General features: G+C 32.8%; 4 protein-coding genes and 1 long non-coding RNA gene across 6 annotated transcripts in view; 1 reads left to right on the top strand and 4 right to left on the bottom strand.

The window, feature by feature from the left end:
• Nucleotides 1-601, bottom strand: part of LOC109816746 (vacuolar-sorting receptor 1) — a 5555-nt gene extending 4954 nt beyond the window's left edge. The window contains exon 1 of the mRNA XM_020381833.3: nucleotides 39-601. Within this exon, the coding sequence (XP_020237422.1) occupies nucleotides 39-336 (298 nt within the window). The 5' untranslated portion in view covers nucleotides 337-601. The remainder of the gene's footprint in view (nucleotides 1-38) is intronic.
• Nucleotides 602-6271: 5670 nt separating this feature from the next.
• Nucleotides 6272-10636, bottom strand: LOC145956937 (uncharacterized). Its single transcript, XR_014433333.1, has 2 exons — nucleotides 7302-10636; nucleotides 6272-7054 (listed from the first exon to the last, which is right to left on the bottom strand). It is a non-coding gene; the product is annotated as an uncharacterized LOC145956937 (long non-coding RNA).
• Nucleotides 10637-14106: 3470 nt separating this feature from the next.
• LOC109816738 (transmembrane protein, putative (Protein of unknown function, DUF599)) lies at nucleotides 14107-15528 on the top strand. The gene is made up of 2 exons (XM_020381827.3): nucleotides 14107-14390; nucleotides 14927-15528. Exons 1-2 carry the CDS (start codon nucleotides 14226-14228, stop codon nucleotides 15437-15439), a joined length of 678 nt encoding a protein of 225 aa, XP_020237416.1. The 5' UTR covers nucleotides 14107-14225; the 3' UTR covers nucleotides 15440-15528.
• Nucleotides 15529-46118: 30590 nt separating this feature from the next.
• Nucleotides 46119-48516, bottom strand: LOC109816737 (WRKY DNA-binding transcription factor 70). The gene is made up of 3 exons (XM_020381826.3): nucleotides 48100-48516; nucleotides 47454-47558; nucleotides 46119-46809 (listed from the first exon to the last, which is right to left on the bottom strand). Exons 1-3 carry the CDS (start codon nucleotides 48420-48422, stop codon nucleotides 46320-46322), a joined length of 918 nt encoding a protein of 305 aa, XP_020237415.1. The 5' UTR covers nucleotides 48423-48516; the 3' UTR covers nucleotides 46119-46319.
• A 3961-nt stretch (nucleotides 48517-52477) lies between these two features.
• LOC109816763 (phospholipid-transporting ATPase 1) lies at nucleotides 52478-60738 on the bottom strand. Of its 2 annotated transcripts, none has more exons than XM_020381877.3 (8): nucleotides 58682-60738; nucleotides 57756-58104; nucleotides 56809-57598; nucleotides 56563-56686; nucleotides 56158-56377; nucleotides 55033-55491; nucleotides 54612-54925; nucleotides 52478-52999 (listed from the first exon to the last, which is right to left on the bottom strand). In XM_020381877.3, the coding sequence occupies exons 1-7, from the start codon at nucleotides 60351-60353 to the stop codon at nucleotides 54727-54729; spliced, it is 3813 nt and encodes a 1270-aa protein (XP_020237466.1). In that variant the 5' UTR covers nucleotides 60354-60738; the 3' UTR covers nucleotides 52478-52999; nucleotides 54612-54726. The 2 variants fall into 2 exon arrangements, with proteins under 2 accessions (XP_020237466.1, XP_020237465.1); XM_020381876.3 differs by having other exon boundaries at nucleotides 56563-56689.
• Between the last annotated feature and the right edge of the window lie 11351 nt (nucleotides 60739-72089).

Raw genomic sequence — 72089 nt, forward strand, 5'->3', positions numbered from 1 at the left:
CAAGGTGAAGAATTTAGATGGACTAATGAGAAATTCACCTCCACGATCAACAAGAAGAAAGGTGGGAAACCCTCCTGGCTTGGACTGAAACGAGACACCGACATCACTGAAGTTTGTGCACCCTTTCTGATTCACCTTCGGGTACATCACAGACCCAACCAATGTTCCTCCATACTTGGGAACCCCAAAATTCCCAATTGCACACTCATATGCACCCTTCAACGATTTGGGAGTAGTGACTTTCAAACTGTTCTTCTCCACCACAAACCTGCCCCAACAACACCCCAACAGCGAAAAAACCCAAACACACCACAAAAGACTCAACTTTGTGCCCATCTTCTTCCCAAAAGGAAGAAGATCAAAATCAACAAGGAAAAACTGAATTTTTCAAAGCGTAATCAATGCACCAAAATGTTAAGACCCAGATGAGGAAAATGATAATTGAGGCACAAAAAAGAAGCTTTTGAGTTTGAGGAAGGTTTATGGCGTTGTGGGTCAGCAGAGTGATGCGTAAGGAAGCAAAAGCATCCAAATCTTAAAGGTGTCGAAATCAACGGAGAAAACGTGTCAGCTAAGTTCAACTGTAATTAGAATCGTCGCCGTAGGAGATCAAAACAAACAAAACAACACACAAATACTCACATAAGATATATCATATTGATAAAAAAAAAAAAAAGAAGAAGATATTATTTACTTTATTTATCGTTTGCATTTAACTCATGATAGATAATGATACAATTATCTTATCTGATTTATTATCCTAGATTGCATTAAACAAGGATATGATTAACACCTACTGTTATTTTATTCTATTTTCATATCTTCATCACCAAACACATTTTTTTTAAGATTTTAGTTCCGGAATTAAATAATCTAATTAATATTCTAGATTTTTTAAAACAATTATTGATGTACATTTTGTCTTTTACTATATTACTTAGATTTTTTTCCCTCTCTTTTATACTTCTATTTTTAATTTTTCCACTCCATAATAAATAATGAATGATATACTCAGTAAAAGATATAAGAAGTATTTAATATTTTATAAATATTATAAAATAATATTCAAAATATGATAATTTTGTTTAACTATAATCATATCATATATTAAATATAAACGACTTTCTAGGGAATTTTTAGAAATTTTTTTATGAAAAATTATATATATATATATATATATAATATTACTTTTTATGTAATTTAAGTTTTATATATCATAATTATTTATGAATTAAATTTATTTAAAATTTTTTACTTTTTAAAAAATATTAATAAATTAATTTAATTTATATTATAATATAAATTATTTATTATAAATCTAAAATATAATTTATATATTTAAAAATATTTATTTATAAAAAATTTAAATATAATAAACATATAATTTATACATTATACAAAAGTTAAAGTATTAGTATGAGATCTAAAATGGGACGAAAATAATAATTTATTTATCATTAAAGGTTTGTAATTTGCAACCTTTTTTTTCTAGACATTTTTAGTGTTAATAACTTGTTGGTATTTATTTATATTTTAAAATCTTCTGTTGTATTATACTTGATGTATAATTTTTTTATTTAAATTTAGCATTTTTAATTATTGTTAATAACTTGATGTATTATACTTGATATATTGTTTTAATTATTGCAATCATTGTATTGGATGTTAAATTCATTAAATGCTGTGACAATATATTATTAAATAACGTGAAAAGTTATCGATAATATATAAAATTTATAATTTAATACTAATATGCAAGTAAACCTAAATAATCCTATTAAAGCTAACTATTACTCATTATGTATAATCAAATATTCATGATTAATTTATTTTCAACTTGGTTAGAGATAGATTCAGACTTTTTAGTTGTCAACATCAATTGTTGGGCGATGGAAATAAAAAAGATTAGGTAAGGTGCAATGGCGGCATTTCTGAATATATACAATACAAAATAAGGGAACATTTTTTTAATGTGTATATAGATCTGCCATGAATAATAAATAAATACTTGAATTGTGTTTTATTAATTCACATTTTAATAAACTTCTGGTTCAGCGCATCAAAAGTTTGAATGTTGCTTTGTGTATACAATTACGTTAAATCTTGAGATTAACTATCTCACCCTTTAAGGTACTTTTACGATTAGTCACTAGTTATCCCACCTTTTGAGGTGCCTCTACAATTAGTCACTGTTATTGATCTTGGATACTCAAGGAAAAAAAAAAATTCACATTTTGATAAGAACACCATGTCATTCATTCATCACCTCCCCAATACTAGACCCTAAAATTAAATTGTGATGAGACTTTTTCTCTCTAATCTAACTATGCTGCAGCTGAGGGTTTATTAGAGATGAAGATGGCCATTTCATTGTCAAACCCATCACCCTAGTAATGCTCTTGTTATGGACATCATTGCTCTCTTATGTACATTTAAGAAACATAATCTCAGACACATTTATAGGGAAGGGAAGCAAATGCTGTTGTGGATGCTTTGTCTAAGTGGGGAATGTCCTTGTTTGTGGATATGGGAGTTAAGCTTTGAGTTCCTTCCAGATTTTCTGTAGCTTCACCTGTTACACGAATTTGTGTGTATTATTCCAATTTCTATAAAACCAACTTTAATGGTTCACTAATGATTTAAGTGTATATATAAATGTAATTACTTAGTAAAAGGAAAAGAATGAAAGCATTGTGGTAATTCTTAATGTTTTCATTAGATGGGTTTAGCTCAATTAGGAACACTTAATGGATGATTTAGGTAAAAGTAATAAAAAAAAATTTGTTCAAATCATGATCAGACATTTTCCAATTAACAACATAATTAGCAGATAAATAACTAGTATTTAATATATATAATGTATGGGTTAAATGTTTAATATATACATCAATTTTAATTTATATAAATTAAGTATTTATTAACTTTTAATCAATATATCTAAGTGAAATATAAAGTTTTAATCTAACTGTGTTTTAAGAAAATATTATAGAATTAAAAAATTATTATCTAGTATAATAATAGATAAAAGTTACATCAATCTAATTTGATCCATCTCATTTCTAAATATATAAATTATATTTTAAATGTGGAAATATCAAATTACACCAATATTTTTTTATTGATTATTATATTGTTCAATAACTTTATATAAAAAATAAAATTTTGTTGATTCAACTATTAAATTATTATCTTGAATGCATAATTTAAATTTTGTTAAAATTAAGTAATAATAAAATGATCAAATAATTTATATTTTTATATATTTTAAAAAATATATATTATATCAATTTTGATTTATATAAATGATAAATCAAATGATTTTAGATTAATATAATTTTTATATAACATTTAGATAAAATAAATTTTCAATTCATCAAAATAAAAAAAAAGTTATATTTTATATAAAATTATTAAACGGTATAATAATTATAAAAATTACATTAAGGTAATTTGATTCATCTCTATTTTAAATTTAATAGTTTATATCAAAATATAATATTATTTATGTTTATTGATGATTTATTTTAAATACATTAAATTTTAATTTATAAATAATTGTGCTAATTAAAAAAGATATGAAATTTTTAAAAAAAAATCTTCTCATAAGTTTTTTCTCTTAAAAACAGTACCACAAAAGATAATTGTTGATTTATATATAAGAACTAATCTCTATTTTTAAAATTACCAATATATTTCATTCCCATAATAATAGACACTTTTCAAACTCAATCAAACACATGCTTTGTGTATTCAATTCACAGTAATTTTGTCTTCTAATAAAATAATTTGTGTACAACCGTGTCAGTCTTAACAGTTGTTCAAAATACACGTTTATTACTACTGATAGTGATTTTGCTTGAAACTTTTTATTTTAACTGAAATATGGATTTTTTTTTCTCATTCACACAATTAACGTCTTAAAAACACATATTTTATTTTTATATTTAATGGCACTTTGGATATCTTTAATTTAGGGGGTGTTCAATTTAATTTCTCACGTTTTTAGTCAATTAAGTTCCTTCATTTTTAAAACTCAGCAAATTTGATTTTTTTTTTCACCAACTTTTTTATTTAAAATTTATAAACAACTAATTTGAATTTGTATTAATATTCATATAAGATAACTTAAACATATTATATAATTTAGTATAATAATTTAAATATCACAAATATTAATACATAATAACTCAATAGGTAGATATAATGGTTAGACACTATACACTCACATATTGTCTCGATAATTAATTTAGTGAAAAATTCGTGATTAATCTTTATTATGTGAAAATTCGTCAGATTAGTAAAAATCACAATAATGTAAACATGACTAGTCTTTGATCTATATATATATATATATATATATATATATATATATATATATATACTTTTTTACAATTGATATGAATACATTAGTAAATTTATTATGTTAATATTAGAAGTAAAAATATGTGAGGTCTAAAATTTGATAGTAATAATTATAATAATAAACATTTATTTTATATACGTATGATTATATTAAAAAATTTGATATAATGATAATAATTTTACTTATTCAAATAAGTCGATCTATTGAGTCTAAATTTTTTTAAAATGAATTATATAATAATCTTATATGAATATTAATATAAATTTAAAATAATTGTTTATAATCATATAAAGTATAATCTGTTGAGGGTTATAATTCACAACATTATATTTTTAAAATTTGGGAGTAAGATTCATCAAAAACATTATGTGGGTACAAAATTTTTGACAAAATAAAAGTTTGAAGCACAAAATGAAATTAAACATAATAATTCATTTATTTTTAATACAATATTGATGGAAGAGTACAATTCACAACATTCTCAAAATATGGATGCAAAAGATGCAACAATATAGAAGTTTGAGAGTACAAAAATACAATTAAACCTCATTTTTAATATCATCCCTATTTACTTCAAAATTGAAGTTATCCATTCTGTAACGACCTGGCTGGTCACTACACACAACACAGTACACCTGAAAACTGGACAGAAAGGAACAAGTGCATACATATAGTGTCTAAAATATACATATATACATGATCCAAATCTGACTAGATTCAAAATGTACAAAAATACAACCAAGCTACTACACCAAGTAGCTGAAACAACAAAACATCTACTAAAGTCAGCTCCGCCTGCCAGCTGCAGACTCACCACTAGCCACCCACCTATCCCTGCTCTGCTCCCATACATAGTATGATTATCGCAGTCCAACCACATGGAAACAACAAAGGGTAAGCTAGTATAAAAAGAACAACATATAGCAAGATTTTAAGTAATATGAGCAACTGCAACTATCAACACTTCGTCAGCATACATCTCATCGGTTGTACAGCAAAATCAGCAAATAACATATAATGCGTCGTCACGCATATCAGTTAGTATTGGTCGCTTGTAATCGGTATAGCTCGACCTGACCCCTATACCGTGGTCAATTTGTACACGTGTGCCTCGACCTTGCCCACACACGGGACCACTAAGAATCTAGAGGAGAACAGCAAGTTATCACTCCAAGGGTCAGCTTTTCAGGGAGGGTTTTCAACAAATTGGGCTCGAAGAGCACCACAGCCGCTACATCTACACAATGGGATGAGGTAAATATCGAAAACAACTCCTCTAGTCTCAGTGATCAATAGCTCAGCCTTACGGCCTACAACAACTCAGCCATTACGGCCTACAACAACTCAGCCATTACGACCTACAACATCTCAGCCAACATACAACACAACACAACTTTACAGCACAACACATCGTCTTACAACACATCAACACATCTTACAACAATATTCATCTAATACAACTCAACATCATCAACATCATTATCTACTAGTCATCACATCATATTCATCCATTAATTTCAACTCAACTCAGCATAAAACAACATTAACCAGCATATAGTAAAATTTCATCTCCGTGCCCGGTGCCCTCGTGGTTGCGCCCAGCGCGGTACAACCAGAGAGTACCAGGGGGCCAACGCGCCCAGCACAAGCATGCCCGCGCCCGGTGGGACCCAGCCAGAGAGCCCAAGGCTCACTCGCGCCTAACGCAATACCAATTGCACCCAGCGCCCACAAGGCAGAGACTCCCAAGGAGTCTCACGCCCAGCGTGACAAGGGCCGCGCTCAGCGCAACACATCAATATCAGCATCCCAACACAGCTAGGTAGTATACAACACAACTTACTACTCACAACTCAGCTCAACAATCTATAGTACAACATTATTTTAATTCAACATGAAAATCATTCATGACAGCTCAGCTCAGCACGACAATATATATATATCTATTACAGCGTAGCATTACATCATTAACAACATATACAACATACAACATATTCTACACATAATATGGCTCATCCACCTTGTTTACAACTCATCTATCTTGTCAAATTACCCACTCAAACAACACCAATCAACCTAAGCACCTAAAACAACCTTCAACTTAACCAAATCACTAAATGTGAAATGGCAACCTTCACAGAAAACAGAGCATCAGGAGTTATACTACTCCTACCATACTCATCCTTATCTCATATGAAAGATAAGAAGATTTCCTAAAACTCTCATGAAGACACCAAGTCCTAATTCCTTCATCTACCATGTTAAAAATGATAAAAACCGCAACAGCTATAAACAAAGCTAGCAGCTCGACCCCTCTTCACTAAAACAGCCATATCTAGAGTTCTAAAACTCCTTTTTGAGTGATTCCAGCGCCATTGGAAAGCTAATATCAAAGGTTACAACTTTCATGAAGACTACAAAGTCCAATTCTGAAAGAAAAAAAGCGCTCAGCGCCTCCAAAGCGCTCGGCGCTTTACCTCCAGGGATTCTCCTCTAGCTCTCTGCCCCCAAAGGGCTCAACCCTTTAAAATGGCTCAGCCGTTTCAAAAGCGCTCAGCGCTTTAAAACGGCTCAGCCATTTTGCTCCAGAAACTCCCCCCTGTCACGCAACCTCTAAAGGGCTCAGCCGTTCAAAACGGCTCAGCCGTTTGTGACAGAAACACAGTCCCTCCTCCATTTTTGAACAATAACCTGCAAACAGAGAATTCCCAACACATGAAAACCATCCAAATAACCACATTTCATCCAACAACATGAAAACCAAAACGTTTCCAACATGCAACCATAAATCACCAAAAACCCCAAATTTTTCATCAAACCCCGAAACCCCGAAAACAAAAATCTTTCAAACACAGCCATCAATTCCTCAAGAATCACCGCATCCGTGAGTTTCTAACTCACTCAACAACAACCAGCACAAAATCCTAACTTCCCTTACCTCGGTGAAGAATCCGAGCTTCGGGATCGCGGAGAATGGAGAAGAAGGAGCTTGAACAACGTAGGAGGAGAAGAGAAAAGGGTCTCCGGTTCCAGCTAACTCCACACAGCTTGCGGTTGAGAAAATGAACCTCAAGGAATCACCTCTTCAGCTAGAGAAAAAAGAATGAGTGAGAGTGGAGAGTGAGTGAAAGTGATGAAGGTTAGGGGAGAAAAGGAAAACGGAAGTGAGGGTCTCACAGATTCTAACCAAATTTAACAAGTGTGTAGTTGCAAAGATATTACAAAAGTGATGAACCACAAAATTGATGAAACAAAAAATGTCAATCAATGTTTGGTGAGCCTAGGCTAGCTAGTTAATTTAGTAAAAGATATTTGCTAGAAAATTCTTAGTAAGCGAATAAACATTCTCTAAACTAAAGTCACATCTCTTTCCCTTTTTCTTCCATTTTCTAGGTTTTCTAGTGGAGAACCTTTATACATTGTTGGGCCTCCTCTAAAGTCTAAAAAGGCGCACTGAAAGAAAAGGAGAAAAAAAATGTATTCACTTGAAATGGACATGCCCAAAATTAAATTACTTGCCAAACAAATGTAAAGTTGGGAATCATAATATATATAACAGGAAGGAAGGATTGGAGAAACTAAAATGTTTGGATCAATAGGAATAAGAATATTGAATAATTTGATGGTATGAATCCACTAAAGTTGAAAACAGTTGAAGAAAGGGTTCACAAACCAAAAAGAACAAAAAAAAATGGAAAATGGAAAACCACCGAAAATGCAACACGTAAAAAGAAAAAGAAAAAAAAAACTGGCAGCAGCTAACAATCTTTCTGAAACCCGGGGCATTGCTAAAGAGCTACGAGATGATGAATGTTCGTCTCCAATAACCAGTGTCTGCTGGTCAAAGTGTGGTAATCGAATTCTTGTATCTGCTGCTGACAAGTCATTGTCACTCTGGGATGTTATGAGTGGTAAGAGGATAACAAGAATAGTTTTACAACAAACCCCTCTACAAGCTCGTCTTCATCCGGGTTCCTCAAAACCATCTCTTTGCTTGGCATGTCCTCTCTCATGTGCTCCAATGATCATTGACTTGAACACAGGAAATACAACTTCGCTTAAAGTTTCTACCTTGGAGGTATCCGATAATGGACCAGCCCCTGGCTCACGTAACAGGTGCACTGATGGAATTACATCCTTCTCACCAACTGCTGCATGTTTTAGTAAGCATGGCAACCTGGTTTATGTGGGAAACTCAAAAGGGGAAATTCTTGTTATTAACCATATAGATGGTGGTGAGGTGCGTGCCATGGTTCCTATCCCTGGTGGTTCTGTAGTGAAGAACATTGTGTTCAGCAGGAATGGACAGTATCTTCTAACATGGTAGGTGCAATGTTGGGGAGTTTTTAACGCTGGGGAGCATTCCACACAATGGGTAGTGTGTAAGTCATACAAGTGATCTTGACACCACAACATAACCTAAAACCTTAAGGCATTAGGTAGGTGGGTCTTTCTCACTTATATATTACTCAACATGCCCAACTCTAACCAATGTGGGACTTCACTTCACACTTGAACTCCAACACTCCCCCTCAAGTGTGAATCCCTTCAACATGGTCACGCTCCTCCTCAAGCGGAAGCTTTTTCTTTCGTCCCTGCCAATTCCATTTAGGATCCCACTCTTGGATCTAGCCAATACTCGTTTGAGCCGATCACCAGTCACTTGGTCGAACCATCGGCTCTGATACCATGTTAGAATAGTGGATTAAGTCTAACTCAACCCTACAAAACTGGCTTGTAAGGTGAGGGTTGCTTTCCACTTATATACTATTCAATTGCCTAATCTCTAGTCGATGTGGGACTTGGATTTTTTCCAATACCATTAATTAAAAAAATTGCATATATAGCCAAACTCCCTTGACAAGTGGGAGCATGAGGAAGCCATGGTCCCCAACCATATATGGATGATGACGATTATTTTACATAAATTTAACCTTAAATATAATGTAGGATTCCTTATATATATATATATATATAGAGAGAGAGAGGGGGTCAATCCAATATATATATATAAAACCAACCAAGTCTTTGTTTTACACCTAAAAAATTATTATTTAGTAGTAGCATATTTATACAATTTTCACTATTAGTTAATTTAGTATGGTAATCAAGATGAGTTTTTTAATTTTATCAACTTTATACGTCCCCACATCAAAGTTTCCTTTTTTAATTCTAAAATTTCTCTCACCTTCATACTTAGGGAGTGTTTAGTATTTTTTTTTATACCCAGGAATTATGATAAGAATCATGATTTTTGAGAATAGTTAAAATTTATTTTGTTACTCATAAATATTTCTAAAAATATTCATATAAGATTATTGGGAATAAAATATTTTCATGTTCGACTACAATAGTATATTTTTGAATATATAAATATTTTTACAAAAATATCCTTTATTAAAATAATTTCATAAGATATATTTATTTAGTTAAATCTTATTACAAATACAACATTAAACCATTTTAAAAACTTGAGAACTTACAGTTAAAATTATTTAAATATAAAATTTAATAAAAGAAATAAACGAAGAAAAATGTTGTCTTATAATTAAGAAAGACAAAAATATATTGTTTCATTTCATTCAGAAAAATGTAAAAAAAATGTTAACAAATATCTTAAACTATAAAAACAAAATAAACTTTATAAATAATATTATTAAAATTGACAAAACCAAGAAATAATAAGATACAAGAAAGATACAACAAAAATAACTTTTTGCAACATTTGAAAAATTTTACCTATTGTGTATAAATGTTATTATTTTACTTTTACAACATATTATCAAATGTGTATATAGTCTATATTGTTAAAGACTTTAATAACATTTTACTTAATTAGGAGACATTTTTTAAATGTTATCAAAGTGATACTTTATACATCTTCATTTATTCGATATGAGACTTTAATTTTGGAAAATAATTAGATATTGAAGATGTGTGCTCTTTATGTGACATTTTTTTTATTCGATGTGAGACTTTTAATTTTAAAAATAATTAAAAAAATAATATTGAGATAAAAATGTTACTCTATCTATAGTAACATTTTTTATAAAAAAAATGTTACAAAATAACCTATTTACTCAATTGAGAGTAATATTTTAATAAATATAAGTAGGTAAATGTTGTTAAAGAAGAAAAATGTAATAGTAAAATAAAAGGAGAGAGATACTTTGAAAAAATGAATCTCAATTATATTTATGTTTTTTTTTGTTTTAAAAAAGATTTTATGGTATTTTTATATACATAAAACTTTTTTCCTAACTCAAAAAAGTTGGATTCTCATTTCCACATGAAAATGTTTTTATGAGAAAGTGAGATAAAAATAGTTTCCAAAAAATTATATCTCCTCAGATTTTTAAAAAAAAAAATCTATTAAACATAAAAAATTAAGATTCTCAAGAAAATAAAAATATTTCGTGTATCAAATATCTTCTTAGGTTAAGTTGATGATAGTCATAAAAAATCAATACAATTTCAATTAGAACTAATGTTTTATAAAATAAAAAATATTATTAACTTACTTAAAGACAAAATTTAAATAATAAAATTATTGTTAGTTCATTTATTTTTTAATATATAAAAATATATTTTAATTTAAATTCATAATTAATATATAAATAATTTTGAACATATAATTTATTTCAAATTAATAATAAACAATTTATATTATGATAGATGATTATTCTTTTGATTATTAATATTTAAAAAAATGGAAATTCAATTTAGAATTAAAGATAACAAAGGTAGCTAGATTGAAAGATATAAGCTATATATTAAAAATAAAATTCAAGTATACAAATAAAAGGATAATAAAAAGGAGACTTATTTGAGTTGATCGAGAAAGAATTTTTTTGGTATATTTTTAAATCAAATCAAATTTCAACTTAAAATTAAGCATTATTTTTAAATAAATAAAACAAAGGTTAAAACCCTTATTTGGTCCTTGATAATATTTTTTTGTTTCAATTTAGTCCCACTTTAATTTTTTGTTTAAATTTGATCCCCAATAATTTAAATTATTGCAATTTGGGACTTTTGTCCAAATGATTTAAACGAAGTTAACTGTTGGCCACGTGGATGTCAGGTGGATGCCACGTAGATGCCACGTAGATGGACGCCAAATTTCATGAATACACCTGGAACCAGAACGGCCTGTTCTGAAACCAGAACATCCCGTTCTGCATGCACATGTTATGTGTTAATTTTGTAATTGGAACGGGTCGTTCCAAATGAAAATTTAACACACCATGAGTGCATCAAAACGGGCTGTTCTGAAACCAGAACAGACCATTCTAGTTTTAGAACGAGTCGTTCTGGATTCAGAACGGCCCGTTCCAGAACGCCAACTTCATGCATACGTTGACCAAAATGCCGCACTGTGATTCAAAAATTGAAAATAAAAATTCATAACATATCATAAATTCAAAGACAGAAATATGGTTCAGAAACTAAAAACAAAAATTCAGAACATAACATATACTAAAAAAGTTCAAAGAAATTACTGAGAAAGGAAATCATATGGGTAACGCTGAAGGGAAACCCTAAACCACAAAAATTCAGGTTGTACCTCCTCAAGAACATGTTGTTATTATTGGGGTACATCGTCAATGACTTCAAGGGGAAACATCGTTTCGTTTCATCCTTGACTGTATAGTGTCAATTTGGTAGTAAGTGGTTCACTTCAGTTTGACTAACAATGAAATAAAACCTGCTACCATTGTCCTTGGTGATACACTGCATCGTCCTTAATGATACACTATATAGCCCAAATGTTTAGCAATTGAAGTTATCAATCTCCATTGACAATATTACCAAATCTAGTGTTTGAAATGCTTTGTACCTTGGGTCTTTTTTCTTGCATGATTCACAACCGTGAACTGTAGACAATGACCATTCTGGAATTAGAACGGCCCGTTCTGATTACATTATTGGTGTGTAAATTTGGCATCTGGAACGGCCCATTCTAGGTACAAAATTTACACACCAAGAGTGCAACCAGAACGGGCCATTCTGGTTTCAAAACGGGCCGTTCGGGTTCCAGGTGTATTAAAAAAATTGGCATCCATCTACGTGGCATCTACCTGACATCCACGTGGCCAACAATTAACTCCATTTAAATCGTTTGGACGGAAGTACCAAATTGCAATAATTTAAATTATTGGGGACCAAATTAAAATCAAAAATTAAAGTGAGACTAAATTGAAACAAAAAAATATTATAAAAGACCAAATAAAGGTTTTAACCAAAATCAAATCAAAAGTTCGATATAAGGCTAGAACAAGATATGTAACTTAACGAGAGTGAGAAATATTCTTTAAAATGGTTTCATTTAAGGGTGTAGATTCAAATTTATAGTATAAGAATATATATTTATTTTACATGTGTCTTTGCTTCTTCTTATCATTGTTATTGTTTTTATTGTTTTTGGGATGTTCATCAACTCATCCAATCCAATGTAAACTGCGATAACGAAGTTAAAAATAATTAAACAAATTCTATATTAAGAAGTAAATATTTATTTTGTATGAATTCACAATTTATAATAGATATTAGTTATTATTTTGGATAATAGATATTTTACATTAATAACACAGTTATTTAAAAGAAAAATTAACAATCAAACAAATTCTGGAAATGGAAAAATTGAACACCAATTTTATTTATTTGAAAAAATTAGTTTTTGGATTCTATGTTGAAAACTGCTCTATTTCAAACTGAATAAACGTTTGTAATGCATTAAGATTATACAATAATCAGTTATATGTTTATGAATTTAAGAACTTCTACAAATTCATATATATATATATATATATATATATATATATATATATATATATAATTAATCACTTATACACTGTCAGTGTAAAGTTTTTTTATACTGACAACCAATTATATCTTTTAATTGTGCCATGTCATTGTTAAAAGTAAATATGTTTATAATGACATGACACAATTAAAAGATATAATTGGTTGTCAGTGTAAAAAAAAACTCTACACGGACAGTGTATAGGTAATTATATATATATATATATATATATATATATATATATATATATATATATATATATATATATATATAATTATCCCTTTAACTTACAATTTTAATGCATACTTTTAGATTATGTTATGAGTTATATATGAAAAGTGTTATTTAATGTAGAATTAATTTATCTATTTTATTATTTTTGTACTCTTTCAAAAATTAAAAATGAATTTAATCTAGTTTTAATTAATTAAGAAATTGGATACAAATAGTTAATATCTTGAATTCAAGATTAAATCGTTGGATAATACCTAAGTTTGATTTTCCACAAAAATAATTATTAGTCAAATTTTATTTACCTAACATTTAAAACATTGATGGAAAAAAATTAGCTTTAATTTAATTTGATTTTTATATCAAACTGGATCATGAAAGAATAGAATCAAAGTGATTCATGAATTAGATGCTTCCCCCAAAACCGGTACAATCCAATTCGCAAACATCCTATTTTTATATACTCGATGCCTTTTAGTAACCAATAGTGAATACTCAATTAGGTTATTAATTCCTTGGTTTCAATATGTTTTGGTGGCATATTAGGTATTCACCCACATGTACGAGTTACGTGTGACTCAAACCCCACATCTAATTTGGTGTCCATTATATGATTTCCACTAATAGATAGGAGGCGTAGCATGCACTAACTGCAATTAAAAACTATATTTCATGCATCATTCATTTTCTTATTCATAATCTTCCCATGCCATTTTCTAATGCAAGAGCACATTATAAAAACACATCTCATTCTATTCCTTCTTACCTTACCAACCCCTAAGCACATAATTAGCTTCTTTCTTTCTCTCTTCATCACCGGGAAAGATGGGAGTGAATGTTTATTTGGATACCATTTTGGTCCCTTTGAGTCTCTTCATCACAGTGGCTTACCATGCCTATCTTTGCCACACCATCAAGCACAAGCCTTCTCGTACAACTTATGGAATCGATAAGATGAGAAGGACAGCTTGGGGTCTCAACTTAAATCAGGTAATGATTCCATCTAATAACAAGTGAGACTTAAAATAAATTTTGAAAGAGATTTTTTTTCTTTAAATGAAAATGGTATATTTTAGGTTTTTTTTTAATATATCGTTTTTTTTTTATATATGTGAATAGAAAGATGTCCAATTTTTATCTCTATAAGAGTTAATTCATAGAAAAGAAGTTATATTCTCTTATTAAATTAATAAAATAAAAAAAGTATTGAATTTCCTTACCTAGACACATGAATATTTTGTATTTACAAACTTTTCATATAATGCTATAAGTTAGGATTGTTCTTTGATTATAATTAAAATTTTATTTCAATAATATGCATTATATTTAATAAAATTATTTATTGCACATATTAATAACTCTTAGTCTATTGGTGGAATAATATCAACTAAGTTTTGTTCTTTAATTGATATATGCATATATAAAGAGAGAGAGAATGTATAGTAGCACAACATTTTTAGTCTCTTATTCATGAATTGGGCAATTGGAGATTCTATGTTTCTTAGATTTGACTTGTGATGGAGCAGGGTGATGCCAGCAAAGCCATGTTGACAGTGCAAAGCTTGAGGAACACTCTTATGTCCACAATACTGACAGCTACCATAACCATTCTTATTAACTTGGCTTTGGCAGTTTTGACCAACAATGCCTACAGTGCTAGCCATCTGTTCAGCAGTGGGTTTTTTGGCTCAAAGTCAGATAAAATCATGCTTCTAAAGTATGGATCAGCCTCAATTTGTTTGGTGATGAGCTTCATATTCAGCTCCATGGCCATAGGGTTTCTGATTGATGCCAACTTTCTGATGAATGCTTATGGGGAGTTCCTGTCTGGGGGCTACACACAAACTATACTAGAAAAAGGGTTCACCTTGGCCCTTGTTGGTAATAGGGTGCTTTGTGTTGCTGTTGCTTTGATGCTATGGATGATGGGTCCCGTGCCAGTACTTTTAGCTTCCTTGGTGTTGGTTTTTGTGTTGCATGAGTTTGATTTTGTTTGCAAACTCCCACACAACCATAAGCAATGTATCATTGTAAAATAACCTACCTATAACAATATTTTTTTTTATCTACAGAATCAAACTCAATTATAAAGAAATTTATAATAAAGCAACCACATTGCTCAATTAAACACTAGTGCAAAAATTGGATTTAAAATCGGACTTTTAAGATCGGTTACAAGGTAACCGATCTTAAAAGTGACGCGGTGGCAAATTTGTAAATAACATGAACACTTTTAAGATCGGTTATAAAAGAATCGATCTTAAAAGTGGCACTTTTAAGATCGGTTATAGAATAACCGATCTTAAAAATACTTTTAAGATTGGTTATAAAAGAACCGATCTATCGATTATAAAATAACCGATCTTAAAAGTGCTACTTTTAAAATCGGTTATTTAAGAACCGAATTTAAAAGTGCTACTTTTAAAATCAGTTATTTCAGAACCGATTTTGTATGTAGTATACAAAATCGATTCTTCAATAACCGATTTTAAAAGTATGGTCAGAAATCTTTTATATTCCCCTCCATTCTCATTCTCTCTAATTTTTTCCTTCATTCCTTTTTTTAATCTGTGACGCTCTCATTTTCTAAAGTCTCCAATAAGGTAAATTTTGTTGTCGTTTTCGTTTTCATTTTCGTCTTCTCATGTTCTTGTTGTGTCTCTTTTCGTTTTTTCGTGCTTTTCTCGTCTCTATTTTCGTTGTAGGTTTTGGGTAAATTTCGAATCTGGAACGACCCGTTTTGCAAGGAGAATGGGCCGTTCTGCTAGGAGAACGGGCCGTTCTCCCTTGAGTACGGGGCGTTCTGCGAGGAGAACGGGCCGTGCTCCCTAGAGTACGGGCCATTCTGCGAGGAGAACGGGTCGTTCTCCCTTGAGAACGGGCCGTTCTCCAAGGAAAACATGCCGTTCTTCAAGGAGAACAGCCCGTACTGAAAAGTAATTTTTAGGCCTTTTGATTAGACTGGAACGACCCGTTTCAATTTAATTTTTTTCCCCAGCCGGACTTTTAAAATCGATTATTAAACAACCGATCTTAAAAGTTAACTTTCAAAATCGGTTGTTTAACCGATTTTAAAAGTCTAACTTTTAAAATCGGCTCTTTCAAAATCGGTTACAGAACCGATTTTAAAAGTTAAAAATAACCGCTTTTAAAAGTCTTTTTTTCTACTAGTGAAATGAATTAAGTTAGTGAAAAAGTATTTAATTGAATAGCGTGCTTGACTTGTTATAAATTTCTTGTTAATTGAATTTGAAATGTATGATTTAACTACATCTTTTACTAATTAACTAATATGTGAGGAAGGATTTCTTTTTTTTAGTGAACGTGAAAGGAATTCTTTTTTAATCATTATACAATAATGACATTAGACTTTAAATTTAAATTATGTATATATTATTCTAATATTTCATTGAAAATAATTATTTATATTTTTCATATAATATTTTGTAGTTTAATTATGTTTTAGTCCTTCAAATATATATTCTTGATCCTCAACTTTAATACTTATGTTTTTAGTTCTCAAACTATAAAAAGATTATCATTTCAAATTTAAAATTTATCTTTTTAATTTCTGTAATTTTAAAATATTATCTTAGTCATTAATATTATAATTGATAGTGATAATAATAAATTTTTTATTTAAAAATTAAAAACAAAAATTTTAAATTCAAGGAATCATAACAATATATTTTTTAGATTTATATAAACTAAAAATATAAATTTTAAATTTGAAAAAATAAAAAGATATATACTTAAATTTTGATGATTAAAAACATATTTAACTACGTCTTACCATTATTATTTTTATCACAACATTTTTTTTTTACAAGTTATCACATCATTTATCATCTAATCTTATTACAGTACAGTTTTTTTCTTCTCTCTTATTTCGGTATCTCTCCTTTGTGTAAAATCATGAATGTATACATTTTATTGTATAACTAGCTTCTTCGGAAATAATTTCTTGGGTTGGGGCAAATAGGGCTTATGCTCTAATTTATGCCATTGTCAATTTGGGCCTATGTAGAATTATTGATGATTTGATAATAAAGTATAGGCTCATGATAAACACATCTCCACTCACCTATAAACACACTCCCCTTTTAAAAAAAAATATATAAAATGTCTAAATTACCCTTAAAAAAATAAAATTCTTAAATTTACACCTCCTTTCCCGCACCCCTTCCCCTCACCCCCCTTCCCCTAACCCCACACCCTCTTTCTCCGCACCCCCACATTCATAAATATTAATCACAATTTCAAATTAGACCATCAATTTTTTTTTATTATAACAATGGCTAAGGATAACAATGGCTCTGGACGCGCTTCTGGCGAAAACGAGAATTGAGGCGAAGGACATTGATATTCTGGTGGTGAATTGCAGTTTGTTCAACCCTACCCCTTCTCTTTCGGCAATGATTGTGAAGCACTACAAGCTGAGGAGCAACATCAAGAGCTTCAACCTTGGGGGGATGGGATGCAACGCGGGGTTAATCTCGATTGACTTGGCGAAAGACCTTCTGAAAGCAAACCCTAACTCGTACGCGGTGGTGGTGAGCACGGTGAACATAACGCTGAATTGGTACATGGGGAAGGAGCGGTCGATGCTTCTGTGCAACTGCATTTTCCGCATGGGAGGGACAGCGGTGCTCTTATCGAACAAGGGGTGCGGGAAAAGGGAGTGTAAATTTAGGAATTTCATTTTTTTAAGGGTAATTTAGATATTTTATATATATTTTTTTAAAAAAAGGGTGTGTTTATACGAGAGTGGAGGTGTGTTTATCATCTGCCTAAAGTATATGGCACTAATCTGAAAGGCCCTAAAGCATAAATTCTTGTGGGATCATCCATCATTTATTATTATTATTTTTTTTTATGAAAGCCTATATAGTCCACTTGATTTCTTAATCACAAAGTACTATAATATATAGTCCACATGGTTTCTACATTTTAATATATAGAAAAAATAATTGCTTTTCCTTCAAAAATCACGGGTTGTTGTCATAATCACAAGATCTCTAGCTGGTTAGCGTTGGCTTGGCTGAAGTCATCCCGAGTTTCAAATCTATATACCATAAAATCAATGTAGTTTCTTATATTTATCATATAAATTTAATTTAATATTTATAGATAAAAATAAATAAATTAGTCTTTATATATGTAAAAGTTTTCAAATTAGTCTATGTCGTTTGGGTTCATAAGTTGGTAAATAAGGAAATTATAAAAGACTACAGCTTGGATAACATAATGATCCAAAGCAAATATCTCAAATCATTAGAAATTGTGTGCAAAACGACTAAACCCAAATGGCCCAATCTTGAAAAGTCTTCCTATTGTGTTAGAAAATAACTTAGACCCACCTTAAAAAAAAAAACAACTTAGACCTAAGTCCAAAAACTAAACTCAATTTCAGTTATTTTTGGTTAATGTCTCGCAAAAATGGAACATTAAATCTCTATGATCCTAATAACTTAGACTTGGAATTGAAAGTTTTATGTACCAAAAAAAAAATATTATGGCTAATGAATTTCTTCGGTTCAAGGTCATGCAATTTTATATATGTCGACATGGGACTCAAATTAGTGTAATTAATTATCGATTGAAATCAAATTATTAAGCTAAGACAAACTACTGTTAATTGCCAGTCCCAAATTAAAGTGAAAAAATTAAAATCAAATCAATAAGAACACAATAAGAAAAAAAGTGGATGTTACCTAGTGACTAGTGAGAGTGAGCATGTGTTCTATCTATCATGAGTGAAAAGAAGGGGAAAAAAGGTAAGAAAAACAGTGAGAGTGAGGGAGAAAAGTTGTGGCTCCTATGGTGAGTGGTGGGGATATTGAAGTACCGAGTTACTTTTCTTCACCAAAGATTAATTTTGGACACACACATGACAATTGACAACATTTGAATGGATTTTCTTTATTTCTTGTCTATTTTTATAATTTTAAGTATGTCAATCATTAAAAATATTAACGTTTATTATGCACTTAAAATTAAAGTTATAGTAATCGACAATAAATAGACATAAAAAAGAGTAGAGTATATTGTCTTATATGAAACCCTAAAAGGCTTTTTAGGATGTGAGGAATGCAAAGGATTTGATCATGTGGACTTTTGGGCTATGTGTTGGCCTCACCCAAGACATGTTACTGTAATTACTTAAGTGCGTGGAAACGTGTTCTTCTTCAAAAGGGGTCTTCGTGGATAAGCTTTGATTTGTGCTTCGTATAATGGTAGATCTACAAATTTTAGATAATAAGAGCAATACTTATTTATATATTTATAGTATTAAAAATTTTACATATATAATTTTTAAAAGTATAAATATATATCATAATTATTTTTTTACATGTTTTTATATTTACAATTACAAGTAAAGATGAAAATAAATTAGGTTAGACAAAATTTTATTATAATTTAATAAATTTGAACCTAACTTTCTTTAAAAATATATATCCTAAGTATGACTTAATTATCTAGTAGACATTTTTTAAATGTTTGGTTAGAACTACAATCTTAAAGACTTACTTTATAATATTTTAACATTATTAAAAATATAACATAAATATGTTAAATTTTATAAAAATCAAGTTTAATTTATTTATGATATAAACATGTTTTTAATATCTAATATGTATTTTTAGATGATAATTCATTTTAATATATATTTTATAATAACAATTCTAAATAAAACATAAATCTTCAGATTCTTCATATTTTGAATTTTTTAATTAACATATACAATAAATAGAAAACACAAAAGGTAAATATCCATACTACAAATTTTATTTTATTAAAAATTAATTTTTTAATATATTACATTATATATGTGAATATATATATATATATATATATATATATATATATATTATGATTAAACTTTTTTAAAAAAATGATTTGTTATTAAGAAATATTTTTTATCACAATTAATCTCCTTCAAAAGTTTGACAGACATCAAATAAATGAATCTCTTCTCCAAATCTATATTTTATACATATAGTAATTTAAACATATATATTTATTTTATTAAAATATAATTTTTATTTTTTAAAATATATTATTTTTTAAAATAAAAAAATATGTATGTGTGAAATCTCAAGGATCCGTCAAGTTGGTAACACATACGAGTGATTCGTCTACATTGGAGCTCAGCTGGTTTCTTTTCCAAAAACGTATTCAAATTGGAGTTTATTTTCAAAAACAGCTACAATCGAAATATAAATATTTTTTTAGACACCATATTAATCGAAATATAGAACTTCTAATGACATACTTAAAATAAAAGGGATCACATATATTTTTTTTCTAAACAAACAAATTACGTTATTTAAATCTTGGAGACTGATTTATTAAAATTAAGCCAAATTTCACGTTGGAAGTGAGAATTTTACATACGTGTTTTTGACATATAAATTTGTTCTTTACAACTGAATCAACTTTTATTAAAGGTGGTAAATGAATTTATTTATCTATTATCTATCTATCTATAAGTAAATATATCTAATTTCTTTATTACAAAAAAAATAATAAATTGGATTTAATCTATCAATTTTATTTTATGAATAATTAGTGATTTATTTATTATTTTCTTAAAATTCATTATATTATAATATGAGATGTTTATTGGATTGAGATTTTTAAATATTATTTTTTTATAAAAAAAAAGACTTGTAAATTTTTAAAGATTATGTAAAAATATAAGAATGTAATGACTTATAGAGAAAATAAAAAAATAAAAAATTTCAAAAATAAAAATTATTTATTTTTTAGGAAAAAAAAGTATTTAGCCCCCTAAACTTTATCTTTTTTGAAAATCACAAAATTTAAGTTTAATCCTTAAACTTAATTATATTAGCAAATATACACCACAAACTTTAATTTTATTATAATTTATCTTTAAATTTTATCATTTTTACAAATAAACACCTTGATTGTAATTTTAACTAATTTTTTTTTTGTAAGTTCTTGTTTTACATTGAGATTAACTTATTAAGATAGAAAAAATATCTATCATTTATTTATTTTAAATAACACTTATTTATTAATTTTTTGGAATATTTATATATTAAAATATTATATAATTCAGAAGAAGAAAAAAATCAAATATTTTTTTTTATTTTTATCATTATAATTTTTTTTTCTAAACTCGTATTTTTCTTATATTTTAAAAGAAATTCGAAAATAAAAAGAAAAGATTAAGATAATTGATATTTAATATAAATAATTTAACTTTGATAATATATTTGTAAAAATAATAAATTATTAAATGTCAATGAAATTAAAGTTGAAGATATTTATTTATAAAAAGATTAAAGTTTAAAAATTATTAAAAAATAAAATTTAAGAATTGATTAAAATAAGATTAAAATTTATGGTGTTTGTTTATAAAAAAATAAAATTTAAGATGATTGATTATTATTTTTTAATTTTTAAAATTATTATTTTTATAGATAGATTGAATATTTATATATAAAAAATTGTTAAAGAATAAATAGAATAATTTTTTTTACTTTATATATATCAGATAAATTTTAATAAATTTAAATAAACTAATAAATCATTTTTTTTAATCTAATTTGTTATAATTGACTTAAAAAAATTATCTTAAAAGGGGTAAATCATATACCACTTGATGTACCCACATGGTATAAGAGTGATACCACCCATCGTAGGGAATTCTTTTTAGTTGCTTGTTTGTTCTTTTTTTTTTTTTTTAAGAAGTTAAATTAATATTTGTTTTTGGTTTATTTTGAGAAAATTCTAATGTATTATTTCTTTTTCTTTGATTCAATTTCACTCTTGAATGAGATAGTCATTATTTTTTTGTTGAAAAAATTGTGAGAAAGAGAATACCAATAAAGAAGATACCTCAATTGTGAGACCTGGAGAGTTTAGAGACATAGATTCTAGAGAGAAAAACTCTGGTTCATGAGCTCTTCTCTCTCAATCTTCTTTTCTTTTCTTCTCCATTACTCTTCTAAGCCATGTTGTTTGTGATTCTGGTGGTGGAGAACCTTGAATCAAGTCTTCAGAGTTGTATGAAGTTGAGTTTTCTTCTTTTTCTTCTTCCTCGGGTAGCTCGGAGTGTAGATTTTCTTCCATTTCCAAGGTAAGGGAAGTTAGAATTGTTGAAGTTTGATTGAAGTGTTGTATTGTTGCATTGAATTGCTGGTTGTGTGTGATGATCAAAATGGTGTGAGTTGAGGTTGTAAGTTGGGTTTTTGAGTTGTTGGGAAGGATGAGATGAATTGTGATGATTGATGATTGCATGTTACTTTTCTTGCATTTTCTGAGTTGTATGTGGTTAGTATTGTAAGGTTTTTGGCTTGCATGTGTTGGATTAAATGAATTTTCAAACTTGGATGTGTTGTTGGTTGCCTTCACACTGAGCATGCCTTCATGTTGTCGGGTGGGCATTCATTAGAGGCTTGAGTTTCACATTCACGTCGGGCGTGAAGTGGGTTGCGCTAGACATGAAGTGGGATTGAGGCCTCTGGATGAATGGCATCGGACGTGGAGAAGGTGGTGCTAAGCACGATATCAGAATTTAGAACGCTTGTGCCGCTACTGAGTGAGGCTAAGCACAAAGTGATCACGTCGGGCGTGTGTTTACAGTGGAATTCGTTTTATGGATTCTTTTTCCTCGAACTAGCACTACGACAGTTTCAATTTAGGTATTTGATCTAAGAACCAAAAGTGTAGGAGGGAAGTTTAATAATCACTAGTTTCCAGATATTCATCAATGATTATCAAAAAACAGTGTTTATGCACGTAGATGCTTAAATAAACAGAATGAACGATAGATATAATTCCTAGACAAATCATGGTTTATAGTCTTCAAGCATTACAACGTTATCAGAAATTACATGAATGAAAATTAAGTAATTACAAGAAACACTAAGACTAAACTAATCCTAACCTAGAAAGGAAAAAGAAAAGTGGTCAAGAAGCAACCATACCCAAACACGATTCCATGCACGAAAGCCATATGCGCAGGCGGAGAGTGCTTCAGAGCTCTATTCAAGTATGAGTTTTTCCGACGTTCGTAAAAGAGTGTGCCTTTCATACTTATAGAAATCCTCAAGAGCAGTTATTTCTGTGTACACGTATTATGGGCACGTAACTGTTGTCCACTAAGCCCATTACGTGGGTTAAAATAAAACCTCTCGTAACCGTCTGCCCCACGTGTTTTTTGCCTCTTCGATCCATGTTTTATTAACTGCTTTAAGATAACTACTCAAACTACTTTAAGCAACCTCCAGTAACCTTCTTCATTTATTTTCGAGCACCTCTCTGTTCGACTCGACTAATAGTTTTCGACCCATCTCGCACGTGAACAAATAGGGCTGCTGATACGATCCTGGTAAGTGTTCGACCTTTATCTCCCTTTCGAGTAGTTTCATAGATATAACTTTCGAGTAGCTTTCAAATTCTGGGTTTCGAGTAGCTCTAACAAATGCCCCCTAGGAATTTAGTCTCGATGAACATGCTGGGTGAGAGAAGAACTGAATTCCTATCAAAGGATCTCTTCAATGCTCTTCCAACTACTTGATGTCAATTGATAACCTTTCGATGAAAACTTATTCTGACCTGTACCCTGATTTGCATTTAATGCACATGACCGTTTGATGCGACCTTGATGGCAACAACGGCGCGTGTTTCTGTTGTTTCACTGTTATCAAAATATTCTGACGGCCGTTTTTATTATTTGATTTGAATTTTAACTTGAGTTACAGGCCCGTTTCATCTTAAGCCCATTAAAACTCCTTTTTTACCCTAGGGTAAAACCACAATCACTACTTTTCTTCTTGGCGCTCAAGTCTTCTTGCTTTCTGCTACTGCGTTTCTTGGCTTCTTCCTTCTCTGGCAACCTTCATTCCTTCATTCTAAACTTTTTGCCTTCATCAATAATTCCATCTTCATGGCCTCTTTTGCTGCGTCTACCTCTGCTGCCATAGCTTCTACATTGTCTCCTACTGCCGCTTCTGCCTCATCTCCAACTATGGCTTCTGCTTCGTCTCCTACTGTGGTTTCTACATCATCTCCTACGTTGGTCGTTGTAACATCCCAAGCTGTAATGGCGACTGCAACCTCCAGTCAGTCCATTCCTTTGTTGATGAGTAATGCGCAAGTTTGCATTGTCCCTGAAAGCAACGAGACCTTCGTACCCATTCCTGGCATGGAGGAGGCCAGCCTCAAGATTTATAATTCTCAGGTACTTCTTCCCTTCTCCCTTGAGAATGGTAATTTGCATGCTTTTCTAGGACCGTTTATTGGTCAAAATAAGAAGAAATTTGGCAATACTTTGTTACCTGAGTATTCGTCCACTCTACCCTTTATTCATTCGCCAGAGATAGATCTTTCTTTGCTTAGAGATACTACCAAGATTTTTAGGGCCTTTCCCCCCGTCAAAAATAGGCATTTGGAATGGTTACTTCGTGTAGAGAATGAAATGAGTTCTTCATGGGTCGAAACTGGTATATTTGAGTTCATTCAGCTTGCAAAATTTGACTTACATCTATTTGACCCACAAATGCTCTTGTCTGCGATTTTCTTCTGGAATAGGGAGAGGCGAGCCTTCGAGTTTCCCTGTGGGTTCGTTTGCCCTACCTTATTGGATATTGCTGCAATAACTGGTTTAACCCCTTTAGGAGATAGATTCCACCCTGATATTTTCGAGGACGAAATTTCGATCAAAGAACTTTCCATCACATGGGATAAGAAGACGTATCTAGCTTTCATCAATGCCCATGTAGGACAACCCGGGACCCCTGTTTCGCCTTCTGAACATATTGCCTTCTTAATGTACTGGTTATCTGCTTGCGTTTTTTGTACTCCTTCGCTTCAGGTTCCAAAATACTATTTTACTCTCGCCCAAGCCTTACATTTGAAAAAGAAAGTTTGTTTAAGTAAACTTTTATTGGCCTCCTTGTATACCTGTCTCGATGAAGCTTCTGAAAGCCTTTTCCGAGAGACTTGACCTCGAAATCTTTCTGGACCATTATGGCTACTTCAACTATGGCTCAATGCCATTTTCAAGAAGAAACTATCCCTCACTTCAACCTTCACTCCCATCTGTGAACTTGAGGGTGCACGTTTAACCACTTTGACCCCTCGAAAACGTTTAGTTGAAAATTTTGCAACATATATTGACGCCATTCTAAGCTTCACTGAATTTAGTGAGGATTTAGCTCCTTTCATTCGACCCACCTTGACAGGTCCATCTTGGCTTCGACAAAATAACCAGGTTTGGAATATCACACCAGTTCTATCGAGATGCGGGCTAGATTTTTATCCTGGGATGTAATCATGTCTGGCATGAGACAAAAAGAAGTTAGGATCTATCCCTACCAGCCTCAAATGTTTGCTCGCCGATTTGGTCTGTGTTAGATGAAGCCTCTTCCCCTTCGGAGAAAAGAAAGTATTAACTCTGACATCTGTGTCGATACGGGAAACTATGAGGAAGTTTTAGAGTTTATTCTTCGACCTGAAAAAGAACTTAGATTCACCCCATGCCGTTTCGCTCCCGCTTTCTTAGTGTCAAAGTGTTATCTTCGATGGTGGTGTACATATCATATGGATAAACTTCTCGATTTTGATGCATTTTTTAAGAAGCTGATTAACTCTCCTCTTTCTTTGCAGGGTCCCAAACAATCAGGTACTTTCAAGAACCGAATTATTATTTATCAGTTTGAGCAATTTTTTAAAGTGTGTTATCGACCTGATAACGTTGGTCGAACCATCTTCGAAGCGTCCGTCATTCGCTCGAAAAAGGTAATTAACCCTAAAGGAAAAACTGATTTCGAAAAATTTTGTCCTCAAAGGATACCTCATTTTCCAAATGCTCTTTTTGGTTTGGCTAAGTATTTATCTCACCCTCCTTGGGTAAAAATGCTCAACCCATTTTACCTTGAACATAAAGCAATCCCTGTAAAAGATCGAGTTACTTACGCGAGATGTTCTTGTACGATTTTCCTCGAAGAAGATGGTGGCCTCTATGTTGGGTCGATAACACTAATCCTCCCCCTGGTAAATGACTAAACCCAAGAAAATTTTCGATTTCTTGACTGTCATAACGTCCTTCACTCACTATGTTCTTACACAGCTGCTATTCTCCAACGTGTTCCTCAACACGATGAGCAAAATCCCAATTGGGAAAGTGATGATAATGATGATGCAAAGGGATCATCATTACAAAGTCGAAAAAGAAAGACCGCTGCTGACAAGGTTTCATTACGTTCTAAGGTACAATTTTTTTTCTCGTTTTTTTGCCCTTTACTAAAACTTTTAGAATTTATTTCACTTTGCCTCTTCTGGTTCTTACATTGCAGAGTACTGAAACCTCGAAAAAACAAAGAGTGGGCTCTGACAGCACTAAAACTGTAAGTAAACTAACTTGCTCAACAATACAGGTGCTACCTTACTTTTTGAGTTTTCTCGTTATCACAATTGTTCTTTCACTTTCAGGTCTTGACCACGAAAAAACTTGATAAAGGGAAGGGAAAGTTGGTGGCTCCCCTTTCCAACAAAGCTCAGAAGCCTCCCACTGAGAAACTTCTTAAAGATGCCATGAAATCAGTGCCTAAGGTATTTTTATTTGTAATTTCGACTGGATTTTCTCATTCAACTTGGATATTTCTAAAATGCTTATTTGTCATAGGGCACCGAAATCATCAATGTCGATTCTTCTCGAGAAATGTCGAGAGATATTCCTCCTGTCACTGGGGCATCTCAACAGGTTTATTCTTGCTCTTTCTTGATTTTCTATCATTTCGTCCGTGAAATGTTTACCAACAACTAACAACAATTTGCTTATGATCTCATCATTGATTTGTAGTTAGCCACGTCTCAGTTGAATATTACTGAAATAACTTCGATTATGGCCTCAATACAGATTCCTCCTTAGGTCGAAGAGGATAAGGTTCCCCTTTCGGAATCTTTGGTGAATGTGGAGACTTTGCGAGAGTCTGCCCAAGGTGAAGATTCTTTTACGCTCCAACCCCCCTTGAATCCAAACAAGAGTATATTTCTTTTACCTTTACACCTTTATCGGGACTCTTAACGGAATTCTCATATAGCTATTTTCTATTTTTGTGTAGATTCAACTGAGTCTCCTAGGCCCTTCACTACTTCCCCCTCGACTCAAGGAGGTGCTACCTCTTCCATTCAAGGCCTTTCATCAATTCCTTCCCCAGACTTGGACTTGATGAGCTTCTTTAACGATGAGGATGAGGATATTAACAGTATCTTCGAGGTGTTGGACAACTGGACAAGTGGTCCATCCGGGTCAGAGAATGGAAAAAGAAAAAATTGTCGAGCAAGTGTCTGAGACACCATCTTATCAACCTTTGCTCGAATCTTTACGATCGAAAGCATATGTAGAAGACCTTGATCAAGCCTTTCTCCTTCCTGGATTTAAGACAGAGGTTGAGCAGATCGTCGAAGATCTGTTGTCTTATTCGGATCTTCCTCCCGAGGTTCATTTTGAGTTGCAGGAATTTATTAAGCCTTTCAGCCTCGCATGGGATCTTCGAGCTCAATGGTCCACTGCCTTCCAGGAAGTGTCTCAGATTGAGATCGAAAGCGAGGACGACCGTGTTAAGCTCGAGAGCCTTCGTGAGAAGTTGATTTCCATCAAGAGCTCAACGGCAGAAATAATTTCTTCCTTGCAAAAATTACAAAAAGAGGAGGAAGATATAGAAACAACTATCAAGGATCTTCAACATGAATTGGACAAAACCCGCTCGAAGAAAGATGGCATCAAGGTCCAGAGCCAAGAAATCAAGCAGCGTCAGACAGGTCTTAAGGAGGAAGGCAAGGTCATATCTTCCAAACTTGCGAAGGCCTTTGAACAAAAGAAGCACCTAGAGGCTCAATGCTCTTCTCGAAGGCAGAATTTGGACAAGGCCTATCAAGCTTATAAAGATTTCAAGTCCAAGTTCTGTAATCATTAAATTTATGAACATTTTCAATTTCTCTTTTGTTTGTATTTATCGAACAACTCATTATTCGGTTCTTTTATGAAAGCACTTTAAGTATTTTCCACTCATTATTTTGCTTACATTCGAATTTATCTCTTTAATAACGTATGCATTTTTCGAATACACTTGTTCGACTATAAAGGGGCCTTCCCAATTGTAAGACCACTTCCCTAAGTATCGAGATTTCTGGTCTATGGGGAGAATAACTTTTAACACCAAGTCCCCAACTCGAAAACGTTGTATTTTGACCCTCTTATTATATGATCTTTCGACTTTCTCCTTTTGTTGAACAAGTTTTTGTAATGTCATTAATCTCTCTTCGTCTAATGATATTAATTCATCATACATTAAATTACAATATTGTTCAGTAGGCAAATCATTCTGTTTTTGCACACGAATTGATTGCAAATTAATATCTAAGGGAAGAATAGCATCATGCCCATATACCAATTTATAAGGAGTAGTCTTCATGGCATCTCTAGGTGAATTCCTATAAGCCCATAGTATTTGAACAAGAGTTTCGTGCAAACTTTGAGGCCTATTCGATATATGTTTTCTGATTAAACCAATTACCACTTTATTAGCAGCCTCGACTTGACCATTTGTTTGTGCATAATATGATGTTAAAGTTATTAACTTGATTCCTCTTGATTGAGCATATTGGGCAAATTTTCGACCTGTAAACACCGTGCCTTGATCAGTAGTAATTGTTTGGGGAATCCCAAACCTTGTAATAATATGATCTTCGACAAAATCAATTATGTCTTTTTGCTCAACTTCTTTTAAAGGAATAGCTTCAACCCATTTTGTAAAATAATCTATGGCAACTAATATATACTTGTGGTTTTTCGAAGATGGTGGATGTATTTGCCCTATAATTTCAATTGCCCACCCTCGAAATGGCCAAGGCTTAATGATCGAATGTAACTCACTTGCAGGTACTTTTTGTATTGGTCCATGTTTTTGACATTCTTCACAGCTTCGTGCGAACTCGATACAATCCTTAAACATAGTTGGCCAATACAAACCTTTTCTCGACAAAACGCATTTCATTTTTTCACCTACTTGATGTGCTCCACAAATGCCTTCATGTATTTCTGCCATAGCTATGTAACTTTCGTGAGTTCCAAGACACTTGAACAAAATTCCATCGAAACCCTTTTTATATAATTCATTGTTCAACAAGACATAATTAAGAGCTTGTAGTTTGATCTTTCTTTCGACCTTTATATTGGGATTTTGCAAATATTCGATCAATTTGCTCCTCCAATCTGGTTGACTCGAGGAACCAACACTCATAATCTCTCGATGCTCCATCAATTCATTTTTTGTATGAATTAAATACTCGATACACTCTTTACTTATTTTATACCCTGAGGCTGTCTGAGCCAACTCATTTGCAATGGCATTCGAGTTTCGAGGAATATGTTGTAGCTCAGCTTCATCAAAAGCATTAAGTAACTGCACAGCTCGAGTTTTGAATTCAATTAACTTTTCGTTTAAACACTTATACTCTTGCGTTAATTGTTTGATGACTAATTGTGAATCACCTCGAACTGATACGTTTCTAGCACCTAACTCTTTGAGGATTTCGAGTCCCGTTATTAATGTCTGATACTCGGTTTCATTGTTCGAGTATCCCTTGTATGTTTTAAATGATAACTTAGTCGGGAACCCTTCGGGAGAAATGATTAAAAGACCTATTCCAGTACCTAATTCGTGTTTCGAGCCATCAAAATATAATTGCCAAGGTTTGGTGGTTAGGTAAATAATTTCTTCAGTTTCATTCGAATGGTCTCCAAGAAAATCTGCAATTATTTGTCCTTTAGTTGCTTTTAGCGGCTCGAACGTTAACGAGTATTCAGTTAACGCGAGTGCCCATTTGCCGACTCGAGAATGTAACACAGGTTTACATAACATATATTTAATTACATTACTTCGACAAAATATTACAACATCACGAGTCCTAATATAGTACTTCAACTTAGTACAAGCAACATAAAGACTTAAACATAATTTCTCTAACGGGGTATATCTAGTTTCTGCTCCTACTAACATTCGACTTAAATAATAAATGACTCTCTCGATGCCATTATCATCATCTTGCGCCAGCATGCCCGCAATAGTCGAATCGCTAGCTGAAATGTACAACTTTAGTTGTTTCCCTTTAGAGAGTGGTGTAAGCACTGGAAGATGAGCCAAGTAAACTTTGATTTCATCGAACGCTTTCTGGTGCTCCTCATTCCATCAAAATTCCTGCTCCTTTTTTAAACGTAAAAGAGGAGAAAATATTTTAGTTTTACCAGACAAGTTCGATATGAATCTTCTCAGAAAGTTTACTTTACCTAGGAGAGATTGAATTTCTTTCTTGTTCGATGGAGGTTTAGTCTCCATGATAACTTTCGTCTTATTTCGATTAACTTCAATTCCTTTCTGGTGTATGACAAACCCCAGAAATTCTCCTGCTGTAACACCAAAAGCACATTTTAGAGGATTCATTTTCAAACCATGTTTTCTCATTCTCTCAAAAGATAATTTTAAATGGCTTAGGTGATCCTCTTTTTGCTTCGACCCAACAATTATATCATCAATATATACTTGTACAAACTTACCAATTAAATCATGGAATATTAAATTCATTGCTCTTTGATAAGTAGCACCTGCGTTTTTTAATCCAAATGACATCATCACCCATTCATAGAAGCCTAAAGCACCTGGACATCGAAAAGCAGTTTTCGACACATCATTAGCTGCAATATAAATTTGGTTATATCCAGAATAACCATCAAGTAAACTCATAATTTCATTACCTGCAGCAGCGTCTATCATAGTTTCAGCAATGGGCATAGGATATTCATCTTTGGGAGTTGCTGCATTAAGATCTCGAAAGTCGATGCATACTCTGAGTTTTCCATTCTTTTTTATAACAGGCACGACATTCGATACCCACTCAGCATACCTTGAAGTTCTGATGAACTTCGCTTTCAGTAATCTCTCAATTTCTCCCTTGATTTTTTCGATTACTTCAGGAGCGAATCTTCGAGGACTTTGCTTCACAGGTCTCTTTCCTGGGATCATGGGTAGCCTATGCTCTACCAATTCTCGATCTAATCCTGGAATTTCATCATAATCCCATGCAAAGCAATCTTTGTATTCATGCAAAACTCGAATTATTTCGTCCTTCAATTCCCCTTACAAGAACTTACTAATATAAGTTACCTTTTTATTTTCGACAGTTCCCAAGTTGATTTCCTCAAGTGGATCTTGAGATTCTAACTTATGTTCTCCCTTGGTTGCTCTTTCGAATCCCAACGATGAATCATCGAAAATACAATCTAGCTTGGGTTCCAGTTCTTGCTCTTTGCTTTCTTTCGATTGTTCGACCTCCTGGTCTCTTTCTATTTTTTCTTTTTCTGTTTTTCTCGACCCAACCTGGTCCTCTTGGTTTTTTTCTGTTTTTTCTCTTTCATTTTCCTTGACTTTGCAGTCTACATTCTTTTTCTTTCTTTTTTGTTTTTCTTTTTCATTTTTCACCTCGAAATCCATCCCCTCTTTCTTTTTTTGTTTTTCTTCGACCGAAGTGGCCGTGCTATTTTCATCAACCTCATTTGAACGTGCCTCTTCACCTTCATTTTCCTCGGCCATGTTAGCCGTTCGATCGGCCACATAGGCCGATATTCGAGCTAAGAAGCTTGAGTAAGGATCTTCATCCTTCATTCCTCCAGTGGAGCCGAATCCTTTTCGACTCGAATCACAAACCCTTTCTTAACGTCCCAGCAGAAAGTTTTCTTAATTCCTTCTTCTTCATCCATCACTCCAGAATTATATGCATCGAAAGGTTTGGTCTTTGGAAATGTTGTCAATTGTTGATCAGCAAAATACATACCAACTTCATACGTTTTCTAGTCAGCCTCGAGAACTTCCAACCCTTCGTCATCGTTCCAGAAGAAGATCTTTTGATGCATAGTGGAAGGGACGGCTCCTACCCCATGGATCCACTCTCGACCTAGCAGGACATTAAAATTCGCCTTGGATGGCGTCACTATAAACATGGTGGTCCTCTTTACACTCCCAATCTGCACATCAAGTAAAATCATGCCTTCAAGGTGTGAAGATTTTCCTGCGTAGTCTGAGATCATTATATTGTGAGGCTTCAAATCAGCTAAGGATTTCCAAACCTCTTCAGCATTGTTTTGGGCAAGATATTCACAGCTGCACCTCTGTCGACCAAAACCTTATTCACCTCTTGCCCCTCGATCATCAATGTTAGCAATAGAGGCTTAAGGTGTCCTTTCATTTCTTCTGTAGGAGAGTCGAACACAACAGAATTGAATTTGGGGATAACCCTCGAGATTTGATTGACCCATATGATTTTGGATTCATAGTTGGGGTCATCGAAGAAGTCTTCCCTATGGATATCCTCTTGTTCATTCACTGACTCCATAGCCCCAGCATACTCGGAGGGTAGAATGAAGATTACTCCACAAATATCTTTTAGGGAGTCCTCAAAGCCACTCTCGAAACAATCTGTAATCATGTCTTCATCATCCTCGATGAACTTCCGAGATGATTCCCCTTTCTGAGGTACCGGAATCGAGAAACGGTTTCCTCCAAGACCCTCAAAGGTAGCCTTCCGCATCCTTTGCTGTCTTCTCCACTGGGTTTTGGTCAGATTGTTGAAAGGCTGTCGAAAGCCACGCCCATAACCTCCAGTCGAGACTCTATTGGGTCCTGTAATCGAATTTGGAGTTTTCCCAGGAATTCCTTGCATTGGGTGTGCAACATAACCCATTACCTATTTTCCTCGACCCATGCCACCCATCATTGGCCTTGGATGAGCAGTCCATTTTCCCACAGGCACATTCGCATTCGGCACAAAAGTATTGCCGAATCTCGACGAATTGTACATCTCCATCTTCCCTACTGGAGCATTGTACTAGGGCATGTGAACTTGCCTCATGGTCAATCCAGCTTTCGACCCATCATTCAGTCTAGCTTTCTCACGAAGCTTTTCAGCTTTGTAGCTCTTCATCATTTCTGACTCCTCAAAAGCTTTAGCCGCAGCTCCATCGAAGACGACACTACATCGAGGACACAGCATAACCTCTTTATTAGCTTCTTTCTTCTTCGATAAGAACTCAACCAGACTATCCCCTTCTTTTGGGTAGATAGGTTCCTGTTCCTTAGCAAAATCCTCCATTAATTCCTCGAGCTTCTCGTCAGAAATGGGTTCGATGTTCTCATCGTCCTCGACAGCAACGTCCACCATGTTGATGGGCATGGAAACTGGTTCTACATAGCCAGTATGGGCAGCAAATGGATCAACGTCCACTTTCATGTCTCTTTCCTCGAAAGCAAGACGACCATTAGTAATCGCCTTTTCGATCAAATCCCTGAAATGCACACAATTGTTAGTCCAGTGACCATACATATTATGATATTTGCAAAATTTCTTCCCTTTTCTCTGTTCGAATGGTGGGATCTTATGATTTTCTGGGAGTACAATTTGTTTGTCTTTTAGTAAGATATCAAATATCTTTTCTGCTTTAGTTACGTCGTAACTATATTTCTTAGTCGAGGTTCCTTCTATATTTTCACCTGGTTTTAGCATTTGACATTAATAGGTAGGACCAAGGCGTAATTCTGCTAAGTTAACTTCAAAATCCTCGCTCAAAAGTTCATAATTATTATCCTCACTCATCTCGGTATTTTCTAGATAAGATACCTTCTCTTTCCGAACAAACCTATCAAACTTTTTTAATTTCTCTTTTTCTAACTTGATTTGTTCGATCCTTCTTACCTTTTTTGCTAATTGAGTCATATCTCTCAACTGTTCGTTTACCAATTTTTTACGTATCGAGAAATCTAACCCTGTCGCTGCAATCCTAACTAATTCATGTTCAGGTATATTAGTATAACATCTAGACTTTAATTGCCGGAACCTATTCAAATAGTCATCTAAAGTTTCATGGCTTTGTCTCTTAATATTCATTAGATCGACTATACTCACTTTCGTTTCCTCTCTGAAAAAGTGTTCATGAAAACTACCTTCCAATTGAACCCAAGTGTGTATCGAATTAGGGGGTAAGGTTGTGAACCATGTAAAAGCATGCTTAGTCAATGAACTTGGAAAATACTTCATTTTTAAATATTCATTGTTCACTAAGTCCCCACATTCGACTACGTACCTAGCTATATGTTCGACTGTAGATTCAGTTAATTCTCCCGCGAATTTTGAGAACTTTGGCACTTTTATTCCCCTGGGCAGTTCTACTTGGGTTACATGATCTGGAAAAGCTGACACAAAATAGGGACGTTCATTTCGACCTACATCGAACCCATGTCTGTTTAATATCCTTTCTACCATTTGATCCAAGTTGTCATTGGGAACCCTATTAGGTTGAACTACGTTTTGATGAAAAACTCCATTCCCCCCAGGATTTTCCATTTCATTCAGGTTCGCACTCATGGCTCTCGAAGGTGGCCCGTCACCCAATTTATCCCCTATTTTGTTTATTAACTCGTACAAAGGAGTCATTATGTTATGCATTTGGGTTGACAACAGGTTGACCATGTCATGATTACTATGGTCCATCTGTTGTCGAAGAGCCATCATAGCTTGGTTGCTAATACTCGTAGGTACGTAACTACCTGGTTGAATCAGAGAACCTTCCTGACTTATTCCTACGTGTTGATATGGGTCTTGCATTACGAAACCCATGCCATTTGGTCCAGGATTATTATATCCCTGTGGGGATACGTGCATTTGTGGATTTGGTCCTAAGAAAGGCACTGGCATTTCGGCATGCACTGGTTGGGTATTTCGCCAATTATGTGGCATACCCCAGGGGTATTCCCTAGTGACATTTGCTAGTTCCTGAGTAACATTTGTTTGCCTAGCTGTATTTTCGAGCAACACAGGGGAAGATGCTGCCCCCCTGGTCACATTAGTCACATTATCAGGGTGCTCTACATCTACGTGATTATTATTGTTCGTGTTGGTATCTCTCTAATTATTAGATGTAGACATAGTTCTTCCACTCCTGAGTCTCATGCAACACACATACCTAAAACTAGTCCAATTATGTTTGACTTAAACAAGTCCCACCAGGCGTGCCAATTTGTTTACGGTGGAATTCGTTTTATGGATTATTTTTCCTCGAACTAGCACTACGACAGTTCCAATTTAGGTATTTGATCTAAGAACCAAAAGCGTAGGAGGGAAGTTTAATAATCACTAGTTTCCAGATATTCATCAACGATTATCAAAAAACAGTGTTCATGCATGTAGATGCTTAAATAAACAGAATGAACGATAGATATAATTCCTAGACAAATCATGGTTTATAGTCTTCAAGCATTACAACGTTATCAGAAATTACATGAATGAAAATTAAGTAATTACAAGAAACACTAAGACTAAACTAATCCTAACCTAGAAAGGAAAAAGAAAAGTGGTCAAGAAGCAACCATACCCAAACACGATTCCATGCACGAACGCCATATGCGCAGGCGGAGAGTGTTTCGGAGCTCTATTCAAGTATGAGTTTTTCCGACCTTCGTAAAAGAGTGTGCCTTTCATACTTATAGAAATCCTCAAGAGCAGTTATTTATGTGTACACGTATTATGGGCACGTAACTGTTGTCCACTAAGCCCATTACGTGGGTTAAAATAAAACCTCTCGTAACCGTCTGCCCCACGTGTTTTTTGCCTCTTCGATCCATGTTTTATTAACTGCTTTAAGATAACTACTCAAACTACTTTAAGCAACCTCCAGTAACCTTCTTCATTTATTTTCGAGCACCTCTCTGTTCGACTTGACTAATAGTTTTCGACCCATCTCGCACGTGAACAAATAGGGCTGCTGATACGATCCTGATAAGTGTTCGACCTTTATCTCCCTTTCGAGTAGTTTCATAGATATAGCTTTCGAGTAGCTTTCGAATTCTGGGTTTCGAGTAGCTCTAACAGCGTGATTCACCAAGGGTGCTCTCTGCCAGGTTTAGCGTTGGGCGAGACCACTCGCACTGGGCGCAAGAGGGCCCTGGTGCCCTCGGGTTCAACCTTGTCAGGCGAGGTCCTTCCTGTGTTGAGAAAATTTGATTTGGGAGGTCTTTGTCTGACCAGCACCGGGGGTGGCTATTACCACATCGGGCATGATCCCTTGGTTAGGTCTCTGCCTGACCTACGTCGAGCGTGGTCCTTACCGCACCGGGCAAGATTTCATTGAGGGAGTCATTAGCAAACCTGCGTCGAGTGGGATTTCCTCCGCGTCGGGCGTGAAAGGGCTTGGAGCTCTCTGGTTGAGACCGACACTAGGCTAAATAATAATCTCGCGGGGTGTGGTCCTGTTTTGTTGTGATAACATAATTATTATGTTTTAATATAAATGATGTTGTTAAATATGTTGTTTGAGCTGTTAAGTGATTGAAGTGTTGTATGTTGATTAGAGTTGATTATATGTTGTGTGTGGATTAATTAAGTTGAAAAGATAATATTGTTGAAGCATGATGAGATGATTTAGTTATGAGTTGTGAGATGCATGTTGAAATTAAGTTGTGTAGATGTGTAGAGATGATGTATAAGTTGTTGAGCTGACTGTGTTGTTAAAGTTGTAAGTTGAATGAGTTGATGAGTTGATAAAAGTGTGTTGTTGTGTTGTGATGATGAGATGTGTTGACCACTTAGGACTAGAGGAGATGTTTTTGAAAGTTTCTCATCCCATTGTATGGATTGAGAGTGTTACGATGCTCTGAGAGCCCAATTTGTTGAAAAACCTTCATTGGAAAGTTGTCCCTTAGAGTGGATGATGTGTTGTTCTCCTCTAGGACTTAATTGGTACTGTGTGGGCAAGGTCGAGGTACATGTGCATAAAGAGACCACAGTATAGGGGTCACGTTGAGCTATACTGATTACAAGCGGCCAATTCGAGTAAAGTATGAAGTTGAGAACTTAGTTCCTAACCGAGTATCGGAGGATTGTAGTATTTGGAGGATAATAGGTAGGCTAATTCCATAGGTGACTTAGTTAAGCTAGCTAATGTCGTGGTAGGCCTAGATCCAACTGTTATATCCTGACATAGTACTATACTTTCTTGCTTAAGTGATAAAGTTTGAGAAATCGTTATCGTGTATCCAACTTGTTGTTGATCTAGAAAGTCCAAGAAGATTGTTGTGTTGTCGATTCGGTAAGACTTAGTCACTTAGACTACTTACCATGTGTTGTAGGAGATCTTTGAGTTGAAATGCGTAACGACACATATGTGTTGATATGTATTGATGTGTTGATACTATGTTGGTATATGTTGCTATGTTGAACATGTGTTGTAAAATTGTTGAGATGTGTAGGACTCGTATTGTTCATTGCTTGTGTTTGATGATGATGATGATTTTAAAAGTTTCTATGTTGAATCTAATTATGAGTTGGTTATTTTACCTAACTTATCTTTGCCTTTTTTTATGTAGTTTGGACTGTAATGATCATATTTTGTATGAGAGCAGGACATAAATAAACTTGAGTGTTGCTGTAAGAGGCCACTCACTGGTAGTGGCTGGAGATGGAGTTGTATATATTTTGTGGACCACCCTTGGTGGTAGAATATTTTGTAGTAGTTATACAATTGTTTATAATTGCTTGCAAAGCAACCTTATAAGTTGTATATATGTATATTATACTATTTTAATATATATTTTAATTGTTTAATTGTTGTCGCGCAGTGTGACGACCATGACGGATCGTTACATCAGTAAACAAAGGAAATTATTCTTTATAAATATCTTTTTTCACACAATTTCTTCAACAAAAAATGTTGACAATGAAGAGCAACCCAAAACAAAGTGTATCTTGTAAGAAAAATAGGACTTCTTGAGACCAGATAAAAAAATCGTATTTCCAATTTTCATTTCAGTACTCCCACAAAGAAAAGAAGAGACAATAGCAAAAGAGAAGAATGGAGGTGAGAGCACTCCCCCAAAATAGGAACAAGAAGTTAAAAAAGAATAAATAAATAAATAACTGCTAACTTTTTTAGAACCAAAATCGAATCAAAGAAAGGGACAGAGTACATTAGAATTTTCTTGAAAAAAACCAAAAACAAATATTAGTTTGATTTCTCCGGGAGAACAAGAGAGAAAAAAAAGCATAGGAAAAAAAATTCTAAAATAGATGATGCCACTCTCATACCATATTAGAATCCATGATGCAGAGAAAAAAAAAAAACTGAAAATATAATGCATAGAGAATCAACATGTATTTTAAAAAAAAAAATTGCATGAGAAGCTTTATAAGTAGAGATGGCAAATAAATATGTACCCATAAGTAATACCTGAACCCGTCCTGACTTTGATGAGAAATGCTCGGTTTGACCGAGTACGGGTATAGATATGAGTATATACATACTTGTCTCGTACTCGTACCCGTTCTTGATTTAATTATATTAAAAAATTAATATTTTATTATGTGTAATTATTTATTATAATATAAAATATTTATAGTTGTTTAATTATTAAGAAATCTCTTAATTAAAATATGAAATACAGAAATAATTTAATTATAATTATAATATAATAAAAAATAATTTAAAAATATTTTATTTTTTTTTTGTAAAAAAATAATAATTTTTTACAGGTACAGATACGAATATACCCAATATCGAACAAGAATAGAAATGAAAACAAAAATTATATACTCAATAAATATAAATACAAGTACAAAGATGATTTTAAATTACGAAAACAGAGACAAATATCATAAAATCCGTACCCGACCCATCCTGTCCTGTTATGATGCCTAGGCGAGAAAAGTAATAACATTGCCCTGACATTTCCACGGTCTACACGACTACACCGATGCATGTGTCTCGTTCTAATAAACGTTGATGCAATCCACAATTTCACACCTTAACTTTAGATTTTTCCTTTTGCACAAGACACGACAGTGCCTTTTATACAATACGACAACATACACATACCTACCAAAGCTAGAGTAAAGATAAAGACACTTCAATATTGTTTCTTAAAGCTTTTATATGCACAAGGAGATGCAACTTTACTGAGAATGTTCATAAAAAATAACAAGATGTGCATTTGAGAAAGAGACGAAAGTCATGGCTTTTCTATTTTAAATGAAACTGCAAATAATGGAATGAGAGTTTTTTTTAATATTATTTTTAGTGTTTGATTACTATAATTTTCTAGCCAATGTCATGTATTACAATTTTTTTTTTATGAAATGCTAATTTTGTAGTAGACAATTATTCCACAAAATTTCAACCATCTCTCAATTGGATAACATTGCTTAATTATTAGAGATTAAAAAAAAATTATTATTATAACGATGTATCAATTATGTCTAAAGAAATAGTAAGTCATTGACATTGCAAAAAGTTATATATAATATGAAAATTTATTATGTATGACATATAATAAAACGTAATTAAATAGGACAAATAAGAAACCCTAACAAAATGTTTCAAACACCTTAATGATGTCAAAAGATAAATAAATAAATAAAAGTATTTAAATTACATATATATCCCATAAAAATAATAAACAAATGTGAAATTCTCATTAAGCAAAAACACTAAAGACCAAACTTATATAAGCTGTAAAATTCTAAAAATTTCCAATAGTTGATCCTTTGGTTAATACATGTACTATAGCAATGTGTTTAATATGAATTTGAGACTAGAATTTTCTATCTAACAAACAAGTATTTATTTTAAAGAAAAGGATTACATGAGAGGTGGTTGAAGCATTTTTAAATATAAGATGCAAGACCGTGTCGTTCAATTCAAAGAGTTCAACAAACCTTTTCCTCTGGTCAGTGTGAACACAGAACACACATTTTTGTTGATAAAGATGGTAATACTGTATTTGAATTTGTTGGAAAAAGATTGAACAATTATTTACCTTGTATATAAATATATGGACCTCAGTGATAGTGCCACTAAGACTTGTCCCTACTTACACAACGTTATGGATGGGGCCAAACCAAATTTTCGAAAGTTTTGTCTTTTAACATTTTTTGTGGAATTATCTTTTCTGCTGAATCTTGATACATGAATAATTTATATCATTGTACTTCATCCAAGAATTTCCAGCTATGTTGAATTTTAAATAATTAATATCCTATGTAATAATATTATATATAATTGTTTTGAATTTTTAACTTATTTTTTTTACACAGGCATGCATCTCAAAATTGTTTCACTAAAATTAATGAAGACAAAAAAGAGACCCTATTTTAATTATACAAAAGCCACTTTCTATGTGAGATAGAAAAGTAAGACCACTATTTTGTGTTGGGTCAGCATTAGCACGAGGGATTGAAAGATAAAAGACTTGGCATTTGGATTTTGGATATTTGAATTGAATTAATTCCTATGAATCCGTTTACACGTCCTCCTCTTCATCAATGACCACTATTTTCAAAGCATCCTAAAAGTTGATAATAATTTTGATAGTTTCATAATCAAAATTTATTTATTCAAAAGTCTACTCACTTAGCCTGAATTAACCTGATATAAGATTGTTTCATGTTAATCATTAGTTGAGTCTGAACCTCGAATTAAAAAATATTGTCACCTATATATATAATAATCTTATTAGATTCGAATATAATTCTTCAATAAAAAGACATTTTTAATTTAATAATAAAAAAGGCCTGTTCACTTTATTATTAATTTAAGTGAAAAAGGGTATTTTTGACTTTATCTTGCTATCTTTTTTCCCATTTAATTTCTCTTTATGATATTGGGTAGATATTCAAAGTCTATCAAAAGATATATTCTGGCTTCTAAGAGAAGTGTAAACTCGTGCCATGTGTTCACATTACAACATAGGACCACATATAATTTGATTGAAGAAAAGTCGTTCATTCCAATTTTATTATTTAGCTATGTTGATTTGTGAATATTATTATTCCGAGTTGTTGAAGGGAGATTTTTTATTCTTCTTAGGGTGGTGTTGGTGATATTCTGAAGATTTAGAGGTGAATATATAAAGATACTTTAATTGGTTAGAGAGACATTCAATATGGTAATATATCAAACATATCATATCACTTTGGTGAAATATTTATAGGATTGGGAATGTGGGGGAATCGTGATTATCTTCTTTTTATGACGGAATCGTGATTATCTAATTTGACCTTCCTTATTTAACTTAATTGTTCTAGAAATTAAATGAATGGAGTTGGACAAGAAATAACATTTAGGCAAAAGCTAACTGGAATGTTCTAGAATCTTTTATTCAGTCCAAGTTGGATCACATTACTAATGGATTTTAGATAAGATTTTAATGTTCAACATAATCCACCACTATATATTTTAGACTTATTTCATCAAAGAGATTTTAAAAAATATTTACCCGAGACAATTGAATAAAAAAATGTGATATGCTTGAACATTTGTAGAATTTTAATTTCACATAATCTATATTTTACTAATTTTATATTTTTTTTAAAAGAGATTTTACTAATTTGATGTTAATAATTCTGTCACTTTACTAAAAAAAAATTATTTCTAGGTGATGGAATGCTGATTTACCAAAAAAAAAGTCGTGTAAGCCGCATGACGAGGCCAATTTTGTGATATGAATCATATGATATTTTTTTTTACATAAAATATGATATATTGTTTATTAGTATTTTATAGTTTAAATTATCTTTTTAATTTATTTATTTATTTTTATTATTTAATTTGGTTTTATTATTTTAAATAATTTAATTTTATATTGTATTTTTTTTAAATGTTCAATATTATTTTTCGGTCCAATTTGATATTCACGGTGTTATGTTAATAAAATTGGATATATGATAATATTGAATACTATTTAAAAATTAGAGAATCAAATTGAATCAATTAAAATAAAAATATTGAATTCAATATTTCATAAATAGAGAAATTAAATTGAAAAAAAATTTATCAAATATTTTTTTAAAAAAATATTTGAATTTTATTTTATCTATTTTACAACTTATTTTATTAGATAATCCTTTCATTTTGTAATATATATTTTTTTAAATTTCAAGTACTTAATTTGTTGTCTTTCATGATCTTTATTCGGATAAGTAAAAGAAAATTTAAATTTATCTAGATAAACAAAATATTAGATAAATTTTTATTCAATTAGGTTCTACTATTTTTAAAATTTTTAATTTGATCCTGCTATTTTTTAAATATTTAATTTGGTTCTTTAATTTTAAAAAAATGTAGTCATTTCATCTAATTTCATTAATGTCATCAGTATTAATTTGGATAGAAAGATAAATATTGAACATATTTTAAAAATCAAAGGATCAAATTGAACATTTCAAAAATAATAAAATTAAATTGAAACATAAAAATAAATAGAGCAACTAAAAATATAATTTAGCCTATTTTTATTAATAAACCTACATAATGTTATATATATATATATATATATATATATATTTAATATAAGTGCTATTCAAAATCATTTAAGTGTAATCCTATTATTTATCAAGAAATTAAGAAAAATATTTTGCTTCTTTTTTGGACTCTACATCTCCCTCTCTAAAAAACTATTATTAAAATTAATTTAAATTTTATAAATGAATCTATGTTTGATACATAAAAAATGATATTTTTGGTAAAAATGTTGATAATAAGATCACACATATTTTGCATACATATTAATTAAATTAGTTTACATCTTTAATGAATGTCATTGTGAAATATTTTTGAAATATAAAATCATGCACATTTAATTTTTTTATGTGAATTCTAAAAACTGAAAGATAGTATAACATATTATTTATAGTCTTGATTTTTTTTTAAATAAAGACACTATAATAAGAACATACAAGAAATTCACACTCCACTGAAAGTATTACATTATACTATTTTTTAGATTACTTCTAAAATGATATTGATGATACTTGTAAATATTTTTATTGATAAAAAGGTTTTTTAAAAATTAAAATTACTTATGTAAAAGAAAAGATCGAAGGAATTTGTTATTTTATATTTATATTAAAAATGAAATTTATAAATGTTTAATTATAAAGTTTTAGTAAATAATGAATTTTGTAGTTAACAAGAAAACAAAAATTATATAAAATCAAAATTTGAAAATAAATTTTTCCTTAACCTTCATGTGGGCTCTGTCAAAGAAATTAATGTTTTAATATGTGCATATACATAAATACAATTTCATATTAATAACTAAAGAATATTTCTGTTCTTTATTATATAAAAAAAACCAAATTTATGTATATTAAAAAAATTAGTTATCTTTTTTTTTTTTGTAAAGATAGGAAAGATTGCAAAGATAGTCACAATGAGGATTTGTCCCCATGTTTCTAACTACCCCAACCGCTCCCCCCAACCACTAGACTAACCCTAGTGGTTAAAAAAAATAGTTATCTACATTAAATTTCACTAATTCTATAACATTCTTTTTAAATTTTTTTGTGATAAATTTAAAAAAAAAAAGTAATAAATTGACATATCATATATTAAACAAGAGATATTTTAAGAAGAGTATCATTAAATAAGATAAAAATAATTAAAATTTATTTATTTAAAAAATGTTTTTTATAATAAAAAGTAGAAGGAGTAATTTCTAATGCATGTATATACACATACATCATCTACAAATCTAGTTTTTTTTTTTTCCCTACTACGGGTATCTCATCCCACTAGGCCAATAGAACTTCTGCAAATTTTCATCGATCCATGAACAAAATCTATATAGATACATATATAAACTTATGGATCCATATATCTCGATTGAAAAAAATTAAAATTGATGAATATATCTCTCAAAACAAATAGAAAATACACTAGAAACAAAATATAAATCATGAACCAATGATGTCCTCTCAAGGACTTGCTTAAGAATGAGAGAGATTAATATTAGATTAATATCTTGTAAATATCACATTATAACGTTTGATCTTATTCATGAAAATTCTATAAATATTTTATTCCAAAAAAAATTTGAAACAATTAAGATTTATTTTGTAGTTTGGGTACAAATTACTAACTCATAATTTAATATTATGCTGTAATAATTATTTGTTAGAAAATTCTTGTACACGATAAAAATTGAATATAAAACTTTTCACTAAATAGACATACTCATAATGCGTAGAAGTATATATCAACAAAGTATTTTCCATAAATATAATAAAATCCAACCATATACTTTATCATCGATCTCTAAAAACTATTTCCCCTTGTAGTTATTTCGAACATATATGCGTATCAGTATTAATTAATCAATGGTTACAATTATTTTATGCAATCAGCAACTTGAAATCCTATATTTGATTTTTACCTCCTCTTAAATTAAAGAGTAAATAGAAATTGTTATCATTATTAATATTAGATTCTCGTTATAATTTATAAACTTTTAATTCATTAACACAAATTATGCAAATATTTAATTTGGAATAAATTAACTTATAGGATGTGTCATGAACTCATAATTAATAATGATAAAAACAGCGACTACACTAATGAAGAATAGGTGGAATTGATGTTTTATAATTATAAGGATCAGTGAATCACTCTTAATCATATAATATTCAGACATACATTAGTTATATGATAATCATCTAAGCAATATGAACTTTACCTAAAATCCTTGAGAAGAAGACCTGACACAAAAATATCAGCGATGTATGACCCTTGTATAGATTAGACACACACATTAACTACACATAAATGGATCTTTTCGTTTCATTTGATTTTTTTTTTTAAGTGATAAGCAATATGCAGTCATTAACAAAAAAAAAGGAAAAAAAAAAAAAGAGCATGTGGAGTGGAAGTCTCCTTTCAGTGAGGATAATTTGAATTAATCATATTATTTATCAAGAATCTCCCTGAATATGCATGGAGTAATAACAACAATAATACATGATGTATTATTCTTGTTATATTTTGTACAACAAAGTGAATCCTGATGATAAGCGTGCTTAATAAAGTAAAGGTGATGGTGTGTGGCCAGTGATATTTGCCCCCTATAAATTGGATATCAAACACAACAACAGTATCAAACATTCATAAACATGACATTTCCACCCCCTTTTTTGTTGGATATATATGACATTCCCCAACCCAAAAACATAACAGTAATAATCAAAGAGACAACTCAACAGTTTTTGGCTACCTAGGCCCCCCTTCATTTCATGCACTGAACCTACCCTTAACCTTTCCAAGTCACCCCAACCATTTATTCATTGCGTAGAGGTACCACACACCTTTTGTGCATGTTTCTTTTCTATGAAAGAGGCATATTAACTTTTTCTTTGATGCAAAATCACCTTGAAACCATTAGGAAATATCAACCTATATCCCCATTTTGGGTGCATTTGGATATGATAGAAAGGACGAGATATAATAAGAAGAAGAATGATAGAGAAAGAAAAATTTGATAAAAGAAAATGTAATAAAAATAGGAGGTGGAAACCCTAATTTTTCTCTTTATTGTTCATTCCTCGTTATCTTTTTCTATTTTTTGTTTTCTTCTCTTTTTCTTTTGTGTTTTCTTCTCTTCTTTTGTGTTTATTTTTTTCTGGAAGGATCTGAGATATCTAATTTCAAATGAGACAGAAGATAGAAAAAATTCTTTTTTTTTTTAATGTGAAAATTGAACTTAGTGTCAAAAAAGTTCACAACTGACATACTCGCCTGCTCAACAAATTATTGAGTTAGACTGCCTTAATAGATAAAAAAAGAAAATAAAATAAAATAAAACAAGTGTATATTTATAATTACTCAACATTATTATTAATTCTCATTCATTGAAAATGCTAACATGGACAAGAAAAGGACGGATATTACAGTGATGGAAGCCAAGCTATATATAGCTACAATATTTATCTAAGAAAACAGATTATATATTGCACAACTTGGGTAGCACTGCCTCCACTAAAGTAAAATTAAAATTAACAAAAAAAAAAGGGTCACACATCAAAACATGAGAAGTTATCAAAATTCAAGGAAGGGTTCAAGACATCATCAAGGTGAGCATGATCATACAAGACATCCAGGTCCTCACTCTTGTACTCTGAGTCAAGTGTTGATGAAAGAGTGACATGATGCCTTGGTGAGCTATCAAAAGTGAGCTCAGAAGAGATGAGGTAATCATTGGAGGAAGTTGAAGGAGGGACCTCCTCCTTGCACTCCCTTTTCACCACTGATGATGGGAAAGAGGATGAGAAAAAGGGGCACTCTTGGTTTGATGGAGTTGGGAAGGAGTTGTCAAAGCTAAGGAACTTGGAAGAGGTAGATGGGGACATAGGGTCAAGTATGATCTCAGGGTTTGACAAGTTCTTGCAAGTGTGGATGCCATAGTATGTGGTCTTGAAAAGGATTGGATCCTCTTGAACCTTTTGCACTTGTTTTGTTGCTTGGCAACCTTGATCAAATTTGTGAGTGCACCTGAAGTAGTTCCTGAAAATTCACAAATACATAAATTTAAATGAGCTTTTCAATAAGTTAACTAATGATCTGATTGGATAAACTTATCTGATAATGAGAAGGAAATAGCATAAAAAAATTAAATTAGCTTATTTATAAATTAAAATTAACTCATATAAACTAAATTATAGAAGTTTTCTTATTAATTTTTTCAAAATTTTATATTTAGATTATACATAAGCTGATTTTAATATATATAATTTTATTTTCTTCTGTAAGTGTTTTTTTTCAGAAGTTTATTCAAACAAGTTCAAGATGTATAAGTTTACATTATTTTCTCATGAAACAAATTTTTATATCAAAAGACACATTATATATGTTGTCTATGAATAGCAAAGCATGAATATTAACTTTTTGAGGCGTATAAGAGTACTATCTTAAATGACTTATCCACATATTATTCTTATACAAATCTTTCGGGTTACGACAGGAATGTCTTAATATGTAGATTAAGGATATTGGACTGAAAAAATTCTTAAACCATTGATAATCCGCTCAGGATAAAGTTTATTCAAACAAGTTCAAAATGCATAAGTTTATAGTATTTTCTCATGGGATAAACTTTAGTATCAGAAGACACATGATATATTCATATATGATCATATATATATGTATACCTTGGGAATTTGGCATTGAGGATCTCTTTTTGGCCATACTTTCTCCATTGGTAGCCATCATCGATTGGAGCTTCAGACTCCTTCTCCCATGTTTGCTCAGTTCTTCTGCAAACATGAATATTGCATATTCAGATAAACTTTCTAACTCTTCCCACAAATCAAAACCAATCACCTTTACAGTGCCAGACACAAGTCACGACAAACAAACCAACAAATAATAGACACGCCTAAATAGTACTTCACCACATGTATATATGAACAATAATTGATGGGGTCCAATTGTACGCATATGTAAAGGCAATAACAACAAAGTAAAAAGGCACCCAATTGATGAGCACACAGCACTTACCAATGTTACCATTTAACATCATCATGTATGTTAAAAGTACACACATCACGTTATAATCAGATGCATTGAGAATTAGGCAAAGAATAACAAAAGGGGTGCCCAAATTTGTTATCTTTTTATAATCATGTAATCATATTAAAAATCAGTCTTATAATTCTGATTAACTAGCTTATAAGATTTCTCTTCCCTTCCTCAAAATTCAAATTTGAGACTTTGCATAAGAAATTCAAATCCAATACTAATATCCTTCAAGAAGAAGAAGAAACTAAATCTGTACATAACCAACAAATGAATTACCTTCTCTTGTAGCATCCTCTTCTTTCCTTAACGGTGGAAGTCTTGCAATTACTCTCTTGAGAGTCCTCAGATTTGGGAGAGTCCCAAACTTGGACATCAGAGGCATCATGGGGTTCAGAAGTGGTGGTGTTGTTCAAGAACAAGAGGGAGTTGGTGAAGGACATGAGAACCTCCTTCACAAGTTTTTCAGCAAATGGGGTGGCTGACCTATCATCACTACAACTCCCATTGATGACACTCCTAAGTTGTTTGGCATGATCATGCCCTCTCACAAGTTCCTCAATTGCCTTCCTACGACTGTACCCAAGATTATTGTTGTCCATGTTCTAATCTAGGAAACCTTTGATCCCCCCACAAATGTTTGTTTGTGGCTACAACTCACAAGGCTTGTATCACTCACGCACCCACTCAACTCAACTATATATATTATCCATGGGTGAGGCCTTATATTATTATGTGGAAAATTACAAAAGTGGCTCCAAGTTGTTGCAATATGCACATGCTTCGAAGTTCAGAGGAACCTTGGCAGAAAATTCCAACCCCTCTCAACACGAAATTGGGTCCCCACGCGCTACGTTCGTTCGTGGACCGCACGACGAATGGAAATCTGCCACGTGTGCAGGAGTTTGCGTGTGGAGCGCAAGAGGGATGGATGCGCGTGGGGTGAATACTGCCAGAGCGTGGATGACGTCGTTCGGCTTGCGTTGTTGTATATGTCATGGTGACAGGTGGCAGTATTTGATTGGCTTGGGTGGTTGAAAAGACGGGTTTGCCCTTCCTGAGAATTTTATTTGAGATGGCAACATTACGGGTACGGACGAGGAAGGGGTAGTTCAAAAAATCAATAGTGCAGAGTGTAAGATTGGATAAGGATCACAATAGTGTGCATCGCACGTGACATTTATTAAGATAACAATATACGACGATAAAAAAAAAAATATTAAAAAAATCTATTTAATATAATAGTGTATTAAAAGTAAACGTAACATGACACTAGAGTTAGCATAGTGACTAGGTGGGAAAGAGTTAGATAATTAGAAGTATGAGAATTTAGATTTAATCTTTATTGTCATCATTTTTGTAATTTTTTATCTTTACAAAAAAAAAAGTAAACCTAATATAACTATTAGGGTTAGTGGTTGAGGTAGTTAGAAATATAAGAATCTAGATTCAATCTTCATTACGACTATCTTTGTAAGCTTTCCTATTTTTATAAAAAAATAAATAAATAAATAAATAAACGTAATATGATATAATACATAGAAACTGAAAGTATTAAAGTAACATCGCACAAGTTGTATAATTTTATTGGACTTATATAACCACTTCTCTTTAATTTATGATATCAAATTTAAATAATGACTATTTAATTACTTAAATACTTGAAAGAAAATTTACTCAATAATTCTATCGGCTCAAGTAAGACTACCTTGCATAAAATATACTTATGATTTTCGCCAAATAAAATAAAATAAACATAATGAAATAAAATTAAAATTTAAAATATTAACGTAGTATAATTGGTAGGTAATTATATTTCTTAAAAACATAATAAGGGATTTTTTTTTTGATACCAATAAGTTTAAACTAGAGAATAAAATACAATTTCATATAAAATTAAAATTAATTGTCAGCATTTTGAAAAATATTTAGTAAGATTACAAAATGTCTACGTGATAAGGGATTTGATATATAAATATATAATTAAATATGATATTGGCTGCACTCTTATGTATGCTATATTTATGTGACATGTTGATGAGTGTAAGAAGCTTTTCTATTTCATTCCCAGTTTAGATTCAGTCCACCATTCATGGCCTCGCACATGGTTATCATTGGTAACAACTAGGAAATTCCATTAATGTAATCACGTGCTTTATTTACATAAAGAACTCGCATGAAATATACAAGTTTCAGTTTATTAAGAAAAATTTAAGTCTCACATCGATTAGAGATTAAGCAATTAAATTGTATATAAGTAGAAAATAACTCTCACCTTATAAGTCAATTTTGTAGGGTTAAGTTAGACTTAAATTCACTATTCTAAAATGATATCAGATCTATCCTAGATTCTTAAAAATGGGTCACCTACCATTTATCGATACATGCACCATAGGCATGAGGGGGTGTATTCAAGTCCTGTCAATCCTCGATCATTAAAAAAGGATTACCTACCATTTATCCATGTACCAAGTCCAACAGTGTTGGGGGTGTATTGAGAAAAACTCAAGTCTCATATCGACTAGAGATTAGGCAATTAATAAATATATAAGTGGAAAGCAACCCTCACCTTATAAGCCGGTTTTGTAGGTTGAGTTAGGCTTAAATCCACTATTCTAAGAATTGATAATACAATTTTACTTGTATGACTTGATTATAAATTCATAATAATATATTTATTTTGTTTGCAAGTTTGTTGTTCTAATGAAATATTTAATAGAGAAAAGTTTCTTGTGTAATGTAACAATTTATCGTAATTCATCTTTGATTAAAAGTCATTTAAAATTTGAGAACAAGTAATCCAGAAAGTATGAAAAAGAATTTGAGATTGATCTCTAAACGATCTAAAGTTCCAAACAAACAAAAAATAGATTGGTGAAGGTTATAGTATGAATGTGAGAAAAGACAAGTGTGAACAAACTAATTGTGAGAAGACTTCTTTCATGTAAGATTCAATCTTGTCTCTTAATTAAGGACAGATCAAGCCATCTATATTCAGTTAACATACAATTTTTTTATAATAAAATCAAGGTACCATTCTAGAATTCAAAAGTCAAAACGATGCATTCAAGAAAATAAAAGCAAGGGATGAAATATTAGTTTAGCTCAACTAGATCCTAGGGTATAAAAAGTAAGTGAATTTATATCCATGCATGCACTCTTATTAATAATTTTACCTCATTTAAAAATTATACATTATTGGGGAATGAAACGTGTAAAACAATGTTAATCATAATGATATTTCACTCCTCGAAAGATTGAAGTAACATCATAATTATGATATTTTAAAAGAATTATATCAATTAATCAAATTATCCTTCAAATTTGCCTAAGATTTAGTCTATAAAAATGAACTAATAAGAGAATAAAGAACTAGTTTGATACATTTATGTAGATATTGCCTCTAGTTCAATTTTTGGTGTTAGAAGTGTATTTTTATTAGCATCTATTATATTTCAATATATCATTTCTGTTACTAGTAATAAAAAGATATTTCGTGTTTTCATAAAAAAAAATTAAATACTTTTTTAATGAGTTGTAAGTTGCTATTTTTTTTATAAAAAAAAAGTAGCTATTATTTTTTATATGTATTATTTTATTTTAAAAAAAATATATTAATAAAAAATTAAATATAAATATAAAAATGCAATTGTCTTTTTTATAGATTTTAGTGTTATTTAAAAATGCACGCGGTTTGCTGTTCACTTCCGAGGACCACGCATTTCAACTTCCAACAACTCTCAATCATTTCATAAGGCCTGAACTTCCACCGTTCCACACACGCATACCTCGTCCATTAAAAACATAATTTTTGTCTTTTATTTTATCTTGGTGCGAAAATCTTGTCTTTTATTTTTTAAGAGGTTTATTTTTAATCTTTTAATTTGAGTGCTAGATAGGCGTTAAAAAGAACGTTAACATTCCTCTAAATATTATCCTTCCAAAATAACAATTACAACCATTTTTTTTTGGTAATTCAAGCCATAAAATTTATAAATTATGATCCAAAACAGTTGAAGAAAAAAAAAGATAAATATGATGAAAATTACATAAAAATAAATACCACAAACTCGAAAATTGAAAAAATACTAAGATCAACTTTTTATTGCTTGTGAAATATTCGGACATTAATTTTATAATTTTTATGTAAATAAATCTAGAACGACAAATTTTACATTTTAAACTAATGAAAAAAAGTCTAAAATTATGCCCAGAATCGAAAATGATCCAAATGTTTCAAAAAGACAATTAAACTTAAATTGGAAGTTAAACAATAATATACAAAATAATGACCAAAACTATTTTTATATATTAAGATTAAAAAAAACCAAAAAAATATTTATTAACCTAAAAAAAAATTAACTATGATCCTCAAATAATAGTTCAAAATTCAAAACTATATATATCAACACGCACACTATTCAATGTTAAAATGAATTTTTTATTTATTAATTACTTAAAAGACAATAAAATTATTTCTTAATTGCAACAAAAATGCATTTTATTTAATATAAACAAAAGATGCATCTTCGGACCCTCAATAAAATGCATCCTTCATTATAGCAATTAAAAGAAACAAGCTAAATTCAAATTATCAGAAGACCAAAATCACACAATCGTAAGAGAAGAACAAACAGCATGTTTGGAAACCAATTCGGAAGAGAGAAAACCACGCCAAATCTATATCTATTTGCTTTTGATTTTGAAAATCCACATCCCCGCCGTGGGATCAAACATGCTAATAAATGCAATTAATTTAGTTATTGAGAAGAGGCGAGAGGTGCAGGGATTGTGAAAAATACTTTTTCTTTCCTATCATTGTCCTTTCTCGAGACACTCTCCTTTTAAAGGACGTTTTTCAAGCCTGATTTTACAGAACTATAGTACACTAGTTACACTCTACTCTCTCACACACTTCTCTATAAACCGTGGGTAATTATTATCAAGTTGCCACTGATAAAATTCCACCCACATCAAATTTGCTGAGATACAGATACCCGAGTCTGAGCCACCTCCAACCTCAATCTCCTATTTACGTTCCTGACCTGACGTGAGGCATTTGAAAAGCCAGGCAAGCTGTTTGCTAACCTTGGCATGTGCTTCCCTGCGACATAATCTGTTAGTGTGTTGGATGCCAAGCATTTGTCTTACACCACTGCAATCTGCTACAGCATCTCGTCTGGAAAATTTAGACCACAAAAATCAGAACCAGGCACAACAAACTTGAACACGCAAGTCATTTTTTCTTAATCATGTAGGAAGTGTTAGCACAAAACAAATAATGACCCATACACTTGTATGACCACAAAAAGCTTGCATGAGATGGAAATTTCGCACACTAACATGTTTCTTTGAATCTGAACTTTGCTAAACATGTTTACAATACACGGCATCCATGATACAACAAAATCCCCCAAATGGAACTTCTTAGAATTTGGATATCAACCTAACTCAACTCAAATAGCTAGCTCATAGGATAAAGATTGCCTCCAACTTATACAGTACTTTGGCACCATCTCTAGTCGGTGTGGGGCTGGAGGTTTTCCCAACAAAGCTCAATAATTATACAAACTATAATAAGCCAACGGAGACAGATTCCTATAGACAAATGGCCAACAGAACTAAAGCCAGACTGTTGGCAAACTTTATCCAACAATCCAGTAGGATTGAAAGATCCTTGTTTCAGGATATCAAACGACATTTAATCCACCTTCAGACCATGTTATTTGACAACTTACTAAATTCAAAAAAGCGTTTGGAGGAAGACATCAATTATTCAACACTAAAATTTCTAACCATATACATAAACAGAACTACAAGCCCAGCCAATTTTAAATATTGTTTCATCTATCTGTTGCCTAGTGTACACATTGTAGCAATTGGAAGAGTAATGTTGATTTGCAACATTCAACAAGAGCATTTTTAACAACAATTTTCCATCTTCACATTTATGAAGACCTTGTCTATTTCAAGTATATGTTCATCATTCTAAAAAAGACGCACAAACTGAAATAAAATGAATTAGTTTCTAAGAAAAAGTCAAAAAACCAATTAGTTTCTTGAAGAAACCCAAATTTAAATAAACTCTTATTCTCTCTCCATTTTCCTATCTGTTAACCAACCACTGCCATTATCCAACTGCTTACCCCTTTCCATTCCACATACAATTAGTGTAAGCCCAGTGTCCGCACCACCTAAAAAAAAAAATGCGGGGCTTGAGGGCAGAAGAGCTCAAGTAATACTTCATTATTCAACTGAGTATCAACCTAATGCTCTAATGGTTATATATTATCTCTACAACAGTAAACAGTTTTCTGCTCAAATAAATTATTTAATGTATCTCCATTAGCAGATTTATGTTCAGGGCATGAACAGAATATGATCCTGGTGGAAGGAGGGGTCTCCTCAATTTATTTTTTTTCATTGTAAAATATATGCATTCTTAAGCCTTCAACTCCACTATTTTGACTTCTATGTGACTTTTACCTCAACGCAATTATGCATGTCTAAGCATTCTACCCCACAGACGTTTTCTGGATCTACCTCTGGTTCAAAATTTCCACTTTAATGAGAAAGGGATGTTGTATACCCACAGAAGACTGGACTAATATGAACAGGTGTTGGACAATTTACAATCTAAAATATAGTTATTCTTGGCTAGCTACTAAGCCCAAGGAAACTAGTGTACAGGAAAATAATACCAGAAAAATGAAGAAAAAAATCATCATTATGATGATGATGATGATGATGATAATAATAATAATAATAGAAGAGAGAAAACATGCCCTTACCTGATCAATTATACAACCGACTGCCGCAAGAATGCATTGTGATGGACAAATACAAGGGAAGCCATTTCAATTGTAATTTCTGTAGTTTCTATAAGACACAGGACAGTAACACAAGTTAACTGGAAACTTGTTGCCTCGGCTGCAAATTATTCTGTCGTTTTCTCATTAACTCAGATTCTCTAGCTATCTGGATATCTGAAGGCCAAAAGATTTGATAAACAACTTTGCAAGTAAAGCGAGGGAGCAATGCCACAATAATTATAAGCAAAATTGTTATCCAATATGTAGGGGACCTTGCCAGGTGATAAATAGTCCTACAATGATTTTGAGAGACAGGTTAGCCATATATTATACCCTACTGCAGTACAGCTTTATCTATATTATAATACAAAATACTTGTTGAAGGACACATATAACTAACCAGTAATTGGGAAAGACAGGTATGGAATCCAATACCACCATGCATCCATATGTAATGATTATTGATCCCCAGATAGCAACATGAGTAATTAATACCCAACGGTTGATGTCCATAGCCAGGTGTACATTTACAAGGATAACAACTGCAATCGTCCACAAACTGCCCATGCTCCATATATCAATTGAACTGTCCTTATAAGTGAACAATGGAATGTAGAAGAGAACAAGGCTCTGCCATACTGTGTCAATCATTGTGATCCAAAATAATTGCATATTGTAAGCTTCGTGCCTGTAACCTGAACCATACAGTTTTGGATACTGCAAGAGTGTCTTATGACTCAAGTCCTTGTCCTGAATACCAACAATAATAGTAGGTATTGATGTGTATATCACAGAATAGAAAACACTACTCCAATCTGTCAACGCAGAAGTTGTAGAAAAAGCTGTGCATAATATATACCTAAAGAAAAGAAAGACAATATACATCAGAATGTTTAAATTCTCATCAAACCTGCAAGTATATTATTAAAATCAAGTAACTTCTATCTTTGAACCCAGAATTTATGATACACCCCCCCTCCCCCAGTTTTACACATCAATAAAGATAGCTAAAAGAGGGGAGAAATATACTATTTCCAGACATGTAGTACCAGAATATAATAAGATGGAATTGTATATAAAAAATAAAAATAATAAATAATAAAATATATATATATATAAATAAATAAATAAATAAAAAGTTGACACTTGACATCTAAATATGGAAAAATCCTTTTGTCAATTATCTGCAAACAGCCAATTACTATCATAGGCAGAAATCACAATACGAGAAGTGCTAGCAACACAGTCTCCTATTGATTAAAATTTATTGAAAACTACAAAATCATGAGAAGTGTTCATTAAATAGGATGTGCATCCCAGAAAATTTTGTGATTTCCAATAAATAGGAGTGTTTTAAAAACAATGTGTCAGAGAGTAGCACTTCTCTAATGAAAATCATGTGTTTATAATTAAGCTTTAGTTCAAATGCCTGAAAGATCAGGGCTAGCAAAAGAAACCACGAAATAGAGGCCAACTCATAATCACAAGTAACTCAACTGTGATATCCAAAGACAAACATACATACCAAAATAACATCAATACAAAGACAGCATTGCGGTAGAAGTTGTACAGAACTAAATATCCGACTCGCTGATAATTCCAGTGCCCATGAACCAGAAGTAATTTTTTTATGAACTGAAACTGTCCCATAGCAAAATCTGATGCCATCACTGCTTGGCGCCCTTCCTGTCCACATATTCCTACACCAACATCTGCCCTTTGGATCATTGCAACATCATTGGCCCCTGTAAAAATTAATCAAAATAAACAAGATTAAGTTCATTTCAAACCAAATTTTATATCAAAATCCATCTGGAAACACTAGCTGAAGCCTGATGACCTCAACCTTGTACGCAAATTACCATCAACCAGGCCCCAAGAAATCCAAATGCAAATTAAGTGCAAGTTCATATCACTATAAAGAACTTACCATCACCTATGGCCAGTGTCATATCGTCTGTGCGCTTCTTTATCAGATCAACAATTCCTGCCTTTTGCAAGGGAGCAACACGACAACACAGCACAACCCTACATGAAGTTGCAAGGTCGAAAAGCTGCTGAAAGGAAAAAGGAAATCAGTAAATATTTACGCTAAAGTTTTATTTTATTTAACAACTCAAAATTTAAAGCAGTGGTATATTACTACAACAACACCAAGAGAAAAGGCATGTTTTACCTCTGACTCCAGTTCCTTCTCCAAAATATAAACCAAACTGTTTCCATCAATTATGAGTGCCAATGGAGCATTAGTTCCTTCTTCCTTTCCAAGATTCCATTTGGGAAAGCTCAATGACTTTGAACCGTTGAGAATATCAAGATCATCATGTTCATCTTCGGTTTTGTGCTTCAGATTCCAACGCCCTCCACTTGAAGATTTCACACCATATTTGGCTTTAGCATCGGCCAAAAGATTTCTACATTCCCCCTCTGAAGTGCCATTTATAATAATCTGCTGCATGTCTCCACTAAGAAGTTTGCAGGAAAGACCAATTGAAATTGCTGTCTCTTGCTTATCACCGGTGAGAACCCAGACCTTGATTCCAGCTTGCCGTAGAGCCTCAATGGCTTCTGGTACACCCTCTTGTAGCTTGTCCTCAATTCCAGTTGCTCCAAGTAACTTTAAATCGCATTCTATAAGAGCTGCTGTTTGACGCAGTTTGGTAGATCTGTCAGTCAATGAAGTACTTGCCTCTTCATACCTGCTTTGCCACTCCTCAAGTTCAGCATCAGAAAGATCCCTGGAGGCAATTACAAGAGTGCGCAAACCTTGTGAAGAATATTCATTCAAATGGCTCTGAGTTGCATGCCATATGTTATTGTTAGTCTCACTTCCATTTTCCAAAATGCTAAACATTGAAGTATCAGCGCCTTTGACTAACACCTTTACCACATTGTCCGGAAACCGAATAACAACAGACATTCTCTTCCGCACACTATCAAACTCATGCAGGCCCAATACATCCAATCTATACATGACAGAGATAATGAAGTTACTGAATAAAATATGCCCAGATAGAAATAGAATATTCAAGCACATAAAAGTTTTATTAATTATATATGTGAAACATTGTTAAAACATAGTAAAGCAAGTAGGTCCCCCACCAAAAGGAAGTCACTATCTACCTGAGTTTCTCACCATTGACGTCTATAACAATATGCCCAGATGTTCGCTCAAAAAGAGTATATCCATATGCAGAGGCTGCAGAAACTAGAGCTTGTTCATCAGGAGATTCTCCCTGGTAATCAATGCGTCTAATATCTTCATTTAGTTCAATAGTTCCACAACTGGTAAATCCACCATCACCAAGTATAGGAATAACAGTGTTACAAGCAGCCAATGTAAGAAAAAACTCATGAGCAGCAATTCTTTCTGCTCTACGCGAGTCTTTCTGTAACATTGTCATCAGTTCAGAATCAACCGCAATTTCAGATTTGAGCTTCCATCTCCGTTTAGGAGTAACATCTGTTGCTGCTGCAATCATTAAAAAAAGAAGTCTTGTGATATATAAGCACCAGCAAATTTGTCAAATGGTTTCTGATCAGTACTCACACAGATGACACCTTCTACCTTATAGATCAAAATTTATAACTGAATCGTATGTTTGTAATAAAAAAATAATAATTGGAGATCCTGGCCATTTCATCTAATAATCCATCTGGCAAGAAGAAATTGAACAATAGAAAGAAAAATACCAGCTAACTCAGAGATAAGCAATTGAATAAGTAAGGACTATCCCAGGATCAATTGTAAGTAATTGAATAAAAATAACAACCAAAAAGCACGTTATACTGGCACCAATCAATTAGCATCAAACTGTCCAGCAGAACAACCATTATCATAAATCAAGGCAATCAAAAAGCATAACTAATGAATTCATTTCTCAGACTTGCACAAGAAATCAACATTTTCTCTTAATCTCAACCATAAATAATAATTAGCCTTTCAGTAACAAGGATTTCAAACTGCAATGGCGAGACAAGAAATAATGGCACCGTACCAGATCGTTAAGCAGTCAAAAATTAGATAATCTCAAGAGGAGACCGCATACCTGTATTCTCAACCATAGGCAAGGAGCTCCCGTAATTCTTCCCATGTACACTAGCCCTCCGGAATTCCATTTTGTTTTCTGTTAGTGTTCCTGTCTTGTCTGAAAACACATACCGTATTTGGCCCAAGTCTTCGTTTATATTTAACGATCTACACTGAAACCTTGACCCAGAGCTGGCATCAAACATATCCTTGTCTTCAATCATGAAGTATGACTGACCCAATCGAACCAACTCCATGGTGATGTAAAGAGATATCGGTATCATTATCTGAAACACTATAACAGAACTCAAAAAGGAGAAAAACGCCTCCATCGGTATCCCATAATACTTATACTTCTTTCTATTATCCGGCCCATTGCTGAAGTATCTTTTTCTATAATAAGGCAATGTATCAAGCTGATTATTGTGGCGCACCAGCCAAAGACACATCCCAATGGCCACAACCAAACACATGATAAAAAGGAAAATCGACAACCAAAGGGTTTCCCGGTTCATATAACCTTCCAGTTTGCTTCTCTTGGAAGAAGAAGCTGCACTGTTCAGCATTGCCTTAGTTTCCTGCCCTGCATAAACCACAACACCGATTATCCAATCCGTGTTCTTCAATTGGCAACCACGCAAAACAATGTTAGACTGACTAAGCGAAAACTTAATCCCATTGAACTCCATATTGGCAGTGAACTCATAAATATTCCTATTGGGCTGCTCGCATCGAATCACACCGAAAACATCACAAGCCTCCGAGGACACCGCCGACGCCGTCTCCTGGCGAGCATACCTAGTCTTCAAATTGGACTCTCCATCCAAATTCAAGGTCTGAATATAAGCAAGACCACTCTGATCACTCGTCCCAAGCAGAACCATATCCGCCGGAATCGTCTCGTCGGAGAAGATCTTCACGACCTCGCCGGCCTGAATCCTCTTCCACTTCTTCGACCGGAAGTCGCCGGACTGAAGAACAAGCGACTCGCGGTTGTTCTCGTTGCGATCGGAGCGGTGCCGGCGCCAGTCCTCGTAGCCATCCTTAATGGCGGTAACGCAGAGCACGAACAAGAGAGGGAAGAGCGACACGGTCCTCCCGAACACGGCCAGCGGAGGAAGCTGGTTCAGAGCTGCAATGGCGAGGAAATACAAATACGCGACACGGTGGAACTGAATGAACAGATTCTTAGGGAGGAACGTAACAAACGTGTATCTGCTGGTGCGGATCTCGTTCCCGGTGAACTCGTACTTGTCGTTGGTGCGTTTGGGGTCGTTGATGTAGATCAACCTGGCGCTGTCCTCGTGTAACGCGACGTCGTCGAATTGCACGCTCTTGTGTCTAACCCTAGCGGATTTGTTGGCGGTGGTTGCGGCGGTGTTGGCTCCGGAAATCTCGAAGGGCGCGGCGTCACGCAGCTCCATGGCGCCCCACGAGACCGAGCGGTGGCGCGTGGGGCATTCCCAGGGGAACTTGGGATCGGCGAAGGCGGAGTGGAAGCTGTAGTCGTCGGAGAGGAGGACGTCGCTGCCGTCTTTCACATCGGCGTCGAGGATGATGGCCTCAGCGGCGGCGGCGGCAACATCGGCGGCGGAGATGGAGGCGAAGGAGCGGGAAGCTGATTTGCCGCGGCGGTGGTGAATCACGGGGCGAGGATCCGATTCGAGGAGGAGAAACTCATCGGAACTCATAAAGGAAGAGGGATCAGTGGAGCCCTATCCATTGCGGATCTGGGATCAGTCCCAGGGCAAGGATGAAAACCTAGTTGATCGATTGAGGCGAAATTCGAGAGTAGGGGGAAAGTGGATTTGGAGATGATGAAAGGGGAATGTGGTGAGGGATTGAGATTTGGAGAGAGGAACGTGAACGTGAACGTGACGCAGCAATAGCAATGGCGATGGTAATGGTAATGGTAATGGTAATAGTAATAGTAATAGCAATAGTTATTATGGCGATGCCAATCCAATGCTTTGCTTTTTCGTTACTGCTTTCTTTCTCTTTCTAGTTTCTTCCCTTCTTCGGGCCACCACCGTCCAATGCCATTACTCTCTCCATTCTCTTCCCCTTTTTTTACAGAAAAACATTCATATTATCTTATCAATTTAAGACACTTTTATATTTTTTTTTATTTTTCTTTTTGGTTTGAAACCTTTGGATAAGGGTATTACAGACACAAAAGTAATTTTCTGTAAGATTATTATATACAGCAAGATTTACAAATCAAAAATATATATATACACCGAGATTTTTTTTCAAATATTTAATATAAATATCCAAAAAACAAAAAGTTATTAACCATTTCTTTTTTGGACTAAAAGTTTAGTAATTATATTATACTAGAATTTGACCACTAAAATTAGTCGGGAGGGAGTTAAGTTAGTTAGAAACATAGGGATCCAAATTCAAATTGTATTGCGATCATCTTTATAATTTTTTTTATCTTTATCAAGAAAATATTATACTAGTATTTTAGATGTTATAAAAAAAATTACACTAATATATTAAATATTTATTATATAAATAAAATTTATAATAAAATATATATACAAATAAATATTATATTAAAATATATAAATTATAACATCTGTGGAATAATTTAGATTTATAATAAATAATTTATATTGTAATACAGTATTTTTATTTATTAATAATTTATTTTTAAAATATTAAATTTTAAATCATAAATTATTATGATAAACAAAAATTGAATTATATAATAAATTAAAAAATTAAAATTCTCCCATTGAATAAAAATTTTAAAAAATATTTTCACACAAAAAATACGTTTATGTTTAATATATAGAGTTTATATTAACTGATTAAAAATTATTATTTATATGATTTATTAGATAATTATTGTAAAAGTGTATGAATTTGTCAAAATTATTTTATATTTGTAGTACATAAAATTTATTTAAATAAATTTCTTTATAAGTAGTTTTAGGATTAAAAATACATAAATAAACTAGATTTTTTTATATATTATGTTCTTACCGGAATTTGTCGTAGGGACGATCTTCCAAGTAAGATTGGTGAGTCTCCTTCACTAGTACACTGATGCTCCAAGATGGGGGTGGTACCTGCAAAAGAGACTCCGATGCTAAAGTTAGGGTTTGTATGAGTAATAGTCTCGTATAAGTAATGCACGTACCTTGGAGTGAATTAGGGTTGCTTTGGGCTCTGGGCCTGTGATAAAATATGATAGCGGATCTCATCTGGGGCGAGATCTTCAGTAATCAGTGATTAGATAATGGATCTCGTATGGGCGAGATTCTCGGGAATCAGTTGTAATTCACCTGAATGCCGAGCTGACGTCGTATGACGCGTGCCCGAGATCATCTTGCACTGTGATGCCGAGCTTGGAGCTCGGCTTCGCGGTACGGTCAGTACACTAGCCCCCCGAGCTCCGAAAATCGTAGGTCGAGGAGTTAAGACCGAGCTCGCCAGGGAGAAGTGACCCTTCACGTATGTCCGCCTGTCGAGATGCCACGTGTGCAAAAGTCGTTTCGTATTTCGAAACGCGAGGTCGGCGCGTTAGTGGTCATGACGGTTATGCAATGATGGCTTCCTCTGTCATAATGGGTCTCATTTAATGTGTGGTCAGGCGTGTCCCTTGGGTGACACGTGTCGTGACCGTTTTGAAATTATGGGGGAGAGTTTTTTATTTTCTCTCACTCGCGCCTCTTGGCCTTTTTCACTTTGCTCTTTTCCATTCTTGTGGCTTCTTGTGTACGCCGTTGCTCTCGTTTTTCTGCTTGTCTTCCGTCTCCGTCTTCTCCGTTTCCGCCGCCGTTTCCGGTAACCTAGTCACTATTAGGGTTGATTTTTGAGGGAGAGCTCCAGGTACTTCCTTTTTGCAGTCTTCTTTTTCCCTCTTCCCCAACCTTCTTTAAGCTTTTCTTGTCTTTTTCATGGCTGGGGGAAGTGGTGTCGGTTCTTCTGCGCCTTCTCGGGGCAAGGCTCGTGGTAAGGCGGTGGCTACCGGGAAAGCCGCCGCCGAAAAGAGGGATCCGCCCCGGGGCCCGGAGCTGGGCATTCCTGGCTATGACTGGGTCAAGTGCGAGGTGGGGGGCGTCCAAAGTGTCTTCCGGACCTTTCTTGAGGTCAATAGGGTCGTAAGGTCGTGCAGGGTTTGCGACCCTTCTATCTCCCGAATGATCCGGCTTGAACCTTGTCAGGCTGGTGAGGGTGTGTACATGGGGAAGTCTACCGATTCTCCCCATTTCTATATGTACTATTGTTTCTTTAGGGATTTAGGCGTCTGTCTTCCTTTCACTCAGTTTGAGTGTGATTTTTTGAACCATGTCAACGCGGCTCCTTGCCAGTTGCACCCTAATAGTTGGGGTTTCTTGAGGGCTTTTCAAGTCCTGTGTATAGTTTTGGGGATAGAGGTATCCCTTCTCGTCTTTCTTCATTTTTATCAGTTGAAGTTAGGCGTTCCGCCATATGGCATTCTGTCCTTGAGTGGGAGTAGGGATGGGGGTTTGTTTACCCCCTACTCCCAGTCGTATAAAAATTTCAAGCAAGAGTTTTTCCGGGTTGCTCTTGTGGATGTTGACCCCTTGGAGGATGGGGCGTTTTACTTCGGCGGGCTGCCGAAATTCCCTTTCTGCTGGTGCCCCAAGCCGTCTAGGTTTCACGGGGTAGGCCTGGTGAAACTAACGGCCTCGGAGGTGGCCGCTATCGACAACCTCGATGCACTTCCTCGCCCGCTGGATTGCAAGCTCGTTCTGTCGCTTGCGAACTCGGCATACAGGGAGAGGGGCTTGGAGAGTGAGTATTTTGTTTATTTTTTGGTGGCTTGGGGTTTGTGTAGCTTTCTTTTGCTGATGTGTTTTGCTTCTTGCTTGTAGGTATCATGGGGAAGAATTTGTGGCGCGAGCTTAAGCATCGCTACAATGTCACAGAACTTGAGGTCCCCGAGCCCCAAGAGGAGGATGTTCCCCCTCTACAGGCCAGCCGAAAAAGGAAGAGGGGAGCGAGGGAGGTTGGGGGGACTTCCGCCTCTGCGGACGCCGAGGAGGTGGCCTCCAAGGCCGCCGATGCTGATGCGGTGGATCTCACCGAGAGTCCACCGCCCCAGGTGGCCTCTGAGGGGGTGGCTCACTGTGCAGGCCGCCGAGGTGAGTGTCCTATCTCTTTATGCGCGTCTTTTGTGCTGACTTTGTTTGGTTTATTGAGGCGGAGTGTATCTTTTCGCAGGTCGGGGCGACCGCTGCCGAGGTGGGAGACTAGGCTGCTAAGCAAGTTGCTCGAGTTACCGAGGTGGTGAGTATCTTGTTTCTTGGGTTTTTCGTTAATCCTTTTATTATGCTTTCTGGTCGCTTGACCTGGGGTCGTTTTTTGCAGGCGGGAAATGCCCCTGAGGCGGCGACACAGGCTACCGAGCGGGTCGCCCAAGCTGCTGAGGTAGGTAGTGTTTGTTTACTTGATTTTGTGGTTCCCCGTATGTCACCTTGTTTATTTTTGACATGGGGTTGATTTTCGCAGGCAAGGTCGGGGGTCCCCATTGTGGACTTTCTGGATGCCGAGCAGGGGACGTCGGCTTCTGTCTCTGCTGAGGCCCGTGGAGGAGGTCCTAGTCATGAGGTTCCTCCGTCCGCGCCCATTGAATAAAAATTTTAAAAAATATTTTCACACAAAAAATACGTTTATGTTTAATATATAGAGTTTATATTAACTGATTAAAAATTATTATTTATTTGATTTATTAGATAATTATTGTAAAAGTGTATGAATTTGTCAAAATTATTTTATATTTGTAGTACATAAAATTTATTTAAATAAATTTCTTTATAAGTAGTTTTAGGATTAAAAATACATAAATAAGCTAGATTTTTTTATATATTAAAACTAACTTATAATAACTTTAAAAAAATTTGAAAAGCATAATTCTAACACACTTTCTTTATAAAAAAAAATCTTTTTTGTGAAAATCATTGGAAATCACAATGTTTATGGTCACACATCTCATTTAGTGAATATTCATGTTTGGTCCTTATACGTTTATATTTTTAAATAATAATAATAATAGAAAAGTATTAAAAAAAATATTAATGAAAGTGCAATAATATTTTTCTTTTAAAAAAGTTAATATAAAATATTGTAAATTAATTTATTCTAAATTTTTTATAAAAAAAATTTCTTAAATTACTTTTAGGAAAGTTTGTCCAACTATGTTATAATTTAATTTATAAAAAAAAATAATATCACAACATTAGTTGGAACAATCTCTGTGTTCACACTAAGAGACGTTTGACACACAAAAAAACTTTTACTATTTTAAGAATTTGAAGTTGTAAATGTTAATTTTTTTATATTTAATTTGTTATTTAAAAAATAACATTCATTGAAGATATTATTTCCCTAAATTGGATTTTACAAAAGTTTTTCACCAAATTGTTCTTATGGAAGAGGTGAAAAACTAACATTTTTTCTGAGTTAAAAAAAAATTCAATGCGATAAAAATGTCTGATTATCTTTATTTACTTATTTAATTTAATGTAATAAAAGTCTTTAATTTTAACTAATATTTATAAATATTCTTATAAATATTTATGGTCAACTAAACAGATTTTCATCATTTTCAAGAATTATGATTCCTAAGATTTATAATTCTCATAAATCATATTTTTTTATGCATGAAAAAATTTATCGTATACCAAATAAATCCTAAATAGGTTACATTGCTTAAATTAATTATAAAGATATTTATTATAAATACATTAAAAATTAATAATAAATTATTTATTATTAATTTAATTTTAAAAAAAAATTGAGCTATTGTGAACATGTTTTGAGCTATTCTATCAAAGTGTATTTATTTTGAACAATTTGTCTTTCTTAATGGTCAATCTATTATAGATAATTCTTTGGTTGCTTCTGAATTTATCCACTACTTGTAATGCAAGAGAAGTGGTCGTAGAGACGATGTAACTCTAAAAATTGACATCAGTAAAGCCTATGACTATGTTGATTGGGGATTGTTAGCTGTCATGATGCTTAAACTTAATTTTGATTAATAGTGGGTATATTGAATCATGTTGTGCATTAAAACAAATAATTATTTTATTATAGTTAATAATGATAGAGTTGGACCTTTGTCCCATGACACGAGTTGAGACAAAGTGATCCCTTATCTCCATATTAATTTGTTCCTCTTTTTTTTGCTAGGCCATATTTGTTCCTTTTATGTGCAGAAGGTCTGATTAAATTGATAAAAAAAATTATAAGCAATAAGGGATATTCTCAATGTTAGAATTTGTAAATGTGCTCCTCTTATTACTTACCTGTTATTTGTAGACGATTGTTGCCTATTTTTTATAGCAAATTTGTAGGAAAGCTCAATTATGAAGATGGTGTTGGATGTTTATGAACAACTGTTAAGGCATTCTCTTAATCTTCACAAATATGAGATTTATTTTAGCATAAATACTAACTCGGCGAACTAGGATGATGAGCTTAATTTATTAGGAGTAAAGAAGTGCTTGGACACAAGGAAATATTAGAGCATTCCATCAATGGTTGGCATAAGTAAGAAAACAACATTCAATTATTTTTAAGATAAAAGTCTGGAGAAAATTGAGCTCTTGGGTGGGGTAAGAATTTATTTGTTGTTGGTAAAGAGGTTTTATAAAATATGCATCTCAATTTATTTCTATTTACACCATGAGTGTCTACCTATTTCCTCCATCTCTTTGTGGGGAACTTCAAAAAAATGCTTAATTATATTTTGTGGCATGTTGCTAGGAAGGATAATAAAGGAATCAAATGAATGGGTTTGGAAAAATTAACCATAAAAAAGGAGCTAGGAGGTATGGGATTCCGAAACTTCTATGGTTTTAATTTAGTAAAGCTAAGGAAACAAGGTTGGAAGTTTCTTTCTAACTCAAATGCTTTAGTTACTTGAATCTTCATAACTAAATATTTTCCAAATGTGGACTTTTTAGATGTTATGGTTGGCCATAACATATCTTATTTTTGGAGAAGGTTATAGATGGAGGATTGGGGATGGTTCAAAGGTGAACATTTGGTCTCAACCATGGTTGAGGAAACAAGACCATTTACGGATTACAACTACTCCACTTAATGAGATTCCATATACTACAAATCAACAACTTATATTGGTGGGGCAAAGTACTTGGAACCAATAACCTTTTCAATATTTAGAGTCTTTTTTGGTACAAGTTGTAAATGTTTTTGAGAGATTTTCTACTAAAAACGAATAATTATTTCTAATAAATAACATATCAAAAGTCCTTATAAGTTTGTAATTAAATCAACTTTTATTCAATGAGGAAGGTATAAAAGTTATCTTATAAACTCCTCTAACCCAATATTTTTAAGGTGATAAGAGGGTTTGGTTCCCTGAGAAAGATGGATCTTACTCAATCAAGACAATTTATAGAAATTTGTTATAATCAGCTTGTTGATGTTACCCACTTGACCTGAGAAAGAGATTAGATGTTAATATGAAATTTAAAAGTTTCACCAAGATTGAAGATATTTCTATTGAGACTTTACAGTAATTGTTTTCTAATTAGAGTTTTGTTAAGAACCAAAGGTGTTGATTGTACTTCTTGTTGTGCTTTATGTAGTGTGAGAATGGACCAAAGCTAGCACATCTTTTTCATGTCCTCTAAGTGTTAATTGCTAGAGGATTGCTTCATTAAGGAGGTTAGTTATTACAATTCTATATCAATGACATTAATTTGTTGAAGCTTATTTTAAGTTACTAACATTTTGAATCTTGATATGTGAGCTAAATTCACTATGATTCTTTGAGTATTTGGCAGAATAGGAATGATAAAGTGTGGAATGATCATGCAGGAACTCCTAGTATGGTAATTTCTAAAGCTACCCACACATGTGCATATTGGTTAGTTGTTAAAGCTCTTAAGGGAAAAAAAAGCAATTTTTCTACCAATATGATATTCAAGTTTGTTGGGAAAAAAATCATGAAGTAGATTCTTAAAGTGTAGTGTTGATGTTGTTTTTCATATAAGTAATCACATCATTAGTTGGGGCTACTATATTTAGGATGAGTTTGGTCCATTTGTACTTGTCAAAATTGGTTGGAAAACACCATATGTTGATATTGTGGAGGGCGAGACTCTCATTAGAAGCTATAAGTTGGGTTGCTAAATTGAATATAACATATGTAATTTTTTTTAGGTGAACTATAACAGTCTGTTTGGATAAGTCATTTTAGTGAGGTAATTCATTTTTTTAAAGAAATTAAATTACCTTAATATTAAATATGTTGTTTGGATAAGAAATTTTAAAAGAATTTAAAATTGTGTCATTTGTGCAGAGTATTCTAATTCACTAAAATTGTGGAATTTAAAATTCCACCAAAAAGTAGAGATATTGAAATTCCACCTTTCGTATCCGCTGCACACGCAAGTCGCAAACCCCTCTCGCAATCCTGGTTCTCACACTCGCGGTTCTCGCACTCACGGTTCTCACTGGTCACGATTCTCGTTCTCTCATTCACTATCCTTGTTCTCATTTGCAATCCTCACACTCTTTCTCAACCTCAGGTTCATCTTTCTTTTCTGTTAAATCTAGGGTTTCATTTGATTTTCTATTGAATTCATTTTCGATCAAGAGTTTTGTTTTCAATTTCATGTTTGATTCATGTAATTGGTTATTGTTCATGCTTTATTCCCATGCTTTATTCATGTAATTGGCTACAAACTCTGATTTCGGAGGCTTTGCCCTCCAAATGCTTGAACAACTTTCAGATGAGCCTGTGAGGATTTCATCTTTAATTACGTGTTCCTTGGTTCTTCTTTAATTAGTCCATGAAACAATCAACTGTATCTAGATCCTGAATACTGTGCACTGGTCAGTCTCACATGTGAATTACAATGACTCCACTATTTGTCTAAACACTTGGCTTTGCAACTGCTGCAAGCTTAAACTAGTGTTTTTTTCATTGTTTGCTTTCAAACCAATCTCTCCTTTGGAACAGGAGAAAATGTTTTTTATTTTCAAGAGGGTAATGCAAAAGAACAACATCAGAATATGGTACAAATGAGGTTCGAGTGAGCCTGGCCTTCCCGAGAAAGATTCATTAATACCGAAATAAGTACATGACCATAGGAAAGAAAAACAAGAATATTCAGAAAAAAAGATATAGTGAAGAGGAGAATTCATCATAGTATTTTACACCCACATTTTTTTGGATGAGGGTATGTCATGTCTCAAATGAGACTCAACAGTGGTATTGCAATAAACAAACCATTGCACCGGGTTATAGACAGACATTGTCTTGGACATATGACAATGACTCCAAGTATAGTTGTCAATATCCTCCCATTTAATCAATAGATGAGAATCCAATTATGTTGAACACGAATTTGATGGGTATCTAGCATTGCCACTAGCTGAAGCAAGGTCCTTCCGAAGTGGTAATCAATGGTAAAAAATTGTGTTGGGTGATTGTGTTGTCCTTGCACAATTTTAACACCGAATCAATTCTAACACTGAATTGGTTTTAAATTGCAGTTGTAGTCATGGTTGCTGCAATGTGGATTCTAGTAGGCGTGAAACTATTACATATTTACATAAAATATAAATAAATAATTCTATAATAATAAAAATCAATCAAATCTTTTTTTCTTAAAATTTTTACTCAAAATCCCTTTATTCCTTCCCTAAAATACTTTATTACTTAAAATTGCAGAATGCAAACAGTTTTTTTGAAAAGTTAGGTAATATCTTTTATAAGAATATGCAAAGAGTGTACATATGAGGTTGTTCATTGTCAATAAATAACTCTGCTATGCTGGTGTAGTGTTACTACCTGCATTGCTCTTTTGAAGCTGAAAGATAAATCTCAGATACCAATCAACAAGAAAAAATTGAAGAAATATTCTTGGTGGTTACTTTTCAAGAGTTTTGAGTGCTGATTTAGAGTTCAAATGAAGATGCATGTTGAAATATAAATAAGAAGCCAAGTTGTTGATGGAAGACACATTTTGTAGTCGTAAGGGGCCTCTCAGAGTCCAAATGAACCTTTGTGAAGCATGTATTTCATGTGTAAAGCTTGAATTCACAGTTCAATTTCTTTTTGGCTTGACATCATGACTCTGAAAAGCCAATTGAAGAAGTTATGTACTAGGATTTAGCGATTTGGAAGTTTTTATGGATATTTGATCAATTCAATCTTACTTAGTATTGGCTTCTTGGTTTTATTTTCAATTTGGATGAACTTGCTTCTACAGTATATTTTTGAATAAAAGAAGACATCTTATTTATATATAAGTTTTCTATTTGTAAAAGGTTTTGTTTTTAATTCTTGTCCTTAAATTTTTTAGTCATATGTTGCTTGCAGGTTCTTATTCGTAGATAATTATTATTTATCTCTTTTAGTCATATTATTCATTTTCTCTATTTTCTTTTCTATCTTTTTATTGCACAAAAATATTTTACAACATGTTCCTTGGTCCTTGATAGGAGTCACAACACCTCTTTTCCTCTGGTCCATGATAGTAGGATTACCAATGACATTGTTATATATTTGAAATTATTTTATATTTCATTTTAATTATTTTAGTTTTTTTCTCTCCTATATTAGTTTCACAGGGTGTAGATTGAGAAGTAATGGATGTTAGCATAGTTAATACCGGAATTACTTCGAGAAAACGTAAAAGAGAAGAGTTTAAGGAGATAATCATATTTGTTGTTGCTTGCGTGGTTTATATGATTATGGGTGTAGTAGCATGGTATCACAATAATTATTTTGGTAAGGAACCAGCTCATAATTGGGAATTGGAGCGGCGTAGTTTCCTTAATCGTCTTTATAGAGGGGCAGAAAAAGATTGCATTGAACAGTTAAGGCTCAGTAAGAGTGCATTTTTCAAGCTTTGTAGAATTTTGCAAGAAAGAGGGGGGTTAGTAAGAACAAGAAATGTTCCAATAACTGAAGCGGTAGCAATGTTTTTACATATCCTTGCTCACAACCTGAAGTACAGAGTAGTGCACTTTAGTTATTGTAGATCTAAAGAAACAATAAGCCGACAATTTAATAATGTCTTAAGAGCTATAATGAAAGTGAGTCAGGATTATTTGAAGTTTCATACCTATCTAGAAGGTCCGGGTGAAAATAAATGGAGATGGTTTGAGGTAAGTTTATCAATTGTAAGGCTAGTCAAACTTACAATAAACCTTTTTGAAAAACTAAATATATAAATACACTTGTGTTGTTTGTAGAAATGTGTTGGAGCACTTGATGGGACACATATTCCGGTAACAGTTTCTCTTGAAGATAGACCTAAATATCATAATAGAAAGGGTGATGTCTCTACAAATGTGTTAGCAGCCTGTGGTCCAGATTTAAGGTTTATTTATGTGTTACCTGGGTGGGAAGGGTCAGCAGGAGATTCTCGAGTATTACGAGATGCTTTACGTCGTCAAAATAAACTTGAAATTCCAGCTGGTAATATCATGTACATAGTATTTTATTTAATTTTATCTAGTTCTAAGTTGTAATTTTCATTTTTAAAAATTGTAGGTAAGTACTTTCTTGTGGATGCGGGATATACTAATGGTCCAGGATTCTTAGCACCATATCGAGGGACTAGATATCATCTAAATGAGTGGATTGGAAACACCCCTCAAAATTTCAAGGAGTTATTTAATCTTCGTCATTCAAGTGCACGAAATGCAATAGAAAGGTCTTTTGGAATATTGAAAAAAAGATGGAGTATATTAAGAACTCCTTCATTTTTTGATATAAAGACACAAATAAGAATTATTAATGCTTGTTTTGTGTTACACAATTTTATAAGAGATGAACAACAAATTGATCAACTTTTAGAGGTTCAAGACTTGGAGCTCTTATCTATTGTTGATGAGGAGCTAACCAGCCAACGAAGAGAAAGAGTTCAAAATAATGTCACAGACGAGGTTGCAACTATTCAAGTTACTGAGGAGTGGACAAGATTTCGAGATACATTAGCGATGAATATGTTTGCTAACTACCAAGTTAGAAGAAACATTGCTTAGGGAGAGTTTTTTCTTTTTTTTATGTAATTTTCTATTGAATAAAGACTTTTATGTACTTGATAGACTTTTTTGTACTTGATTGAAGAAAACTTTGCTTGGAATATTGTTTTTTGATAGCTTTCATTTGTTTACAAAAAAATATTTACATGATCTAGAATTATGAATTAGATTGATCAAGTTAATTTTGTGGGTTGTATGTGACATTTTTTATATGTAGGTTAATAGGTGATATTAACTTCAATGGAGTCATCCAAAGAGAACTTGAAGGGAAAGCGAAAGATGACAGAAAGAAATAATGAAGAAACAAGAAGTTATTTCTCATGGAATTTGGAGATGGAACGTGTATTGGCTGATGTATTACGAGATCAAAGAAGTTTGGGCAACAAGAGTGATGGAGCTTGGAAAAGGGTAGC

This window comes from Cajanus cajan, chromosome 4 (assembly GCF_000230855.2).
Source record: "Cajanus cajan strain Asha chromosome 4, NIPB_CcT2T_4, whole genome shotgun sequence".
In the NCBI taxonomy this organism is placed as follows: domain Eukaryota; kingdom Viridiplantae; phylum Streptophyta; class Magnoliopsida; order Fabales; family Fabaceae; genus Cajanus; species Cajanus cajan.

Coding starts and splice junctions, on each gene's coding strand:
- LOC109816737 (XM_020381826.3), bottom strand. CDS start 48,422: ATGGACAACAATAATCTTGGGTACAGTCGTAGGAAGGCAATTGAGGAA. Junction 47,559..48,099: donor AGAGGATGCTACAAGAGAAG/GTAATTCATTTG, acceptor TCATGTTTGCAG/AAGAACTGAGCAAACATGGG. Junction 46,810..47,453: donor CTCAATGCCAAATTCCCAAG/GTATACATATAT, acceptor GTGAATTTTCAG/GAACTACTTCAGGTGCACTC.
- LOC109816763 (XM_020381876.3), bottom strand. CDS start 60,353: ATGAGTTCCGATGAGTTTCTCCTCCTCGAATCGGATCCTCGCCCCGTG. Junction 58,105..58,681: donor GCCTATGGTTGAGAATACAG/GTATGCGGTCTC, acceptor TAATGATTGCAG/CAGCAACAGATGTTACTCCT. Junction 54,926..55,032: donor CCTGTCTTTCCCAATTACTG/GTTAGTTATATG, acceptor AAATCATTGTAG/GACTATTTATCACCTGGCAA.
- LOC109816738 (XM_020381827.3), top strand. CDS start 14,226: ATGGGAGTGAATGTTTATTTGGATACCATTTTGGTCCCTTTGAGTCTC. Junction 14,391..14,926: donor GGGGTCTCAACTTAAATCAG/GTAATGATTCCA, acceptor GTGATGGAGCAG/GGTGATGCCAGCAAAGCCAT.